Raw genomic sequence first — 72,089 nt, forward strand, 5'->3', positions numbered from 1 at the left:
AAGACTCAAAACTTTGAAGGGGACGAAGGCCCTTACCCAGCAAGGCAGTAAGAAGGGTTAATGATACTCCATTCCAATTAACGACAGAAGTTGTTTGGAAGGTTTTGTTGGGTAGGGATTAATTGGGAAAAGTGGGATTAACTATATCTTCCCATGGAAGAAGGTGGGTTGGGGTGTATACTTATGCGTAAAGCTTTAATAGCTAAATCTTTGTGGAGGTATGTGGAAGAGGAGGAACATTTGTTGTGTAAGCTTAGAAGAAATATGGAGAGGGGGAGACCAAGTGGTACTTGGAGGACCGAAAAATCCTTGTCTTTTTGCACACAAGTAAGGTATATTTTGTAGAAGTAAGAGAATAATGTTACGGAGTATAGGGAGGATCCCTTTACAACATTAGAACCTTCAGGTGAACCTAAAGTCACTTCTCTGAGGACATTCTATAACTCTTACAAACTCATGCCTACTACTACTCCATAGAGACACATCTTTGGAAAAGTGTGATCCCTTGTTTGCTGCTACATCTGCAGCAAAATTCGCTTCTCGGAATACATGTATAATCCTAACCTCCTGAGGCTTGTTGGTTACTCTGACCCATCTCTGCCTCAGTTGCCAAGGTACTTTATCCTCTTTAAAGGAACAAATAGCTGCGGAAGAGTCAGCTTCTATCCATATTTTCATCTATCCGTGTCGTGTTGCAATCTCAACTGCAAGTACAATGGCCATACTCTCAGCTTCAAAGTTAGTAACAACTCCAAGCCCTTGAGCAAGCACCCCTACAATTTCATTTGTGCTGTTTCTACTGATCACACCAGCACCTCCATATCCAAGATTCCCTAGAAGGACCGAAAAATCCTTGTGGATTTACTGGTTTGAAGGGCATAATGATGGGTTGGGACAAATTTGTTTAGGGAGTCGCTTTCTCGGTACTGGAGATTCGTTATACTTTTAGGGGGACATTTGGGTCGAAGAAACTCAACTCAAAAAAAGACAGAAGCAGCACATCTTATTTAGGCTCAGCCTGTGATTGTTGGTGTATCAGTTGCAGGTTTAAGTGCAATTAAGTGGAATTTGTTGTTTGCCTTCTTAGAAGAAAGCAAGGATCTTGAATTATATGGAGAGATAAATAAATGGGGTGGATTGGGAAAGCAACACTTAGAAGGGGTTTCAATGAGTTATTGGGAGTTTCATTGTTCATTTTCTGCTTTTTTCCATTTGGGAAGTGGATTCTTTGTTTTAAACTTCTTCTTTTTCTTTTTATTATTATTTTCTTTTTCTTAATGTTGTTTTTCCAGATTACCCTGTGAATACCATATGTACTTCTGGAATGAAATTCTCTTGTTATATGGGTCCAGCAACCGCTTGTTCCATTGGTGCGCTATTATAGCCAATGTTGCCGACCTAGTGCAGACGATGATAGTCATTTTTCTCCCTTTCTTACACCTTGAGCTGCTGACAAGTACAATGGGAACATAGTTCTTTTCTCCCCAAACTGGGCAGGCTCAAGAGGTTTGCACATAACAACAAGTTTTCCGATTGCATGATCTGGTTATACTCACCCTCTGTAAACATTTTTGCTGTCTGGGCTTCTACTTCTATCTCTGGTGTTCATGTCTTTATGGTTTCACTGCCAGGGTAGGAACTCTTTGGTTCTCTCCACAGCTGGTTCAACTCCACTTGCAACCCAAGCCTCAGGAGTTATGCAGAGCTCCCTCGCTGTGATGCAGCAACCAGTTCATGTTTTCTGACAGCCCTCTCGTGTACATGTATCGTATTGTAAGCCTAATTCTTTTTCTTATGACCAATACTTAACTAACCCCGCTTATCCTCAGCAATGCAACTCTCTATAGGGGGGGTATGGGTTGTGCTGTGTTGCAACCACATAAAAAAAGAATATAGATTCAGTATGACCCATCATCTTGTTTTTTGTTGTGAAGTTTTATGGCTGAAGCTGCAGGCGCACAGCAGAACCTTGCAAATGGGCCATCTACCAGTTCTTTTGTTTCTCAGGGCCCTTTGTATTCTTTTCCACCATCCAACACTATATATGCTAGCAAAAATGAAGGAAGCTATGGTGCAAACCTGGGCTATAAAATTGTTGAGTACTCACCGAGTAATTGGTAAGTACTCGCTACTCGCTGCTTAGCCGACCCGACTAACAATTTAATCCCCGATCACAATCGGGCTCAAAAACTCCCCGAGTACTCGGCCAATTAGGCCCGATTAGCTGATTAGCCGAGTAATTGTGTTCACTATTTCAATGTTAAACATTGAACTCGACATTTTGCCGCCGATTCGACCAACCCTCGATTCTGTAAAGTTCTACACTTTAATCATATTTATTTTAGTTGATTGAGTGTTTTAATTGTTTATTTATTGATTGGGTTCTTAATTGGCTTCATTATGTTGGTATTTCAAAGTTAAATATATTTAATAATTATTTGTAAAAAAATATAGTGTTATGAAAAATTGTCCGAGTAATCCCGATTAATCCATTACCGATTGCACCTACTCGCTACTTGCTCTTCAAGCGAGTAACGACCGAGTAGCGATTTAACTGCACAGGTGCAAACAACTATGGGAACAACTATAGCCCCAGCTATGGATATCAGGTATGATGATGACCTACTCAATTGGTTGTTAGAACATTAGTATATCAATTGCAAAACTAACCTGGTATGAGATCATATAATTTTCTCAAAGGCAGTTGTAATGATTCACTAAAAGATTGGTGTTAAGGATAGACCATAGGACACGCATGTGTACATGTGTATAATTGGTTCAGCTGTACATTTGGCCAATCTTTGTTCTAGTCTCTTTAACCTTTGACCATATTCCTCTGTTTCATGCAGTTGGTTTATCCTTTGAAGGACCATAATTCTTGTAAAATCTGGCCTGCCCATGAATATATATATATATATATATATATTCCTTTTTTTTTGCTTCCTCTGGTGTTCCATGACTAGTAGTCCGACATTTATTTCTTAACTGCCTTAACTATTTGGTGAAACTCTTAAAAGTAATGGATTCTTTGTATATAAGGGCTTTGTATCTACTTTCTACACCTGAGAAAACCATCTTTTTTTGGAAGACAAAGCTTATATATATCAAGCAATAGTTTTTTTGGAGCATTCGCCATCCCTTTCCCATAAGAAGCTTCTAATGATCTTCTCAATTTGCTTAGCAACTCCTTTTGAAATTGGGAAGAGGGAGAAAATAGTTAGGGATGTTGTTGAGTGTGGATTGAATCTTAGGAAGGCTGCCACCTTTTGGACAAGCATTTGGTATTCCAACCCGCCGAAGAGATCTTTTTCAATAGCCTTGTTCCCTATAGCCTTTGGCTTGCTCTTCTCGCTTAAGGTAGACCGACAGATTGTTCAATAGCCTGTTCCCTACGCCATGTCCTGAGTCCTGACAGATTGGAGATGTCTTGTACACTAGTATCATCTTCAGATGAATCCCAGACAAACCTTAATTACAGCCCCAATTTAGTTACTGTATATATTAGTTCTTTTAGGAAAATTTTGAAGTCGAGCTTAATTAGTATTTTAGGGTTGTTCAGGCTATTTCTAGCATTGGAGTTGTTTTAATTACAAATTCATGTTTCTATTTCCATTTGAGTTTCCTTTAGATTAGTTTTGGATTATTTGAAGTACATGTAAGTCTGTTCTGCTCTCCGTTCTTTGTGAGAACGAGGTTTACACCTGGTGGTTTCTAAGTGTTACGTATATAATACATATCCCAATACATTGAAACCATTGAAGTGCAATTTTTCTTTTCTGACAGATGCAAAATCCTCTCTCCCAAATATATTGTTACATGCCTCCCCCACAATCCTCAAGACTTTCAACAAAATGTAGGCGCCAGTCCTGGTTTCGGGGCCATGAGATGCAGGTGGAGATCCTGGTTCTGGACCATAAGTTGCAGGTGGAGGTCCAGGTTTTGAATCACAACTTGCAGGTGGTGGTCCTGGTTTTCGGCTGAATCCATACTATATGTGGCCTCCTTGGAAACATGATGTCTACTGTCCATCAGCCAACCTTCCTCCCATGGAGAGACTACAATACATGGTTTATCCTTGTGTGAAGGAGGTGCATCTAGAGGAGTTCATTTTACAACCAATGCTCAACCCCCTCAAGCAGTTTTTGCTCCGGTATGTTCTATATACACAACCAGAAAAAGAACAAGCACACACTTCTGTTTATAGCTTAGGTTGTTCCTGCTACATGTAAAGGCAATTTCTTGTATAGTTATTCGTAGAGAATATCTCTTGATGCATTCTAGGAAACCCCTTTGGTTTAGTCCCGTGTTGGTTTATGTATTACGAGAAATTTTTAGAATATTGTTTGGTTGCTAATATGATGTTTTTAGTATAGGTTGTTTTTATATTTAAAATTAATTCTTAAGATTAGTTATTTAGTTTCTAAATTTAGATTAGAAGACTAGCCTCTAAATTCATAGTTTTGTTAGCTATCATTGAGTTGTAGGCCTTTGGCCATACTAGGTTGATTGATTGATAAACTTCATGTTTGTGTGAGAAATGTTTTCTCTCCTGGCAGGAGTGTTCTTGTTTGATAACTATTTTAAAGGAAATTACAAACCATAACTTGTCATCTCCCTTCTTAAATTTGTGGGTTTCAAGTCCGGTTGTCGAGCACAACAACTATAGTGGCTCACAAACAACCTGTTTGTGATTCTTCGGTGTCGCGTTCATATCCCTAGTTCATATCCCTATTGCACACAAATGCATCATCCTCACGCAATGTCATTGCCTTTGTGCAGTCCACTTTCTTTAATATGGATGGTGCTCATTTGGGACCAAACGTTTAGGATAAGGATTCGCAGTTTGTCTTGCAGCTTTTAGGAAACATAGGTTAAATGAGGTGACTTTATCTTGCACCTTTCTGAAACATGAATAAACCTGAGTTTCGGTAGTAACATACGCAAATTCCGCTTTCCTATGCATTTGACGTAAAAAACGAAAAGATTTCTTTTTTTCTTATTAAAATTGAATTTATGAAAAATCTAGAAAGATATAATGTTTGCAAGAGTGGATGTTAAGGATTCGTCCTCCTTCAGTCCATAAAAATTGAATATGCTGCTGGATATTGGCAAGAGGTCTTATGGCAAAACATTATTACCCTGCTCTGCAATTCAGCTGAAGAGGGTTTTTGTAATTGGATTATTTGAAATGCATGCAAGTCTGTTCTGCTCTTTAGTTTTTTTATAATTTTATGAAAACGAGTTCACACTTCGGTGGTTTCCCAGAACATTGGAACCATTAAATTCATTGAAATGGTATATACAGATGCAAAATCCTCCTCAAATATATCGTTACATACCCCCAGTCAATCTTGTGTACCGAAATCTGTTTCTGCAGTACCAAACGTTCTTCAAATCCTTGCCTGAACAGTGAACACATGATAGCATTAGATTCATTTATGAACATCAAACTGAGATCTAAGAAACAACTTTTGTTTCCAACGAGATGCGGCTCCCATGGGAGTGTGTATTACCCAAGTAAATTTATGTACTGAATTAGCTCTAAATGTAGCTGAACATCATTGGCTAAGTATGGCACTGAATTTTCTCAAAGTCCAACCAAGACCCAAGTTAGACACTTTTCTTTGATGACCAACATCAACTACTAAAAACTTTACATTTTAGTTTAAAAACATCAATTAATAACACTTCAATGTGTTTCATTAATTTCTCGTGTAATCCACTAGTGTGTATGGTTCCTTTATTACCATGTGTGATTGTGTATCATGGAAAGACTCATTACTAATCACCCCACCCTTTTGTGAATAATCTGCTATAATGCATTAACTGATGTTGCATGTATTTGGATTCTCTTCACTAGCGTAGTAATCACATGAACTCACGCAGCGCCTATATCCTCCACAACCGCAGCTGCATGGTACTGATCTGCTTCCAAAATAATCATAACATGGTGATGGTGCTACTGGCAGTTGATAGCCGCAATGACACTGTCCCCCACCGTAGCCCTCATAACACGGTCTACAACACCCCCCAAACGGTGGTGGTGGTGGTGGTGGGTAACCATTGAAAATTGGACCAATGATCTTTACTTGCGGTGGCATTGGTTCTACTGGAGGTGGAGCTGGTACCGGTTCTACTGGAGGTGGAGCTGGTACCGGTTCTACTGGAGGTGGAGCTGGTTCAACCGGTGGGCTCGGTTCATCCTCGATAGGAGGGTTGTCCGGTTCAGGATCAGGTTTCTCTGGTTCCCTAATCTGTATGACTTCAATACTTTTAATTACCTTCCCAGCTTTGCAGCATAACTTCTTAGCAAACTTGCATGGGCAGCAGAAGAAACCAGTAATGATCACCGTATTGTTCTCCTCATCAAATATCTTGCTTTGTATTTCTCTTGTTTTTCAAGATGAAACACAAAAATACGTTTTTATCTAAGTTTCAATTCAAGGTTCACTCATACTAATAAAATCAATTAAAGCCATATTCAAACTCAGAAGAAGATAGAGAACTCACGACAGTCGAATTTACACAGAACTTGTCTGATCTTGTTGTAGCATTTTGGACAGTGAAGATCAACTTTTAGCACCAGTGTTGAAAGCTGCAACAAAATAAATCAAAACATGCATTTGTTCATCATAATTCAATATAACAGGAAAAATCTATATGGAACTCAATATTACTTCACAACATGAATCAGAATAAATGCAGTAGTTCAACAACAACATACAATAAAGAACATGTAAGTATGAAAAAATAGTATAAGCGTGGAGTGTAATACACATACTTTTGTTGCCATAGTTTGAAGAGCACCTCTGTTTCAGCACCAAAATTCCAGAGGATGAGAATGATTAGCATCTGACTCAAATATGTGCTTTTTGTTGAGAGAATGATGCAATGTACCGACGAAATATTGCGTGTGAAAGTAGGAAGGACGTAGTACACTCCAACCAGAAAAATAATTACACGTGTCGACAATGTCACTCTCTTATTTTAATTACGCATCATTTCCTATTGTTACGAGGTACTCCCGTGTTTCATTAACTTTTGATGATCCCCATGCCGTACACGTGGGCTTGTATAAAGTTAGGGGCCATTTGTTTTTGTCTATTATAAGACTTCAACCTTTTATGAGATGTGGCCCAGTGATTTTGGACATTTTTTTTGTTTGTTTTTTGCTTCTTAAAAGAGGCATTCTACTATAAATGTCTTATAAGAGGCTCCAATTCTATAAATCTGCGAATTAGATCTACTTCAATTCTAAAGTCTTTATAACTCAAAAATGACTCAAACACTCCCCGGCCCATATACCCCCAAAGATCATTTCTTTCTTTCTTCCTTTTCATTATCTTATTTTTCAAATAACTCCATTACCTTAGTCACCACCGACTACCACCACCACCTGCTGCCACCACCACCACCACCACTACCACCACCATCCACCACCACCATCATTACCTCCCACCACCACTACCATCGTTTATTAAGACTATCACCACCACCACATCTTTATTAAAATCACCACCACCACCACTACCACCGTCTTATTAAGACCAATATCATCACCTCCACTACCACCACCACCGTCTTATTAAGACTATCACCACCACCACCATCGTTTATTAAGACATCCACCACTTCTACTACTACTATCATCACCATGCTTTATTAAAACCAATATTATCACCTCCACTACCACCACAACCGTGCTATTAAGACCACTACCACTACCACCGCCAATTAAGGTAGTTTCCTAAAATAGATATTCTAATTATCAAAATTGATTTGAAACTGAAAATCAAACTATACGTTTATTTCAAATTAATATATTCAAGTTAAATGTGATGTAAAGTAGGATTATATTTGTCAAATAACCATCTATAAGATGTCATGTATTTGTTTTTTCTATTTTTAAAAGTGCTTATAAGAGGAACTTAAAATTAAAAACAAACCACTTTATAAGACCATCTTATAAGACCCTCTTATAACTTAACCCAAAAAAACAAATAGCCCCTTAGTTTACTTGTTTCACTTAACTTCATAGAGGATTGACTTGGTGATCACGTGGTCTATTTTCAGGTAGATGGAAGTATGGAACATCATCTTCAATGATCTAGCTAAAAACGAAAACAGTGGCGTAGTGTATTCTTAAAAGTGGCCACGGTAGTTGTGGTGTAGTCATAGTTCTGATTCCGAACGAAATTTCGGAATTCCATTTGAAATTTCGGTTTTTCAAAAAATTAGAATTTCAAATATAAAATTGAAATATTTAAAATTCTGAAATTATTTGAAATTCTGAATATAATAAAAATCGAAATTTATTAAATTTCGATTTTTAAATTTATCAGAATTTCAAAAATTCCAAAATTTCGAACTATGGGTGTAGTGTATTCTTAAAAGTAGGCATGTGGTAGTTATGAATTGTGATCCGATGCGGAATGGTTAGTTCTAAAGTCACTTTTTGGGGAAGTACTGCTTTTTACTAGAAAAGGTCTTATCAAGATTGTTTGGTTTGGAGACTAGTAGTTTTCTTTTGGTAGTTGGTAATGGTATAAGGATCTATAGTTGAACAAAATAAATGGGGAAATGAGTAAGCAGGGAGTTAACAAGAGGGTCATTAATCGCTCTATCCAAATGTTGGATTTTTATTAAAAAACTGTTAGATTTTTTTACCTTATTATAATATAATATAATAATGAGTAGTGCCGACCTTAGTCACACAAACCGTGTACAACTGTACATGGGATAGTCCCGATCTTAAACCACTGTTTGGCGTTTTTAGTCCAAAAGGTCATCCAAATTCCAAACAGCGCTTTACAGTTTTTGGAGAAGTTTTGATTAATCAATCCGTAGATTTCTATTACCTGAAGACCCAATCCACTGTTCTGTACAAAACAATTACAGATTTGAAGAAAGCCAACATGGATTTTGAACCTCAACTAAGAAAAATGAAGATCAACAAAAGAAGGAAGAAAGATAAGTGTGTGAAAACCCAGTTGAAGGAATGAAAATATGATGTTTTGAAGAAGTAGCTAGTGATGCTTCTTCAGTTTCAGCGAGATGTGTTTGCTTCTCTGCAACCATTTGATGGCATCGTGGCTTTCCCTAAACTCTGAAAGTGCAAAGGTCCAAAATGGAGACAAGGATCAAAATACAGTACTCCCCATCTTAAATTAGCACTAGGTACTACTCAGTTCTCTTACCGTGTAATCAACTCATTAGTGTTGACTGTCAACCCACTATTTTGAGTGAAATACAAACCTGATGGGATAATAGCAAGGCCCAAAATATCGATATCGATCAATATATCGGTGTACTCAAAAACCGATATATATCGGATATATCGGATATTTCGGATATATTCATTTTTTTTGGTAACCAGTCCAAACTATTTAAAATATCAGAAATATCGGATATATCGGAAATATAATATCGGAAATATATTGGAAATATCGGATTTATATTTTAAAATGGTCAAAAAGTCAACCGATATATATCGATTATATCGGAAATATCGATTATATCGGCGATATAAAGTTTCATATCGGAAATTCCGATATATATCGGGAAAAAAAGAGTTCTATATTCGGTGGATATATGTCGGAAATATCGATGTCGGTGTACCAAAATACCGATATATATCGGCGATATTTTGGTCCATGGATAATAGTAGGGGTGTCTCTTTTTGCCGAATTTCCGGTTTTTTTGAAATCCGATCCGAAATTGGTCTGGTTCTGGGTGTAGTTTTCATGAGCCGATTTTCCGATTTCCGAAAATTCCGAAAAAAAATTGGATCGGATTTGGATATAATTCTAAAATCCGATCCGATCCGAAAATTCCGATATTATTGCCAATTTATTCCGAAATATATACTTTTTTCACTATCCACTTGATTAGATCTCGACCCGTTAATTCATTTTCTAGTTTTTTTACTTCCAAAACAAAACAAAAATATAACTACCGCTACTTCCCACTTTGAATTGGACCACTTCTCACCGTCATTACACCGCGTCTGCCATAACAACAATGATATGAAAAAACATGTCATTGAGTCATACAATGACTTCCGACCAATCCAAAAGCCAAATCCAATAGATAGAATATTATGTAAAGCTACTTTGAGTCCAAGACCATAATCCATTATTTATCGCGGACACTTCACGCTTTAATTTCCACACACGAAAAAAGATTGAAACATTCTGAATACCCGGACCTCAACCGTAATGCAATGCTTGCTATTGGTGGTGCGGCGGTTCTTTTTCTCGTTTTTTCTTGGATCACTTGTTTGAATGAAAATGAGTTTTCTCAGTAAACAAGTGCGTATTGTTGTTGGTGCATTGGTGTTGTGGACATGGTTTTCTCTCCCTACAATGAACATTGGCGTATGATATTCCAAAAATAATTGAAAGTAAAGAGATCTTTGAAAATTTACCAAGTATTCCGAAATTTCTGAGTTATTTCGAAATTTCCGAAAGTTCCGAAATTGGAAATATATTTTGAATCCGAAAAAAAATTGTATTGGATTTGGCTAGCATATTAGGTTCCGAAAAAAATTTGGAAAAATTCCGAAGGAGGTTAATCCGATCCGAAGTCACCCCTAGCTAATAGGCAAAGCTTATAGTTTTGCTTTTTTGTTTTTCTCCTTAAATTATTTATTACTAATTAATGCCCGTTGTAGGGGAGCGATATCCTATCATGCACGCGTGCAACATAAGCGAACTAAGGAAATCGACCTCCACGACCGACCTGTGAGCAGCTCCCTCGAGAACACATATGTGCGCAGCATAAGCGAACTTAGTACATCGACATCCAAGACCGATCTGTGAGTAGCTCCTTTCAGGTAGGTGGTATGAACATAGATGTCTCGGTACGAACACATGGCCAAAAACAGAACGCTTTGGATAAGGCCACCACTAGGGGTAATCATTACCAGGATCTTACTTGCACTTCCTACCACCGGGAAATAGGGGTGGCCGCACTAACTCCCAATCATCATATGACTTATAATATAACCAGCCCAACACTCCATCACGATCTCCACACACGTGTCCCTCAATTGACATATCATCAAGCCTATAAATACCACCTATTTGAACTACGTCGGGCTTGATTCCTCTCTCCCTGGAAAAAGAGAAAATACAAAATAAAGAGGATACGTAGCCAGCTCGCTCACAAGCGAACTCGGTCCACCTAGAAAATCTCAACCCTCTTCCCTCTCCTATCGCAAACACTAAGGAAAACCAAAACGCTCCTTTACATTGGCGCCGTCTGTGGTTTCGATTACTTGAGAAATCACGTTACCCTAACTACAAACTATCCAATTCTCAAGCCCACGAAGCATGGTCAGCCTTGAAGCTCAGGTTCAACACCTTGCAGAACAACTGGGTGTAACAAATGAAAGCATTTCCTTGCTTAGGCAAGAAAATGCTACTTTAAGGGCCCAAGTCGACGCTTATCAACAGCAACCAGTCGGCAATGTTGCTGAAAATGGCATCAACGAGGTTAATCAGCAGATTAACGAATTGTCACATAGGATAGGCCAAAGTGCAGTCAGAAAAGACGCAACCCAAATTGTTCAAAAAATGCTCAAGACATACCGCGCGTCCCATTCACTGCTGACGTTCTCAGCAAATCCTCTCCTCAAGATTTTATCCAGCCACGTTTCCCCATGTATGATGGCAGCACCTGTCCCGGTCAACATGTGGCTCGATACATTCAGAGTTTGGCCCTCTACAGTTCTTCTGAGTATGATTATCTTCACTGTCGATTATTTCCGGCCAGTCTCAAGGATGGCGCACTTGATTGATTCTTCTCTCTCGAACCCGATTCAATTAAAACTTTTGAGCAGCTTACTGACCTATTTGCTAGCCAATACGTGCATAACAGACGTAAGAAGGCAGATCTCGATTCGCTGTTCCTGTTATCATTCCGAGAAGATGAAACCATTCGCCAATTCTTAGGACGGTTCAAAGCTGAACTGTTGTGTATGGAAAGCGGACTGAAAGAGTCTTTTGCCACACTAGCATTTTCTAATGCTTGTCGAGTGCGTAATACCGACCTCTCCAGATCGCTCATGAAGGAACACCCGGAAACGCTATCCGAACTGTACGCCCGTGTTGACAAGTATATCAAGTTGCAAGAAAGTTTGAAGTCCAGTGGTTTAGCCGAGAACCAGGAGGTAGCAGCGATCTCTGATCATACTCCGCGTACCAAACAGCTATCCAAGTCGCTGGCACCTAAGGCTGGGACCCGCCAAGATAACAACAGAGAATTCGCTATCTTGACTCGCTCTCCTAGTTACATCCTCGACAAGATCCGGCGAACCTCGTACTTCCGCCCAAACGTGAAGTAGCCAGCAGATCAACCTGACAAGCCATATTGCGCCTTCCACAGAGCCAAATGTCATGGCACGAATGCGTGCTGGGGGCTTAAGCACTATCTTCAAGACCTTGTCGAAGCTGGTCACATTAAACAGTACACCAACATTCTCGACGGTGATTTGTGTCATAAGCTCATGGCTCACCGCGTGCACAGCCGATCTCCACCTTGCCGAGTGCGCAGTCGCTCTCCCCCTCGCCGTCATTATCAAGACTTCCAAGTTCGTCCCCACCGTAGAGGACGTCCCCAAGAGCGTTCTCGTCACGAGCGCAGACAACACTCCTCAGATCGCGACAATGCCCGAACAATTCACATGATTACTTTTCCCGATGATTCAGTTACTTCATCCAGAGAGAAAAGACGTCGTGTTGGCGCTCTTCAAGAAGTGTATCACTTTACTTCCCAAGCAGCACATGCTCCGCGTCGCTCAGATCGCCATTCAGGTGATATCACTTTCATAGAGGCCGACCTTAGCAAGGTCTGCCTTCCTCACAATGATGCCCTAGTCGTCCATGTCAGGATCAGCGACTGGACAGTAAAGCGCGTCTTGATCGACCTGGGGAGTTCATGCGACATTTTATTTTACCACACTCTCCAAGAAATGAGTTTACCCAAGACCGTTCTAATAGATCCGATTGCCCCCCTTTATGGGTTCAATGGTTCCAGGGCCGACCCTGTCGGTGATATTATCCTTCCAGTGTCAGTAGGATCTAAAGAGGACAAAGTCACCGCAATCGTGTTTCAAATGGCGTCTGGACATCCGATAGTCCTATAATGCCATCTTAAGACGACGATGGATCCACCAAATGCAAGCTGTACCTTCAACGTTGCATCAAGTTCTCCGTTTCCCGGGCCCCAGAGGACTGATGGAGCTGAGAAGTAATCAACTGGAAGCATACCATTGTAACAAAATCTTGTCAGCAGGAAAGACCAACAGTACACCACTCCACACAGCTAGCGAGCCCATCAGTTATACCATGGCCAAAGACCTGGTTGCAAAGGTCAGAGCCAACGATCAAAGCGAAGACGTACGGGGGCTCTCGATAAGAAGAGGAAGTCGCCCATTTACACTCCAGAAGTCAATCCAGCCGTTGCCGCTCCATCAAAACGGATTCCCAAAGTCACGTTAGTTGCTGTCCCTACCATATTCCCGCCCCCAGAGGGCCCCTCTACTATTGTTATCTCACCCGGTTAAGATCCCTATGGATTCACAGACATGTGTTCCCCCACAAGTCTCCATGCCGACAGTCACTCCAACCCCTCTTAGTACAACCACAGAAGCCGTTCCAGTCCCTATTTTAGTCAACACAGATGCCAATCCAGTTCGGGAGAATAGGTGCACTCTCCCTCAGGTCGCTGAAGTACCACCACGCGAAGAAGCGTCGCCACCCAAGCCAGCACTTCAACAGGTCGACAGAGAACGGGTGAACTTAGGAACTGATAATGATCCCAAGTTTGTATATGTAGGGGCTAACATTGACCCTACACTCAAGGCACAACTTGTAAACTTTCTAGCTATGAATAAAGATGTTTTCGCCTGGTCGTATATCGATGTGCCCGGTATAGACCCTAGTGTAGCCTGTCATCGATTAAATGTTAATCCTAATGCTAAACCGGTTAAGCCGGCTGACCTGCCTCACCCGGTATCTCTACAGGTTTTAAAAGCCATTAATGACGAGGTCGACAAACTCAAGCAAGTTGGTTTCATCAGAAAGGTGGATTACCCTGATTGGGTCGCTAACATAGTGGCGGTCCCCAAAAAGAATGGAACAGTTCGCCTATGCGTCGATTTCACGAATGTCAATTAAGAAACGCCAAAAGATAGTTTTCCCCTACCACGTATTGACCGACTTGTCGACCAGACTTGCGGACATGAACTCCTTTCCTTTATGGATGCGTACAGCGGCTACAATCAAATCCCACTCGCGAAGGAAGATCAAGAGAAGACCTTGTTCATTACTGAACAAGGAATTTATTGTTATAACGTCCTCCCGTTCGGCCTTAAGAACCCCGGAGCGACTTATCAGCGTCTCATAACTGACATGTTCCAGGACATGTTAGGAGAGACCATGGAGGTTTACATTGACGACATGGTCGTCAAGAGCAAAAAAGTAGTCGACAATATTACTCACCTTGCGCAAGCGTTCTCCAGATTGCGCCACACTCGAATGAAGTTGAACCCAGAGAAATGCCTCTTTGGAGCGTCCTCTGGTAAGTTTCTCGGTTATCAAGTGTCACAACGCGGGATCGAAGCAAATCCTGACCAAATCAGAGCATTCTTAGACATGCCTGATCCACAAACGAAGAAGCAGATACAGAAGTTGTCAGGCATGGTCGCTGCACTTAATCGATTCATATCCAGGGCGTCAGACAAGTGTCGTCCGTTCCTACAACTCCTCAAGAAAGGCGAGCAGTTCTCATGGAACGATCAATGCCATCACGCATTCGCCACTCTCAAAGAATACCTCACCACACCTCTCGTCTTAGCCACACCCAGGCGGAGGAGAGACATCAGGCTATACACGGCGATTATCAGATTTCGCAATCAGCTCGGTTCTTTTCAAACAGGAGAACAACTCCGAAAAGCCGATCTACTTCAGAAGTAAGACACTCACGCCAGCTGAGAAGAATTATTCTTTCCTCAAACGAGCCGTACTTGCTTTGGTGTATTTGGCAAGGAAATTTAGGCCGTACTTTCAGGCCCATCCGATCAACGTACTGACCGACCTTCCACTGAAGAAACTCCTCCACAAAGAAAACAAAACTACTCGTATGGCCGTATGGGCCGAGGAGCTCGGTGAGCACCACATGGAGTTTGTACCTCGCATCTCTCAGAAAAGTCAAGTCGTAGCCGATTTCCTCGCCGATTTCCGTGTTCAGGACCCGCACTGGGAACCAGATACTGAACTCCCTGTTGTCAAAGAGTGTATCAACTCAATCTGGTCTCTCTTTGTAGATGGCTCTAGCAACCCCGGTGGGAGTGGCATCGGCGTCGTCTTAGTGTCTCCTGAAGGAGTTATGGTTGAAAAATCAGTTCGCCTCGACTTTGCATCGTCCAATAATGAGGCAGAATACGAAACGCTGATCATGGGATACTTATCTGCTGAAAATATTTTATCAGTAAAACCTTTGTTGTTGTAGATTATGTTTTTTCTTTTGAAAAAGCACTGTAAGTTCAAAGTTAACTTTTTATGTTACCAAGTATAAGCTATTCCATTTATCGCATCGAATGTCCTACGGTTAAGCATCATCCGCCGCACGCCGATTATACTTCCCCGCTCTCACACGCTTAACACACCATACGTTCTCATAGACGAGAACGCTCTCTGCGAGCAAACGCTCTCCGGAGCTCACAGGCTACATAGCCTCTCCAATTCTTGTCACGTCGAGGACCTATATTTCTAGGATCGACTACACGAGAATGCTCTCCGAGCTCACAGCTACATAGCCTCTCCAATTCTTGTCACGCCGAGAACCTATATTTCTAGGATCGACTACACGAACGCTCTCCAGCGAAAAACGCTCCCGGAGCTCACAGGCTACATAGCCTCTCCAATTCTTGTCACGTCGAGGACCTATATTTCTAGGATCGACTACACGAGAACGCTCTCCGGAGCTCACAGGCTACATAGCCTCTCCAATTCTTGTCACGTCGAGAACCTATATTTCTAGGATCGACTACACGAGAACGCTCTCCGCGAGCACACAGCTTTCTGGAGCTTACATGCTACATAGCCTTTTCAATTCCTGTCACGTCGAAGACCTATATTTCTAGGGTCGACGAAACAACAGGACGAATAGTTTTAGAATCATAAGTAGCACACTAGTTACACACAAGTACACGGCAACATGCATGTGGAGCATAACCAATAACATTATCTGACCATTCATCAGAACAACTACATCCACCGATCTGCTGGGATTACCCAGAAAATCCAGATCGGTGTTCATTATGAAGTTAACAAAGTATTGAACTGCCACTTTCGTGGAAACCAGTTCTCTAAATAAAAAACCCCTTTTCGGGCAAGCCTCAAGACCGCGGCTTCTATTGTTAACTCTCATGTAAGAGAGGAAAATGTAAACAGCACTTACAAATTATGGCTGACAAGGACAAAAGTAGATGACATCATCAAATCTAGATCATGACATGCTTATCTTCTGGTGCCGCTACCGGTCGGCGATTAGGCGGGCAGATCTCATCATCACACGCATCCCCGCCTTGTTCATCATCGCCATCGCTTTCTTCAACGCGCATCATACTTCGTCGAGGCCCGTAAGCGTCGAGGCTTTTGGTATACGCTTTCTTAAACTTTCACCTTCGACACTTCTTAGCATAAGCAGTCACCACAGCTAACTCCGTCACGTCAGTCACTAACACACCATTCTCAGCCATAACGTTCTGGTACTTGGTAGTCATCACTTCCAGCTTTCTCTTGTCCGCCCCCCACGCAGCTCGCATACACCCGAGCTCGACGTGAGGGTTGTCATCAGTCTCCGTGTTTTGAACAACATCTTTCAGTTTATCGTATCCTGCAAGAAACTGCACGAAAAAGTTAAAGAGTAAGGTTGCCTCGAAAACCAACATAATCATCTAGTGTATCATGAACTCACCAAACAAGCGGCCATGTCCATCGTCCCCAGCAGCGTCTCCATGTCTTCATCTTTCACCTCTGCCTTGTCACCATCCAAAGACGATCCCGCCCGAATCTTTGGTCGCTATGGGGCGCCGAGTGGAAGCTTCTGATCTGAACGCTTTCACCATACGCTTCTTCCCGTCTTCCCTATGTAGTAGAATTAAACCCACATCACCACGGTAGCGGGGACGAACTCACCACCGGCCGGCGGCCTTTGCCTTAGGTCGCTACACCCCGCAGCGTGACGATCCGTGTCACCTACCCGCTGCGGCGACCTAAACACAATGCCGCCCGCTGTACGTCCAGCCCTCCTAGATCGTTTATGACCCTTCGCCTCTACAGCAGCCGCTTTCCTCTTCCCGAGATCACCACGTGCGTGAGGTTCAAACTCCATCCTCTCCATTATCAGAGGAGACGTTTCTCTCATGTTGTCTTCTCCACTCATGAAGGGACGACACCTTGCCATTATAAAACCTAACAAACATAGGTACTGTCACATGAGCAACAGTTTTATACCAAATTCTTCTTGACGAGATAACACTCTCAGAGGAGAATCAACGCGATACTGAACGAAAGCAAAGAACGAAGATGGCCACGCCAGAAGAGAAAAGCGAGAAGACAGATTTAAGCTTCGGCAAGAAGACGAGCAAATACCTTTTTTGGTGTTTGCTGAGCAGTTTTATTCAATAGGAAACGTCTTTTCCTAAGCGCCTCATAATTACCTTGAGATGCCAAACGCCATCTGCCCACCATCATTATGTTCCTTGAACCGCTCGTCTCCCTCCACGTGTCATGCACGCGAGGGAACACTACCGTTAGCGGCACTGAACACAACACCATTCGAACTACTTCACGAACCAGAGTCCAGCGACCTGGTCGCCTCGTTACGAGCAAACACCTCACAACTACAAGCAATTTAATAACAAAACGCTCATACAAGCTTACCAGTCAGATGCAGGGAAGGGGTCACTGCAATGCACCCGCCAGGTTTTGTTATACACAGTATCATCACACACAATTATGATCAATATAGCAAGTCATACACAGTAGGGGAACAACCAACAAGCGTGGCATACACACAAACGATGACCTGTCCTAACAAGCTGGAAACATAGTAAGTTAGCCGAGTTGCTGAGACTACTCAGGAAATCCAACCCGACTAAACAGTATTCGTCTTCACATGGGTATCCCCAAACGAGCGGGTACCGGATCATTCCGCGATGTCGGAACATACTAATAAAAAGAAGACGAGCTGCCCAGGTTACCCCAGGAAACGAGCTCTATTGTATCACAGCTTATAAGCTGACAGCATTACATAACCAACTTACAACTCGCCCTCTCTGGGCTCAACAATTAGTTCTCCAGGCACGAGTGATTCATCAATCTCAGCCTCCCTCCCAGTCACCATAACAAATACTCCATCCAAGTCTAAACTCATCAGCACATCAGACGCAGCGGCATCAGTTCGCGGTATCGCAATCGCAGGCACGCCCTCTGAAGCAACATGAGCACTACTAATTCCTCCTGGCACCTGTTCTACCCCGAGGTAAGATGTACAACGTGCATGATCTGTCTTCAAAGCGTTGTAGTCCGCCTCCAGTTCAACGAAGTCTGCATCCAGAACGTCATAGGCTTTGGTAGCGTCCTGAGCAACCTTCTTGCAGTGTAAGGCATACTCATTCAACCTACCAATTTCCACAGTCGCTACCAGGACGTTCTCTTCCGCCCCCTGTAGTTTTTGCCTCAGATCTTCGGCTTCAGTGTCTTTCAACATCTTGGCCAGACTCAACGCTTGATGAGCTTTGTTCAAATCTTCCAGTTCCTCGCGTTCCATCTTCGAGGCCTCCTAGACGTTCTTCAGCTCATCAGACAGCTTCACCACCGCTTCTCTATCTGCCTCCGCGAACTGGGCAATCTCCTTCAATTTCTGAAACTCACTTACGGTTTTGAACACACGCAGCATGGTTAATAGCCATAACACAACAACTAGTACACGAAAACAGTTACCAAACAAAGATAGACACGCTGCATACAAACATTGTGCAATTTCCATTCGTTTCAGGTTATCAGCCAGCCCTTTCTCGTCCAGCTCCTTGCAGTTGCTATCCAGAGCTATCTGTTCTAACAGACACCCCGATATCTTACTCGATCTGAAGCTACAATCACTTCGCTTCACAGTTCGTTGCGCCCCATTCTCGTCCAGGAACACAAACTGTCCCTCTAGGTCGTCAGCCACCACAACAGCCTTTCCACTCGCCTTTGCGAGCGCCCGGCTTTTCGCTGCGGATCGGGTTCACTCCCACGTCGAGGCGCACTAGACCCCGCCCCAAACGTGGCCAAGTCCATGACATGCTCAGTTCGCGCTCCACTCCGGCGAGAAACCATAGCCCCGCCGGTGCCATCGAATCGCCCATACTGGAGCTCTCCCCCAAGAAATGTCGCTTTACTTTCTTCGTAACTCGGATAGCGTCTTGCTCCGAGGCGTCGTGCGGCCTCTTCTCCGACCTGCTCCTCGCTCGAGGATTGAAAACCACCGTTTCCAATTCCACAGGCGCATCGATCGAACCCCCCGGTATGGCTCGATCCCCGCCCCGAGGCACCACCTCTAGCGTTAAGCCTCGCCATCGCCATCGCCGCCTCTCTTCTCGCGTTACTAAATCACTCCTTCGCATCTCCATCACCTCTTCCCTGGTATGACCTCGAGCTCGATCTTTTTGCGCCTTCCTTTTTTCCCGGATCGCAGGCCCACCTTTCTCCACAAAGAAATGTGCAACTTCAGGCAACTTCGCTTGTTTTTCTTCATGAGTCAGCTGCGCGAACCTCTCTATCTCCCCACGATCAGTTCGATTCTTCACAGAAAACTCTGCAGTCAAAGCAAAACAAGACCTTGTTAGAACAACTATCACTCGTTAAGTAAAGCAACAACAGAAAAATATTCCTACCCACCGGATATGTTACAAATCCTAGTTTGCAATCTACACCCGCTCGCACAGTAGTTGCCAACTAGCAGCAACGACCTCTTTGTCCAGGCCTCGTTGCTTACACCATCGATCACAGCAGAACGCGTCGTCATTGTTTGCAAGCTAAAGTTCAAATTACCAGATCGCCTTACAACATAGTGTTCAACTATGTCGGACACCCCTATGTCGTATTCCCCACTCGCATTCAACAGGTCAAACACCTTAAACAATCGCCAGGTGTTACCAACGAATTGACAAGGAGACTTCCAACAACGGGCCAAGAAGTCACATACCAGTTTCGAGAACGGTATTTGCATATGCGCTCTCAGCTGGCCCTCACAGATTATTATTCCACCATTCGGCAGGTTGTACTCCTCACTACGAACATTTTCACTCAACCGTGGTTCGTATATCTCCAGGTCGGGGACATTAATCCCGTACGCTGCCCTCAGTTCGGGGAACGAGTTTGCAGCACGACGGTTTACACTCCTAAGGGGCAGATCGCTTGATGACGACATCTCCCCTCGACCTGACGTACTGGCCACGCCACCTTCTGACCTAGATCGGGTATTACCCTCATCTACCCTATCTTCCTCATCCAATTCAACCCCAATGCCAGCACTCATTGCTTCTTCATCCTCATACTCTCCGCAACTCAGTGATATCTCCCTAACCTCCTCCGATCGAGTATCATCAGAATCAGACATTATAACGAGTCTTTTCGATCAATTACCCAACTTACAACCTATAACCTTACAATAACCTACCTACTTAACAAAGCGCACTGGACAGAGAGGAAAGCAAATTGAAAATGGAAAGGTAACAGCAGCAGTAGCACTCACCTGAGGAACCCTAGCTTGCGTTTTGGCGAAGAAGAAAACACGCAGCCTTTTTTTTGAGGTCCCAAATTTGATTTTGTATAAACCGCCCGCTCGGTTACCAAGAAGTTATGATTACAGCTATGCTCTAGCCTTTGCACCATCGTTTCAAAGTAATTGTCTTTTTCAGCATCCCCGTTATAATCTTGGCGACACGTTTCTTCCTCAACCGCTTTCTGATTCTCATCGCGTGCATATTACGATACAACTTCCCTTTCCCGCCAAATCATCATGGTACATGATTCAAAAGTTGCGCCGTCCTTGTCGGATCGTTCACCACAGCTCGCTCATGTTCCACACGTTCTTCCATTTTTTCTCTCAGCAGAGCGTTTCCTGTGGCATAAACACTCTACTGAGAGGGGGCTGTGTAGGAGAGCGATATCCTATCATGCACGCGTGCAACATAAGCGAACTCAGGACATCGACCTCCACGACCGACTTGTGAGCAGCTCCCTCGAGAACACATATGTGCGCAGCATAAGCGAACTCAGTACATCGACATCCAAGACCGATCTGTGAGTAGCTCTTTTCAGGTAGGTGGTACGAACATAGATGTCTCAGTACGAACACATGGCCAAAAACAGAACGCTTCGGATAAGGCCACCACTAGGGGTAATCAATACCAGGATCTCACTTGCACTTCCCACCACCGGGAAATAGGGGTGGCCGCACCAACTCCCAATCATCATATGACTTATAATATAACCAGCCCAACACTCCATCACGATCTCCACCCTACACGTGTGAAAGAAACACACGTGTCCCTCAATTGACATATCATCAAGCCTATAAATACCACATATTTGAACTACGTCGGGCCTGATTCCTCTCTCCCTGGAAAAAGAGAAAATACAAAAGAAAGAGGATACGTAGGTAGCTCGCTCACAAGCGAACTCGGTCCACCCAGAAAATCTCAACCCTCTTCCCTCTCCTATCGCAAACACTAAGGAAAACCAAAACGCTCCTTTACACTCGTGCCAGATGGCACTCAAGACACATTGTATTTAAATAACACCCCAAGAGACAATCATCATGGTAGCATTGAATCGATGTTATAAGTTTATAAAGATAGAGATACGTAAAATTCACTACTCATTTCCAGCAGTTCTATACTTTATAGTCATATGTCATCAAAACACTCAATGACTCAAGTGGGTTTATGGCAATTCTATATATTTCATTTCTCACAAACCAACTCGTTGCACTTATCGCTTACAACACTTTAATTAAATCAAGACATATTAGAGTGAGAAACAAATAAGGGGAGAAAGCCTTGAATTAAGAGCATAAATTAAACCCAATAACCCAAACGCTATTATAGGCAAATATATTAAAGAGAAAATGGAGTTCAACAACTATCAAGAAATATACTCAGGTTTTGAAAGAGGAACCTTTGAAATAAAGGAATACACATATGAATCCAACACATTATCCATGGATGTTTTGTTTATGTTACAGTAAACATTTATTGTAACACCACCTCAAGATCAAAGAAATATTACACAACAATAATAAGACTGCTCTCAATTTTATTAATCATAACTATAACTATAAATCATCATCCTTAATTTCTCACTCACCTTTTCTCATTGGTATTAATGTTCTGGGTATACGATATTTGTGGTACAATTTTTGCATATATTGTTTTTGAAGAAACACATCTTGACATGGCCACATAGAATTGTCTATGACTAAAATTTGGTGTTCTCAAATTAATGTCTCACTGAAGGTCCATTCGATTTACTAATTGTCATGGCATAAGCTAGTCGAATAGGGAATTGTTGCCTTGATATATAGTTTGAAAGGCAACTCCAAATGTGAGGGATCCAAATATATTATTTTTGGGATGAATACCGGATTTCTAGCTTTTTCACTAGCAGTCAATAGTTTGGTTTGAAAGACTTTACTCACACAATGAAACACCATAAGTCGTGTCCATCTTAAAGATATTCATTGACGCGCCTTTGACACGCTTTAGATTGAAAGAAAATGTCATCTTCGAAAAGGGATGATGAACTAATATGTAGATTTTCAACCAATGTAGGGGGAAGACCTTAGTCACCATAACATGAAAAGGGATGGAGAGCGAGAGCGGGAGCGTGAAAGTGTTTAACTTGAAATGCTATGTAATCTAAAGCGCCTTCCAAGCTATGCTATCAATATCGGCCGATTAATCGAATATCGTTTGTAAACCGATAAATTTTTACCGATTGAGTGAGTGATTAATTGGCCGAGATGACCATTTCTCACTAAATCAAAAAAAAAAAAAAATGAAAATATCGGTTCTCCATCCAAAAATTATACGTGAAATTAACAAATCGTTGGATTCTTAAACCGGATTTATAATAAAATGACATAATCAACAAACAAAGCTAAGAGTTTACTTATTTTATCATCCTTAACGAAAGTTAAATAAACAAATTATTGTATTATCCCATTATATGATCTCTTCTCTCCTCTTATTTATTTAAATATTTAATATAATTGTTGGGTTTGATATCTCTGTAGTACTCTAAGATTGAGTTGGTTAAATGTGGTTGGATTGCTAATAACTATTTAGAAATATTTGATATGATTATACTATTATAAATTTTGAAAAGGGCCAAATATATACATTCGGTATATCTGATTAATCGCATATCACCCTCGATCTATTAGCTCCGAAAACCAATTTTAACTCCGAAAACCAATTTTAACTGCCTTAGCTTTCAAGCGCCTCTTATATAATATATAAAATATATTTAGTTATTTTTGTATTGATGATATAAATTTTTTTCTATTAAATGACATATTTACTAAAAAAATTGAAAAAAGGTTCATTAATTCAATAATAATCAAAGCCTAATTTGCCTAATTCAAAATAGTACCACGTGCCAGAAGCAAAATAGTTGCCAAAAAATTTAGTACCACCAGCCAACTTTTTAACTTTAGTTGGGACCAAAAATAAAAAAGTCAGAAGTAGTAATTTACTTGACTTTTCTTCTATCTTCGTCTCCATCTCAAAAAACCAATGACAAAACCAACCAACTGAAAAATCTCAAAGCTTAAAACTTAAAATGAAAACTAAATATACCATAACAGGACTCGAACCCGCAAGCTACCACTGACGGAACATCTGTTTACCAACCGGTACACGCATACAAATTTTAATTTCTTCTCAAAAACACGCAAGAAAAATCAGCACACAACAGCCGTTTGATCTTACTCAAAATGATCTGGGCCATCATTTGTGTGTTATTTTGTCCTTTAGTGAGAAAAAAACCCTACCTTATTAGATAGATTTTTATATTTTCATCAAAATCAATCATTTGTTAACTTAACCGAAGGAAAATCAGTGGTAATTATTATTACTTATGACTCAATAGTATAATAATTAATGAATTATTACTAGTATACAAGCGCTCTATGACCGCTCTCAAAGGGAGAACTTCTCAAGTTAGGCGCTCTACTCCTACTCAAAGATCTGGTGACTAAGGTGCCGACAGTCTGAGTTTTCCACAGTTACAAATCAATTACAGAATAATTGAAACAATAATGCTCAGGATTACAGCCCTGAGCTTTGATGAATGGACTTTAATCATCCATTGACCTACAACTTCAGCATCTCTGCTTCAGGAAATTCCTTTTACACCAAGAAGTTATACTCAAAGCAGTTGAGAAAGTCAAAATGGAGATAAGTTATAAGTTATGGCTCTAGAGTGTAATGCCTTCAATCCCTTCGTGGTTCATAGATACATATTACATTGTCTCTTTTTTTTCGCTATCGTCCTTGCCAGAACATAGTGGGTTGCAAAGATCGAAGACAGGACTGATTACACTATTAAAAGGTACTAGTTCAAGTTGGTAGCTTGGGCTACCACCAATAACAAGGTGTTGACTACTCTGGGCACCATTGTGGCGTAAATGAAATCAACTTATTGAAAAAAAAAATGCTATAGCACTGATTCAATGGCGCTAGGCTTGTAAATGTATGCTCTAAGATGAATTACTCGGCTAGTACTCTAAGATATACCATTTATAGCAAGGGTGGTGCTACGACGCTACGATATGTAGGCTCTAATATAGCACTGATCAACTTATCGAAAAAAAAGCTATAGCACTGATGCTGCCGACATGATCTGGATAATGAAAACGTGGTTGAGTCTTATATCAATTAGATGAACATCACACCAAAACTAAAAGCTACTTCACTACTGGATAAAACAGATAAAAAATAGACCCTAAAAAGTAACGAATTGAAAGAACTGATGGATGGATGGAAAGTAGTAAGATGAACGACTTCAGGAAGTAATAGGTTATTCATAATTACATGGGTGGGTTAGTTGCACCTAGCTTCAAATATACGAATCCAACATATAGCACCGTAAAAAGTTATTCTCCATTCAGTTGAGCACAATTCTTCATCAATCCTTTCACCAAAGTAATCAGAGTCCGGCCTCCTTTCCTTCGGTTATACCATGACAGTAAAATTGAAGTCACTGCAGGTAATTTTATCTTCTGGTCTTCTTGTCATAGAATTTCATTCACCTCAAGAAAACCAACCATTTTAAAACCACAGTAGGACAGAAGTAGTTTATTTCTTCAGAAAAGGCCGTGTCTTCTTGTATTTCCATTTCTTGTTACTGCTCTTAATAGTTAACACATCGAGGTTTTGAGGAGTATCAGCTGGTTATATTAATCGTCCTAGATATAAAAAACACATTTCAGTTGTCAAATGTAGCCAATTCATGATCGCCTAACCAACTATATGAATTAACCCTGGTCATTCACCATGTTTTAGCTGTTAACTTGCAAAATTAAGAAGAAAATAAAGATTAATGAGACGCTCTGCTTTATACAATCTAAGCCATTTTTTAAGATCAATTAACAGTAGATAAAGGACACTAGCATCTCCCGTTCTGTACAAAGTTACATTACCACTTTCACGGAAGGCCATTCTTGCACATGCAGCTAACTCTATATGACTATATGTACATATGGAACTCCCAAGACAAGAATGATGTAGGGAATACATAGTTGATTTCGCTTCTTGCAACATTCCACAAGTCAGGACGCTCTGCGAGTCCAATACAACGTTCAAAAGTGTCATATATTTAGTAGAAAATTGCAATAGGATTTTTTCATGTTCATGGAGAAGAATAGACAACAATAATGGTTTAAACCTTCAAAAAAGAGAGACACTGACCTCTTAGGAAGGTTTGGGATTTTGGTTTTTTGTTTGTTATCCTCCCACTTATTCAATGCCATTTCCTTGTCCCTAGCCGTTGCTTCTTTTTTAACCTTCCTAGACTCTATCTCCATTGCCTTCGTCAGTGCATCCACCTTCCACATCAGCCTCTGTACAAGGAATCAAAGATCATACACCAACACAAATGAATGGATATAAATTGGTTTACTGACTGAGGATTCCTTACCTTGATTTCTTCTTCTTTAGCATCCAAAGTTCCATCTTTCTCCTCACAAAATTGTCTTAAATTAAGGACCTCCCTCTGTAGCCGGTCATACAGAAACCCTGAAACCACGTCCTCCGTGCTGGGATCTACAGGTCCGTTAGTTTGTGCATTTCCATCTGCATCACACTTCGTTTTGGTTTCTAGTGAGAGTGCCACATCACTATCAGTATACATACTCGTATTCAAATAAGAATTTCCCTTCAAGTCTGCATTTTCCTTTCCAGCACTATCAAGCACCTTACTTCTGCAAGCCCATAAATTCTTTTTGGGCATATTTTCTCCGGTAACATGCTTTAGTTTCAAGCTATTGATTCGCTTCAGTTGACCAGCAATACCAGTTATTTCATTCCCGACATTTGGCTGCCGCAAAGGAGAGCCTTTTCTCAAACAAGCTGAACCCCTTGGCTGTGATGTAGATCTCTTTTTTACTACAGGATTATTTAAAAATCCTAACATAGGACTGGACTTCCCATTATCTTCAGAAGGATGAGATGCATTGAGAGTACTAGAGATGGTTGACATGTGCTTTAGGCCATCTTCCAATGTTTTTAGCCTCAACCTAAATTTCTCCTGGAGAACAGGTGAACACCAGACATAAACAAGAGGATCTAATATATGGTTTGTGATGAAAAAAGAAATATCTCGTTGAAATTAAAACCTTTAACTGCGCCTCAGCCTTGACTGTTCTCTCTGACACAGCCAGCTTATCCTTTAACCGCTGCATCTCTGCCTACAAATGCAAAAAATACAATTAGTTCATATGATACTCGACCCAGAGCACTTCTCATTGTCATTGGCTTCAAAAAACAAAGTACTGTTGTCAGGGTTCATATGATCATTATGTAACTGCAAAAAGATTGCAAAACAGAATACTCTAAACGTGAGACACAGTAGAAGCTTCAAATCAATCCACTTGAGATTAGATATAGAAAATTATATAAACAAAAGTTGATTTCCAAAGTTTCCAATGGAAGAGACTTACCTGCAAGAACCGTCTCTCCTCAAGCCACTGCTTAACAGGCATGACTTTATCATTATCATCTTTCCATTCGTTAGCAACCACTGTTGCAACTCGATTTGCCGAAACTTTAGCTCTAGCTAGATCTCTCTCCAAAATCTTCTTCTCCTCCTAGGAAAGTGACCAACAATAGTTTATTAGTAGAGATGTGACCCACAACAAAATGATAAAAAGACTGACTTTTACAGTTAGGAACAGACTGACTGCAGTTCAAAGATACAAGATGTTTGTACACTATGTAACAAAGAGATGACGGTTTCTTATTAAACTTATATCCGGATATGTGGTAATGATTCAGAACGATAACTAGGGATGACTAAAGAAAGAGGTTAAAAAAAAAGGTTTCTTTCATGTAGACAAAGACCGCGTATGTTGTAACAATCCTATCAAAAGATGCGTCTGTGGAGATTCAAGACGAGAACCAAAGTGGATTATTGACAAGATTAACATGAATGAACTAGGAGTCTAAGAACTAAGAACCATTCAATACCAAATCAACATTTCGGAAGTGCCATATTGTACTGAAGTTTCTAGAGATAAAGGTAGCCCTCCACTAAATGTTGTAACTGATATAACCAAGTTCACCGCACCATAAAACAGGTAGAAATCTTACAATTAGCTCAGAAATCTGACGCTGACAATCCCATACAGCATTGGCAGCTGTCCCACCGGCTAGTATGGATTCCTCGAGTTCCCAAATGGTACGGCTAAGTTTCTCAACCTCAGAAACCTTTTGACGGTTAGTTTTATCAAGGATTCTATTCTCTTCCTGTATCAATGTTGAAAACGGAGGTGAAAGTCTTGAGGGAATGTTTTTAACTTCAAAATAAATCAAATACGGGAAAAGAAGAAAAAAAAGTCGTACAAACCATACCTGACAGATCTCAACCTGTCTTTTCAACTCCATGTTATGGTTTTGAACCTCCTCAACTATTAAAACCCGTTCCAGAGCACTTCTCAGAATCTTTTCTGCTTCAATGAGAGCAGACTCTTTTGACTTAGATAAACGTTCCAAGGCTTTTCTATCCTCGTGCAGTAATGCAATCTGAAAAAAAAGGAATGAAAATCATAAAGCTTTCTTTGAAACTAACTTGCATAAGTTGAGATTTATTTGGGGAGGTTTATGCTGAATTTTACTTCCAGAAGTTGGAGTCCTCCTCCAATTCTAAATCTCAACTTTATGAGGTCAAACTAAACATGTTTACAGATCACAAAAATTAAATATCTAGTAGTTGAAGATGATGTTAAAGGTTTCTAATAGAACTCCTGGTTCTTCAGATTTTATGCAAGAATCGAAGACAACTACTGGAAGTTGGGAATTGCCGTTTCAAACACACCCTATGAATAACATTTGGAACCAGAAATAATTACTAGCCATGTCTAGGTTGGTTCTGCAAGGGTCAGTAATAATCACTATTACCTCATTTTTATAGATTTTGATCTCCGCCTCAAGAGGTGCTATAAGAGCCTCGACAGGAACAAAACCCTCATTCTTTTGATTAGCATGCACCCTTCGGAGAGTTGCTTCAGCTGCAAATTGTGCCGCCAATGCCTCTTTCTTCTCATTTTTGAGTTTCTTGATTTCAAGATTCTGTAATCAATTTAACATGATCCACCAAACTGAGTATATCAGAACACCAAGCATAGTGACAAAGACCTAGAGTGGAGATATATACTAAGACAATATAGCACCTTGTTTTCAAGGAGAATTTCATCAGCTCTAAGTTTGTCATCCAATTTTCTCAGTTCATTGCTGAGCTGGACCCAGAAAAACCAAAAATTAGTTCCATAAATATGCAAAGGATGGGACAGCAAATTCTAAGACGTGATTACCAAACTCTTATTGGAAAACTGTACTGAAATCTAACATCATCTAATTATTTATCATAATTCCAAGTATATGTTCAAAGTATATCCAGATACTTTTCTAATACCGAATAGATCAGATGCTGTAAATAATTTTTTTGTCTAAAAGCATAATACTGTGAAACATAATAGCTCTTCTGAAAATTAAACTAAAAGCATATGTTGAGGTGCCTTACAAGATAACTATACCTGTGTATATAGTGAGTATCTATTGAACTATTTTAACGCCACTCCACGTCTATGGAGAATTCAGTTGTCTTTTTTTTTCTATTGATGGGTGAAATTCAGCTAGAAATAATCTTCTGAACGATGATAAGATACGTGTGAGAAAGCATATAATGTAAGTACCTCTTCTACTGCCTTGTCTTTCAGTGCTTCAGTCAGTCTCAAAGCCTTAATTTCTCCATGGACATCTCCAAGCTCCCGATCCTTTTCTATAATAAAATAATAAAACAAAATTATAAACTTATTGTGAACTTCATTGGGATACCAACTTCATTTTGATACTTTCACTGCAGTGGATGAGAAAAATCTTATATACTTGTAGCTTTTCTTATGATAATTAGCAAAACACAAATATACGTGGCAGAGAGGACTAAAGATTCTTCACTGATGTATAAGAGGTTTTGTTTTGTGTTGTTTTAACAACTTTCCACTATCCTATTCTAAACAACCTCATGTTCTAGGGTCCATTTTGTTATTAACAAAAACAAAAAAATGTTCTAGCTAGTATCATTTTGTTAGCAACTCATGGAATTTCCATAATATTCTGCATAGTATTCTTGTTGAGATTATTCCACCACCCCAATTTCTAAGTGTGTCCCACCTATGTTCTCTCTCCGAGCCTCCTCTCATATTCTCATATAATTTGCCTCTACATAAGCATAAGTTCAAACAGAGAAATTGGCATTTGACAGTTATTGTTTTATCATTTCAACTACTAAGGATTGAGTATTTGCGTGTACACGGTGAAATGGTTTATGACTCTCATTCTCACTGTAAAAAACACTAACATGCAGAAAAACATAAATCAAAGAAGGGCTACCCATACAATTCTGTCAGCAACAAGAACAACCGTGTACAAGAAGTTTAGATGGTAAAACAATTAGAAGCTAATAATGAAACTCAAGATTTTCTGATTTCAAAGAGGCTTGAGAACATTAAGAAATTTGGTACACTAACACAAAAAACAGAGTTCAACAACTTCACAAACCATGTAACATCTAGAACAGAAAACTAGTACAACCAAATAATTCAACTAGACACTTTTTTTACAACTCTCCATACTAACCTCCTACTTTTCTTTTGATCAATTACCACAGTAACTTTTTTCGAAGTTGCAACTCTTAAACAAATATATTTGGACGTTCTTTGAGAGTATCACAACTACTAGAGTTGCTGCAATGTTTTAACCATCTTACTCGGCAGAAACACCAGAACACACACACACACGAAACTAAATATATTACACATTATTGCACATGTGAAAACTTGTAAAGTGGTAAAAAAGGAAGAAAGAAGGAAACCTTTAAGCCGGTTGTGCAAGCGGTTGAGCTCGATAACAACAGGGTCTGCCGAATGAACAAAAAACGGGTCATCTAATTCCTGTAAACTTCCCATGCCTGTTGTTGTTGGACAACTGGGAGTGTTGCACTTGAAGCTTAAATAAATGTACAAGGCAAGCACAAAATTTATATGTGTGTGACTGGAAGGAGTCCATGCTTTAAAGGAATGAATTATTATTATTATTATTATTTTAGAGAGAGCTGAAAACAAGGAGGGGTGAGGATAATACTCAGTGAAAACGAACTTTTAAAGCCGGCGAAGCCGGCACTCATTTTGATAGTAACCGTTACATTTTTTTTTTCTTGGTTTTCAAATCTTCCTCTTTTTGTTTTGTTTTCGCTATAACTCCAAATCCAAACTACTACTACATTGATCCTCGTGGCACCTAATTCAAATGGTGCTTGACAAATGTTGAATGCTTCTCCAAGACTCCTTCATTTCTGACATCATCTTGCCTAAAAAACAAAACTGGCTGGTGGTCTAGTGAACCTGTGGTGGCTGTTTCTTTATTCAGGCATACATCATAGTATCATACCTTTGTTGCACCTGCAGGTGAGCCAGAGTGTGCAACAACTCTAGAGAGTCTGCATACAACAACCTAGGGGTGGGCAACGGGCCGGGCTAAACATTTAAAGCCCTTTTAGATATTAAGGTCCGGCGCCCGGCCCTAAAGTCAATATAGGGCCAGGTCATAAGTCTAAATCTCAAGCCATAAGCTATGACCCTATTTTAAGCCTTCTTTAGGGCCGGGCTTTAGAGTCGGGCCTATATATTTCCTTCTTTTTACTGTATCCGTTTTAAAACTCATTTATATTACAAAAAATTTACAAAGATCTATAAACTCAAAGTCTCACTACTTTGAAATTGGAAAAATAACCAATCTAATAATAATCTCTGATATTTAAAATGCACATCCACGATCTAATGAACTAATCTTGAAGTACATAGAGACTCCTATTTGTATTTCAAAATTACAATTAAAATGTAAAAGACACATTTTGGAAAGAGCTTTCACTTATATCAATATGTTCTTTTTTGAACATATTGATACCAGTAGACAAACATTTTTGAAAGCGATTAAATATGGATTAAAATTTTTTGGAGATGCAACTTGGTTAAATATCAATACTCACAAGACGTCTTTACTAGCTGGAGACCTTAGTCAGCAGGATGCAATAGCTTTAGCGGAGATTATGGGAATAGAATTGGTTAAACCGCCAGTGAGATATCTTGGGCTACCACTCACCTCTGCAAGGTTGGGGATTAGAGAATGTCAGCCATTAATAGAGAAGGTTACTAGCAAGATTTCAAATTGGAAGTCAAAGTTGTTGTCTCATGCAGGAAGACTACAAGTTATAAACTCTGTTCTTATTGCTTTCCATACATATTGGTCCAGAACTTTCATTCTTCCTTCTATGGTTCTTGAACAAGTGCAACAGATATGTGCAAAATTTTTGTGGACTGGTTCTACAGAGAAGAAAGGCATCACCAAGCTAGCTGGAGTACTATTTGTCTGTCTAAGGAGGAAGGGGGTTTGGGAGTCATGAACCTACAAAGGTGGAACACTGGAGCCTACTGTGGGTTGATTTTTAAGGTGGTCACAAGAGAAGAAATTGTTTGGGTAGACTGGACATGGCAGCAACACATCAAAGAAAAGTTTTTCTGGTCCATGAGTATCCCAAAAGACTGCTCATGGTCGTGGAGAAACATTTTGGATACTAGGAATGAAGCCAAAAGATTTATCAGATATGAAATTGCTAATGGTGAAGACACTCTCTTATGACATGATATTTGGTGTTCAAGATCTCTGTTGATCGAAGATGCAGAGGTGAGAGAAGCTTGGGATTTTCAACTGAATGCTATAGTAAATATCCTTATTTCCGATGGCGCATGGAACTCAGAAGTTCAAAATTTGCAGGCGGCAAGATTGAAGAAGGAGATCAACGAAGTGCAAATCAATTCGCACCTAGACAAAGACTTCATTGTATGGACTCCTCATCAAAGTGGTAAGCTTACTTCCAAGAGTGCATACGAAGCTTTGACCAGAGTACGAGAGAAGAAAACTTGGTGCAGTATGGTATGGAGAAAATGGGTTTTGCCACGCCACTCTTTTTCCACATGGCAGTTATTTTCTAATAGCATACCTACACAGGACATGTTAGTGCATAAGAAGATTCTCAACCCGGTTCGATTGTCCGTATGCGTGAAATGCGAGGGAGTACTCAACACATTTATTCTTTGAGTGTCAGTATTCAAGGAATTTCTTTGGAAGAGTGAAACAGTTAATAGGAATTTGCACTGATGACTCCAATGCGAATAAGGAATGGCTTTCGATAATTCGACAGTGTAAAAATGTAGAGGTGGGGGAAATCTATAAGGTGTTCATATGTGCTTCGGTGGATTATATATGGAAAGAACGTAATGCAAGACGCTTTCGACACAATGGAAAACCTCCTGAGATAGTGTTTAACAAGATGGTAAGGGATTTGAGAAACTATCTACAAGTGCTAAGACCGGAAATCAGAGATAGTGAAAGTGGAAGAGGGTTGTTTCTCAGAATCGGTATTATCAGTGATTTCAAGCAACAGATGTACACAAAATGCTCTTGGATTCCTCCGATGGGTACGAGAATGAAAGCAAACACAGATGGTGCCTTAGATAATTATGGGCAAGGTCATGGAGGAGTGCTAAGAAATTATGAAGGCAAGGTTATGGCTGCATTTAGTGGAAGTGGTGGTATGGTGTCAGTTATATTCCAAGAACTGAAAGCTATAGAGGTCTGTCTTGGTCGATGTCTGGTAGAAGGCTACCTAGAGGTAGAAGTAGAAGTTGATTCACTAAGAGCCATCAATGCGATCAACAAAATTGAGGAACCTCCATGGTATTGTCGAGATGTAATGGTGGCTAATGAAAGAAAGAAGGAAGGCTTCAGTTTCATATCTTTTTCACATGCTTTTCGAGAAGTGAATAGGGTAGCTGATTATTTTGCTAGTTTACATAGAAATGTTGAAAATGTTGAATTTTCTAATGTACACTTTGCTCATCCTCTGGATTTTGTTGTGCAGAACATTGTAAATGAGGATGAGAGTGGAACTATATATGTAAGGAAAAATTAAATTAATACAGGTGGGGGTCTGCCGAACCCTAGCTTATTTGGAAAAAAAATATGTTCTTTTTTGTGCTCAAACCTAACCAAAATTAAATTTAATATTGAAAAGCACAAATACAAATAAGAGTTTGGAATGACATCAACCTATTTTTCATTAGGCTAGTGCGTAGTGCTAATTATTCTTTTTGGCAGCTAGCTTAGATGAGGAGCTGTGAGTTGTGAGATAGAAACAATTAGGTTTACAAGTTTTTATGATATAAGAACAACTTATTAGAAGTAACCATACGGTAAGTGATAAATTACAAAGGGCAATGTTATTTTAATAATTGGAAATATTTAACAAGGAGTTTGACATTTATGGTATGTGCATTTATAGTGAAACTATAATTAGGGCTTGGTGAGGGTTTTGTTAGGATCGGGCTAATAAGGGCTGAAATAGAGTCGGGTCTATGTTTCAGAACCTTAACCCTGCCCTACCTTAGAAGGCATTATGATCCGCCCGGTTAGGAAAGGCATTAGGGTCCGCCCGGTTAGGGTCGTTAGGCTCAAATTTCCACCCCTACATCAACCCATTGCCTAATTGCCTATATAGTATATACACATCACCAACCACTGTCTATGGATGTCAAACGGGCTGGGTCAGGGTAGACCGGCTCGCACAAAGTCATGTTCTAAGGGCCGGGCCAAATTTTAAATCCAATCCCTTTCCCGGGTCAGGTTATTGACACTTATTATTATTATTTTATCAATAATAAGGTTATTGACATTGTTAAGGCAGTCTGTAGGTAAGCGCACTCACTCCTAGTAGTACTACAGTGGATTTCTTTACCTACAAATAATATATATATATAAAAAAGGGTAATACAATTGGATGTTACCGTAATCTTAATGGCAAAAAACGTAAAACATAACACAAACACTCTTGTTTAGTCGATTAGAGTAATTTAATGCTTAAGTAATCTTGTTTACCAGAAAAAATGCTCAAGTAGTCTTCATCAAGAGAGGGTCACAATCAACATTCAACAACATAGGAATCCTGAAGAGTGTAGGTAGTTTGAAGGAACAAACAAAACGTGTCTACGTCTTTGCTTGGAAAAGTTGGAAGTATATATTGGCTGATAATAAGAAAGGGGAAAGTGACTGTCATCTATAATATACGATTTCAATGTATCTCTACTCTCTTGGACTGCTGATAACGTTAGCGAATTGGGACTCTTAAGACTTGGTGACGCGACAAGTGGAAGGTTCCAGACTTCCAGCACATCACCAACACCCTCCAGAGACAGTCCTCACGAAAATCTTCAAAACCATCAGTATCCTTAAATCTCAAAGTTATTAATAATGCATTTCCAACTAGCAAAAGTTTTGAAAGTGATATACAAATTTATCTTATGCAATCTATGAGTCCAATGAAATGGTTGTTGTAACACTCTTTCTCTCCTCTCTGTTTTTTCTCTCTTTTCTTTCTCCTCTCTCAGTCTTGCCTCCTCCCTCCTTTTTTTCATTTTTTTTCTCCTCTTTCTCTTTATACCCCCGTCACCTTTCCTTAGCTGTCCACATGTCCCTCTATCCTTCGGTCTCCATCATTCCACGTGGATACTCAAGGTCTAGGAATTTAGGTATCCGCAGACCTGATATTGTACTCCCTACCTCCCTTTAGTGCCTTGCCCCCCAGGTGTCTTCCGTTCCCTGCGTGCGCATTCCCAGTTGGGTGGTGTAGGTATCCGTGGTCAATATTCAATACTCCTCTACTCCCTTTATTGTCTTGCTCCAGTGTCAATCCGCCGTTGACCAGTCTGCTTCATAGATTGGGCCGCTATAAATGCCCCCTCTCGAGTCCGCGAACCTGTTGATGTTCGTGGGGTCATGAATGCACCTCTCTCCTTCTTTTCCCCTTCTTATCTCCTACATTACTTGCGACACTCATTTGCGTGTACTAAGCATGCATTGTTTGTGCCTCCTCATTTCCTGCTCCCCACATGTCCTGCTTTCCCTAATTCAATTAATGGCTCCTCAGTTTCTGCCATGAGGCTTTTACTATTTTGCCCTCCTCCATCTTCAAATCCCGCTCGATTCCCCTTCCTTTCATAGTCACTCCCAACTATTTCCTCTCTCTTGCTTCCAGCACCCTTTTTACTTGCTCCATCTGCCCTTTCTTTGCTTCCCTCATTGCTATCATCCTTTTTCGCTTTTGATCACCCTTTTCTTCCTCCTTGTGACTGCTTAGACGCTTCTTCCGTCAATCGGATTCACGCTTCAGGTTGGTTTTTCTTTTCTTTTATCTTGTCTCTCTTTCCCTTTTTTGGTTTCTATTGTTTTTGTGTGTTCATTGAAACAATTCGTCTTTTTTCCCTCTCTTATGATGTCGGACTCCCAGTCAGAGGATTCAACCTCTTCACAGTCTGACACGGTGGCATCCCCTCCTCTGGCGGACTCCACCGCAGCCCCCTCTACATCTGGGCGGCCATCTAAACTTCTGCCACCCCTCCACGATTTCACCGACCTAATTTAGAGGCGATTAGGACTACTTATGGGATTCCAGATGACGTCTTTATAGAGCATGTGCCTAATGTAAATCATTTTCCCCATCTAGTTCCTCGCAGGCGGGGATGTCTAGTAGCCACGGTAGGTCAAATCATATTCGGCATACGGTTCCCACTGTCATTGCTCGATGTCGAAGTGTGCAATCACTTCAATATTCCCTCTTGCCAAGGTATAGGTAACTTCTAGCGTATTATGTATGCCGCGAGCCATTACAACAAAAACCATGAGCCCAAGATAATCCTCCGTGATATAATTTCTCACTATTTCATAAAGAAGAGCACTAAGGACGTCAGCGTGGGATATCATTCTTTCTGTGTCCGTCCCGGTAAACAGTCTTTTATCCTTCGGATCACCACCTCGAACAAGACCTGGCACCACTATCCCTTGTATGTTTCAGGGAATTTCCTGTCTGCGGATATCCCTCCCGAAGTGACTCTTAATCACCTCACTTTTCTGACCAGCGGTGAGTGCCTTTACATATTTTTATTCTTATGTGCAATATATGCTGCTAAGTGATCCTTTACCCTATCTCTACACAGGTTGGAGGACTGATTCTAAATATCACATCTACGCAGGTATCACTTCCACAGTCTTTCAGCAACTCCGCAATTTTGGTCCAGCTCAAACTGAAGTCCTCGACATTGGTCTCTAGGAACTCCCCTGCTAACCGACCCTGCACTGCACACTCTGGGCAAGTATTCTGCTCCATTCTATCGCCTACCGCCCATTAAAGAAAAAAAGCCTCGGCCCTCACCCGCTCTACAATCAAGGCCCCAACCTACAAAGGGAAAGTCACACCGCCGCGACTTTACTAGAAAAACTTCCAAATCCCAGGCCCGAGCCCAGGCTCTGGCAACGATAGTTCGTAAAGCTACCGCTGACCTTCCCTCTCAGTCCTGTAGAGGTGCTAACCCTTCCTTTCGCTCCATCTCTGCTTGGGAAGATCAGTATATCTCCCTCGAAACTCTTTCCGCAGATTCTACACCGCCACTGATAAGAGCCCAAAACTGTAGTTTTAACCCCTTTAACAATATCGCTTTTGACTAATTATGTGATTAATAAGTAAGAATTAGTATTGCTATCATGTTCTTATGTATTTCAGGCATTGGAGTCGAATATGTGCAGAAATGCGCTCCTTTTGCGAGATAAAGGAGCAAGGGTTGGTTGCTAAGAAGTTCTATGATAAAATGCCAAGATTTAAGCCGAAAAAGCCTTTTTAAAGCTCGGTCAAACATGAAAAGTCAAAGTCAACGCACAACGCGTAAACAACGCGCAAAAAGTCGTGAACTTCCTCGGGGACGTATCTTTGGACCCGCACTGAAATTGGGCCTACCTTACAACAAAATGACCAGCTTGAAAAGAGCTTTCCAATGGTCCAAGCTTGGACCCAATTAGAAGAGCAAAAGTGGACGAAAAGGCTATTGAAGTCAAATCCAACTGAAAAGGCCTCTGTGGACTGAAGAAATTGGGTTTTTGGGCTCAATTTTCCGGCGCAAAACATGGCTCCTCAGCCCATACACGAATTTGTGGATCTTGTCTCCTCCATATGAAGAGACAAAGACTTAGCTCTTAAGTTACTTAGTTTTTAATTAGCTTTACTTAGTCTAGATCCAATAGTTAGTTTTAGATCTAGTTAATTAGCATTAAATTAGTGTTTAGAACAAGGTTTAGTTTTTAGAATCAATAATTAGTTTGTATTTCAAGTTTTAGTTTATAATTCAATATTTGAATTCATAGATTTAGTTTGTAGCCTATATTAGAACCTTTCAATAAAAGTTTTAGTTAATTCAATTCAATTCAAGTTATTTTAATCTAGTTAGTTTAATTTAATTATGTCTTATTATCATTGTTTATTGTTAATGAACTCAATGAAACTAGGCTAAAAACTTCATTAGAGGAGTTTTATGAAGTCTATGTGAGGGTTATGATTGTTCTTCTTTAGTTTTCTTATTATCTTATGTGCTTCAAGTTCAAGTTCTATAGTTGTCTAGAGATAGAGATTATAGAAGTTGAACTAGAGAAAGGAAACTCCACAAAGAGATTTGTGGAGGAGAATTTCTCTTATGCTAATCATATCTTAGTACAGAGATTGCTAGGATTGGTTAGGGATCAATAATAAATTGTGACTTTTGTTGTTTTATCTTGTGTAGATTAATAAAGGTTCAGATTAAAATATGAGAAACTAGTTAGAATAATCATAGCTTCACATAGATGGATTAATCCTTTCTCTATGTTCTTCCAATTCATTAAATTCACCTTTTAATTGCTTAGTTAAATTAGTTTAATTTATAATTAGTTTTAGTTTAAATAAATCACAACACTACTCTCATTGTTCTCACCATTATTTCCTTGTGTTTGATTAATTGAATTCGTTTAAGTCTAGATAGATTAAGAGTGGAACGATTCCGTACTCTTTATATTGAATGAATATATATGTTTGAGAGTAGGAAATAAACAATTGATATCGTAAGAATAAGGTTAGAGTAATCTAATTGAGTTTTTACGGGTTATCAAATGGCGTCGCTGCCATCTTAAACTCATTCAGGACAAGAATTCAATTGGTTGAATCCAAGGGGCAATCCCCCATTCTCTACCCACCCACCCTTTTAATTTTTCTTTCTTCTTTCTCATATTTTTGTTACTGTTCATGCTTGAAATTCACTGTTTTAATCCGCCCTCCCTTTTGCCTTGCACAAAGCGCGCCCGCGCTCCCTTAAAATTGCGGGATCACAGTGAAGAATACTGCGGTAAAGGTATTTCTAAATTTTCAAAAATTCTGAAAATTGTCAGGAATAATATTTAATGTGTTTTTGGTTTACTGGAATATTTTCAGATTTTTCCTAGTTGGTTTACCTAGTGAACTATTACCTTCTTTACACTGTTGTAATTCAGCTTCCACACTGTAAGTGTCGGGAAAAACTATTGAGTAAGGTTAATTTTCAGTTCTAAAAATTCTAAATTTTTTACAAGAGTATCTATCCTAAGTCAGGAGTTTGAAGTAAAAATTTGACAAGTGTTTTATTTGTTTTGACCTCCTAACTAGTGGAGTGTTTCCAGTGTGTTTTTGCAGTTTTGCAAACACTTAATTTCAGGAACAACAGCAGATAAGGAGGGTTTGTAGAACTCCAATTTCTCTAAACTCTTTACAGGAATACCCATGATTTGTCAGGAGTCTCCAGTAAAATTTTGGAGATTTTTGTGTCTGTTTGGATTGGTTAACCATTCAGTTGTTTGTATTGTGTCCGAAAACTGTTTCACAAACTTTGTAGGGCAGTAGAAGGACTTTCATAGCTCCGATTGATCTGAAATTTTACAGGCTACTTGATAAATGTCTTAGAAAACTACTGTAAAAATTTCAAATTTTTTGGACCAAGATAAACTTACTGGACATTGCCAAAGGAAAGAGCACGACCTGCTCCCGTGTCAGGCAAATTATGAGCGCCCCCCGCACTCAACACACTGGAAGTCGCCTCAGGCAAGAGCGCGACCTGCACCCGTGTCAGCCAAATTTGGAGCGCACCCTGCGCTGAAGAACTTGGACCTCGAGTAAGACTAAAGTGCACCCCGCGCCCTCTTGTGTACCAGCCCGATTTTTCACAGGTTAGTTCAAGTTTTCATTTCTTCAAGTTATTCAGTGTTTCTAACATCATACAAACACTAAGATCGCGTATACAAGACACTATTCAAACGCGTAGCAAGGAGGCATTCAGGTACTCCTTCTTCCACTCCTCGCCTTTTCTGTTAGAGGAGTTTTAATTCTAGTATAATCAGGCTTGTTTTTCATAGACATAAATACCACACGCCTATCTAGAATTTCACACACTACACCTGCATCAATGGCTAAAGAACAAGAGACTCCTCTGATTTTTATAAAGCCCTAAATAATGGCCCTAAGTCGTGCATCGTTCTTGCAGACCTAGTGGGGGATTTTCGAATTCCCCCTAATATATTTAACTTGTTATTGGTTTTTCATGGTTTAGACCACGAGAAGCCTTACCAGCATATGCGTAGGATAGAACAAGTTCTCACTACATTCCATCATTCTAGCGTAAGTCCGAATCAAGTTAAACTTAGGGTGTTTCCTTTCACCCTAGCCGACAAGGCAACGTCTTGGTTAACTGCCCAAACACCAAACTCTGTGGATTCATGGGCTAATCTTGTTCAATTGTTCATGGAACAGTTTTACCTACCACTGAAGACAGATGAAATGCTTCAAAAGATTCATTTCTTCTGCCAGAGTCCTCATGAATCCTTTTCAGAGGCCTGGAATCATTTCACTGATCTTCTCATTAAATGCCCGCATCATAATCTTGCGAAAGACACGCTTGTTCGTGCCTTATTCAAGGGGCTTTTACATCATCATAAGGAGGTTCTAGATATCATGATTGGGGGGTAGTTTTCTTAGTAAAGGAGCCTTGGAGGCTTATAAATTCTTAGAAGATCAATTTAAGAAGAACAACAATTGGGGAGGTAAGGACTCTTCCCGCTCTAGTCCTTCTTTTGAGGTTAAACATGATCTTGAGCTTAAAACTCTTATCGATGCCCTCACTAAAAAGGTAGATGCCATCTCTGTTAAACAACAACCCACTCCTGTCATGAACATTAACTCTACTCGTTGTAATGTCTATTTTAGTCTTGAGCATTCCGACTTCTATTGTCCTCTTGTCTATGCACAACCACCACCACAACCATCATCACTTCAACCAGTTAACTCAACATCAAGGACAAGGAAACTTAGGTGACCAGAATAGAGGTTTAGTGCCCATGACCCAGAACTATCAACATCAAGACATGAACGCTCAACAAGCCTTAATTCCAATCCAACCATCTACAGACAAAGTAATAGTGATCTTGTTGGAAAAACAAAATCAAATTATGCAACAAAACTCCAACTTGATGAAAGATCAGCATGATCAAAACTCTAATATGATGAAACAAACGATGCAAATGATGCAGTCTTTGTGCCAAGAGGTTATTGACATTTCTCTTAACCAAAATAATAACCAAACAGGCGTGTTTCCAGGTCAAGCAGTGCCTAATCCTAAGTTAACAAACACCGTCTTCGAAATAAATAGTATTCACTCTAATGGTAATATAAACCAAGGGGACCTATAGGCAGTCACTACCTTTCGTTCAGGGAGAGTAGTTGATAACAAAGTAACTATGCTTGAAGACCACCCGCAAACAGAAGCTGAAAATGAAACCATACCAAATATTGTAATAGAAATTGAAGACCCTACAACTGTAGAAGTACCAGTTAAACCACAACCAAAAGGGAAAACCTTATAAGATCCAATAATAGAAATTGAAGACCCTACACCTGTAGAGGTTCCAATATGGACACCTAGATGGAAAACGGCTAAAAATAACGCAAAGACTAATAATGCTTTTGAACCTTATGCTAAATATAAAGATAAACTACCGTATCCCCAGAGACTAGTTGTGTCTAAAAAGGACGAGAATTTTGATGAGATTAGGGAAGTATTTAAAAATCTGACTATAAACCTACCTTTTCTAGATGCTATAAAAAGTCTACTTGGACACACTAAGTTTCTAAAAGAGTTGTGCACAAAGAAAAGGAAAACCAACATACCCAATGAAGCCTCCTTAACTGAACAATATCCCTATTTATCTGAACATAACGGAATTGTTAAGTACAAAGACCCTGGTCGTCCTACTGTACAATGCACCTTAGGTGATACCTTCATAACAACTGCTTTATTAGACCTGGGAGCAAGTGTTAACTTACTCCCTTTTTATTTATATAAAAGCAACTAGGTCTAACAAAACTTCAACCAACCAAAATGACTTTACAGCTAGCCGATCGTTCTATTAAGTATCCCAAGGGTGTAGTTGAAAGCATTCTCGTTAAAGTTCAGGATTTTTACTATCCAGCCGACTTTGTTATTCTCGACACAGAAGTTGCTCATGATTCCATTCCCATCATCTTAGGGCGCCTTTTTTTGGCAACCGCCAATCCAAATCAATTGTCGGGATGGCTTAATGACTATTTCTTTTGGGAATCTTTCTATGGAAGTTAACATGTTTAGACAAAAGCAGGGACAACTAGGTTTGCCTATAGAAGGAGAAGTGAAGTTCATTGAGAGTTTTGTAACTCACATTAGTGCGGCTGACGCTTTAGTCCCCACACTAGTAGATACCCCTCTTATGGAAGAAGACAATGATCACAATTTCTACTCCCTCGACGCTGATAACATCGAGGAAGATTTCCTTCGACTCTTTTGTAATCCTTCTTTGCCACTTCGCAAGTCCCCTCCTATTGACATCCACTCATCTCTTGACGCCATGACGGAAGAAGAATTTTTCACCCTCTATCCCAGTGATTCTTCTTACCAACCTATTGAGGAATGTCTTGCATATCTCAAGGCCTCTGATGATATAGAACTAAGAACACTAGTTGAGCACCATTCACCCACCTCACATCCTTATGTCACTCATTTACCTTCCATCACGAATGTTCCTCGCCCTCTACCTTTTCAAAGAACCATTGAGTTTGTACTTGACCTTCTTGTTTCTCCTATGCGTCATAACTATCTAAACCCATCTGGTGAAGAGGTAACACCCAAGGACAAGCCATCTAACACTTTTTCATTTTTTCCATTCCTTCCTTCTCAAAATTATCCACATCCCACGTATCTTCCACAACCATCAATTTTCTCACGTTCATTCACTTGACATCCCTTTCGTAGGAGGACAAAGAAGAAACTGTATGCTCGATTAGGTTCTATATCTATCAGGCTTCGCTCTCATTCCATTAAGCCACGTCATAGGAAATCTTGGTGCTTAATTTTGTTTGATAGTGCTTTCCATGTTAACTATTTATGGAAAGATCCACAATTATTTAGATTATTGATATATGGTAAACTGCATGGTAATACATATATATCACATTAAGTCTAGGGAATCTGACTTTAAAAGACCCAAGTTTTTGTACAATACCACTTTTCTCGTATAGGCCAAACAAAAATTTTCAAACTTAAAAAAAGTTTTCTAATTTTGTTTGGGGGTGGCGTATTTTGATATTTCATTTCAAAACGTTTTGCCACCCATTGTCTGTCATGTTTACTCCAATTTAGTTAGTACGTAATAGTTTAATTGTGCTTCATGTTATCATATCACCTTTTATAATATTTCTGTTATAGGTACTGCCAATTTTTGTCACGTTTCTATGGTAAATTCTTTCCTTATCTCTTTACACTTTGAGGACAAAACGTTTGATTGTTTTGGGGTGGGATAGAAATATTTGCAAAAATTAGGCATTTTTAGGATGTAAATTACGCACTTTTCTTTATAAAATATTAAAAATCATAAATATTGTTTATACTAGGCACTTAGTGATAATGATATTGTTCCCTTCTCCATGATGATATTAGTCTAGAAATCTCACGTAGTACTTGAATTCGGATTTAATTTTTGAAACATATATTAATACATATGTAATAGTCATTGCATCTTTTCACGAACATCTTGCATGAGCATCTTTGATTGTACTTGGTAGTATTTTTCTGAGACCTAGGTTAGAGTACTTAATACATATCTTGTGAGCATCTAGCCTAAAAGCCTCATAAGAGTGAAATATCTGAATGATGACACAAGCGAGAAGTAAATTCCGAGTAGAGAAATCACACATGCACTTACTTGATCACCACACCATATCCTAAGCGAGAATTTAGGCTCTCTTTAGATCGATATAGTCAGAAATTCACACCTATATGAAATTTATTATCCGCTAGTTGCCCCACTGAGCCTTTCATTAACCTTTTCACAAACCACAAATCTTTTACCCAATAAAACAAAATAAAAAATAAAATCAGCCTACCTATCTTGATAAGTATGAGAAATAGCATGAGTGAAGAAAAGAGAAAAGAAAAACCTGTGTAAAAAAAAAAAATTAGTTAGTTGCTTCAAAAAAGAAAAAGAAAAGAAGTTTCCATCCAAAGAAAAGAAAAGAAAATAAAAATAAAAAAAATAAAAACTCCAAAAATAGAATAAAAGGAGTAAAAAAGCCGAAATAAAAAGGCTAAGGATGGAAACAAAGTGTAGAAGCAAAAGAACAAGGTTTTCTCTAGTACATAATATGAAGACCCTATGTTCGCAGACTTGTCTTTTTGAATATCCATTTTTTTCCTTCTTTAACCAATACCTACGCCCCGTATCACCTAATAAAGACCTCTAGCCCAATTAGGAATAGGTTGGTGTGATAGTAACTGGTAGATGTGTTTGATCGACCTCGGCTTCCTTGGATTGTCATTGAGATTGTGAGGAAATATGTGCCCACTGCACACTAGAGTTAGCAAACTTGAGTGGAAAAATCAGAGTGTTATGTGTTTTGACACGTTCCTTATGAGAACCTATAGCACGCTACCCAAAAGTTTCAGAAACGGACCTGCCATTGCATTTCATATCATAGTTCATTGTATAGTTGTTTATCTTAAGATGATTTGATTATTATGCATGTATTAGTTTAAGTTTTAGAATGATCATTCTTGTTTAAATACTAGTGAGATGTATAGATCATTGAGACATAAATAAGGAAACAATTAATAGTTTTATTTCTTAGTCGTTGTAGTATAGATAAAGTTTGTGAGTACCTTCACTGGAAAACTCTCACGAGGCTATAACTTGTCCACTAGGAAATTCCTAGTGGTTTAAGGCCTTGTTGCATATGGTTAATGCAATAGCACTCAGTGAAATGAGATTAGTTAGAACTCCATTTTTGGTCACTTATTCTAATTTCTCATATTTGCTTAAGGACAAGCAAAATGATGTTTGGTGGTGGTTTGATAAGAGCCCAAAACTGTAGTTTTAACCCCTTTAACAATATCGTTTTTGACCAATTATGTGATTAATAAGTAGGCTTAAATACAGAAATATGCAACGTACTTAGGTCCTATTAACACTTGTATCAACATAGAATTTTTTTTCACAAACGTATCAATGTACTATGCCCGATTTCACAAAAATAGCAATCCGTTAGGATTAAATGATGAAAGTGATGATTGTTGTTTTGTTTCAATTTTGTTTTATTTGTATTTTCCACTTGGCATGCCACATCAGCATTTTCTACCAACTCAGCATTTCCACCTCAGCGTTTTTTTTTCATATTACTTTTTTATTATTATTATATATATATGTTTTATTTTTTTTTTTTGATACTATATTTTTTATTTATTTATAGTTAAATGAATTAAAAATAAATTAATAAAATAATTTTGAATTAATAAATATATAAAAAAGAATAAATTAATAATTATATAAAAAATAAAGAAATATATAAATAATATATTATTTTATTTATTATATATATTTGAAAATTATTTAAAAAACTATAAATAATAAAAAAGAATTATAATATATATATATATATATATATATATATATATATATATATATTTATTTATATATTTCTTTATTTATATATTTTATATTATAATCTGTTTTTATAATTTATAGTTTTTTTTATAATTTTCAAATATATATAATAAATAAAATAATATATTATTTATATATTTCTTTATTATTTATATAATTATTTTATTATTAATTTATTATTTTTTATATATTTATTAATTCAAAAAAATTTATTAATTTATTTTTAAGTCACTTAACTATAAATAAAAAGAAGAAATAAAAAAATATAAAATATAAAATATATATAATAAGAAAAAGTAATATGAAAAAAAACAAAAAAAAAAAAATACTTGCTGAGGTGGAAATGCTGAGTTGGTAGAAAATGCTGATGTGGCATGCCAAGTAGAAAATACAAATAAAACTAAATTGAAAAATCAATGACACATCATCACTTAACTGACGGATCCTAACGGATTGCTATTTTTGTGAAATCGGGCATAGTACATTGATATGTTTGTGAAAAAATAATTCTATGTTGATACAAGTGTTAATAGGACCAAAATACGTTGCATATTTCTGTATTTAAACCTTAATAAGTAAGAGTTAGTACTGCTATCGTATTCTTATGTATTTCAGGTATTGAAGTTGAATATATACAAAAATGCGCCCCTTTTGCTAGATAAAGGAGCAAGGGTTGGTTGCTAAGAAGTTCTATGATAAAATGTCAAGATTCCAGGAGAAAATGCCTTTTTAAAGCCCAGTCAAAGCTGAAAAGTTAAAGTCAACGCCGGGCGCGAAACAAATAAGACAAAGTCAAGAGAGAACTTCCGGGCGTATCTTTGGATTCAGACCTCGGAATTAGTCCTACCTTACGTCAAATCGACCAGCTCGAAAAGAGCTTTCCAATGGTCCAAGTCTTGACCCAATTAGAGGAGCAAAAGTGGACAAAAAGGCTATTGAAGTCAAATCTAACTGAAAAGGCCTATGTGGACTAAAGAAATTGGGTTTTTGGGCTCGATTTTCTGGCCCAAAACATGGCTCCTCAGCCCATGCACGAATTTGTGGATCTTGTCTCCTCCATATGAAAAGACAAAGACTTAGCTCTTAAGTTACTTAGTTTTTAATTAGCTTTACTTAGTCTAGATTCAATAGTTAGTTTTAGATCTAGTTAATTAGCATCAAATTAGTGTTTAGAATAAGATTTAGTTTTTAGAATCAATAATTAGTTTGTATTTCAAGTTTTAGTTTATAATTCAATATTTGAATTCATAGATTTAGTTTGTAGCTTCTATTAGAACCTTTCAATAAAAGCTTTAGTTAATTCAATTCAATTCAAGTTATTTTATTCTAGTTTAGTTTAGTTTAATTATGTCTTATTATCATTGTTTATTGTTAATGAACTCAATGAAACTAGGCTAAAAACTTCATTAGAGGAGTTTTATTTTGTCTATGTGAGGGTTATGATTGTTCTTCTTTAGTTTTCTTATTGTCTTATGTGCTTCAAGTTCAAGTTCTATAGTTGTCTAGAGATAGAGATTATAGAAGTTGAACTAGAGAAAAGAAACTCCACAAAGAGATTTATGGAGGAGAATTTCTCTTATGCTAATCATATCTTAGTATAGAGATTGCTAGGATTGGTTAGGGATCAATAATAAATTGTGGCTTTTGTTGTTTTACCTTGTGTAGATTAATAAAGGTTAAGATTAAAATATGAGAAACTAGTTAGAATAATCATAGCTTCACATAGATGGATTAATCCTTTCTCTATATTCTTCCAATTCATTAAATTCACCTTTTAATTGCTTAGTTAAATTAGTTTTAGTTTAAATAAATCACAACACTACTCTCATTGTTCTTACCATTGTTTCCTTGTGTTTGATTAATTGAATTCGTTTAAGTCTAGATAGATTAAGAGTGGAACGATTCCGTACTCTATATATTGAATGAATATATATGTTTGAGAGTAGGAAATAAACAATTAATACCGTAAGAATAAGGTTAGAGTAATCTAATTGAGTTTTTACGGGTTATCAGCCACCCATGGATATCACTAAGATAAAACTATTCGACAATGACTCTAATGATGTGGTGACGAAAATTCCTGCTACCGCCGCTGTCTTTATGCCGGCCGCAGCTCCTTCTACTGCCAAAACCTCATCTGGTGAGCCTCCCAATAAACGGAGCCGAATTTCCACATCTGCAGAACCAATCCCTACCATTTCTCCTACCTCCTGGGCTCACCACCCTGGCAAAGAACTTGCCACTTCCACAAAATGGGGCTACCACTTCTGAGATCTTTCGCCCCACTTTCAAGGTTCGCAGCCGCCATGTCACCATTGCGGATTCCACTCTGAGAATCCGGCCGTGGCCTCAGCAATGTTCTACGACTCTCACCTTCCCTGCGATATTGCCCATACTGAAGGGGGATCATTTGAGCAACATTGAACCTCTCTCTATACTAGCTAGGAGAAGGTAACCACCTCTTATAGTGTGTGTCAATCTTTCGTATCTCCTTTGATCCTTTATCTTCTTTTATTCTAATCGCTACTTCGTACCTAGGTGGGCTTGGATGTTTCATATATGATTTGTGGCCTTTTCTTGTTTATGAATACCGTGGAAATATTGGAGAAGGAGGTTAGTGAACCTAATAGACTGTGGGCTTCTTGTGCTCGTCTCCAAATGGAGTTGGACGCCGCAGTGATGGCTAAGCTCTAGGTTGAGGACGAACTTGAGGCTGCATACCAGCAGTACATGGATGGTGTGAATGATTGCTTGGGCAAGCAGCGTGAAACACTCCTCCTCCAGCATAACGACAATACTGACTCTCTCTCCCGTCACCATGCCGAAAGCACTGAGGCCCTCCTTCTGCAACATAAAAAGGACATGGAGCAGCTACAACTACGCTTCAAGGCGCAGGCCGACAAATGGGTGGCCAAGAAGCTCCGCGAAGAGCATGCCCATCTTGCCAAAGAAGGTCGCCTCCTCCCAGAAAAGCCCTTGTCTCCTACACATGAGGGTCATGATGCTGCGCCTATCACCGAGGACATTACTCCTTCCACCCTTGTTCCAGAGGACGCTACTATTGAGGATACTACGTCTGAACCAGCGGCGGTTCCTACTGAAGCAACACTCACAGCTGACACCTCCACCACCGACTTAGATTAGCTCAAATATAAATATATGACTATGTTCTAGAGTTCAAAGCTTGTATCTATTTTGCCATCTTTGCTTGTAACTGAACTTGTTGCTTGCAGCATCCACTATTTTGTTTTACTGTGTTTATTTTGCTTTCATTATTTTTCCTCCAATTTTATACCTCCCCTACTCTACCATGATAATTAGAATTTTGGTTTATGTACTCTCCTCCCTTTATATCTACCACTTGTAGTTTTTATTTTGATATACGCCCGTTTGGTTTTATGTGCTCTCTCCCATTTGCAATCCCTGCTCTCGGGACATTTCCTCTATGCCTCGTAGCTCGAGTCCCATGGACTGGCTTGTGGAAGGCTCCCCCCTTTCCTTCCTGTAGATTGCACTCTGCAATTTGGGAGCAACTCACTTTGCCCCCAAGTCATAATTGACCTCTCGTGGTCGCGATACTCCTAGTGTAGTAGAGGGCCCCTCCCTTCCCTAGATTGCACTTTGCAACCCATTGTATGCTCCGTCTCCCATTGTGTAGCCAAATTTATTTCATAAGATGGTGTTTAGTAGTATCTCAAAAGTGCCGTTGTATTATTTATATTGCATATGATGCTTGCCTCGCAAGCCAAACTCACATTGTGATTACAAGTAAATTTTTTTCAACAACCTCACATTCCACGGTTTCTCTATCACCTTTTTTCTTTGGTTTGAAGCTTGTATGTGCCAGAATCTCCCTTTTTCACCACGGTGTAAGGTCCTTCCCAGTTAGGACGTAATTTTCCATCACTTTCTTTTCTCGTGTTAGGAGTCACCCTGCGCAACACCAAATCTCCTACTTGAAACTACTGTGGCCTCACTCTTTTGTTATATTGTCCTTGCAGCCTTCTCAGTGATACTCCTCTAACCTGATCTGCGCAATGTCCCTTCTCTCTTCTGCCAAGTTCAAATCCCTTGACAATATGCCCCAGTTTGTTCCATTTTCCATGGCTCGGGTTCTAGTTGTGGATGCCACCATTTCTGAAGGGATCACTGCTTCCACCCCATATGCTAACGAGAATGGCATTTCCCCAGTGGAGGTCCGCGGCATAGTACGGTATGCCCACAGTACATGGTTTAGTTTATCTGCTCATGCCCCTTTCCTATCTTCCAACTTCCTCTTGAGGTTTTTCATAATGGTTTTGTTAGACAACTCTACCTACCCATTGCCCTCGAGATTGTATGGAGCAGAGAATCCCTGTTTCACCTTGTACACCTATAAGAATGCCTTCACCTTTGATCCAGTGAACTGTGTCCCATTATTTGCGATTACCGCATACGGCAGTCCGAACCTGCATATCACATTCTCCCACAAGAATTTGGTAACTTGCTCCTCCTTGACTTGCTGTAGAGGGATAACTTCCACCCACTTGGTGAAGTAATCCATCACTGCCAGCATAAACCTCTTTTTGTCGCTAGCCATGGGAAGTGGCCCCACTATGTCCATTGCCCACAGGGCGAAAGGCCATGGACTCAATATATTGTGTAGAGGCTCAGCAGGTGCAAATATTAATTGTGAGAACATTTGGCATTTCTCGTATTTCTTAGTGTACTCTACAACATCTCTCTTTATGTGTGGCAAGAAATACCCCTGTGTTAACAACCGGTGTGTTGTAGTTCTCCCAGCAGAATGACTACCACAATCTCCCTCATACAACTCCGCCAGCACTTTTTGCTCCCACATCGGATCGAGGCATTTTAGCAAGGGTCATTTGAAGTTCTTTCGATATAGTTCTCCCCCCAACACAGTGTATCTCTCGGATGTTTGTTCCAATATTTGCTTTTCCTTTTTATCTTCTGTCACGGCTCTGGACAGGAGCCATTTGATTAGGTTGATCGATCCACCCACTTTCAGCCTCCTCTATCTGTAACACTCCCTTACTTTCTGTGGTACTGGGTTTCTCTAGCCTTCTCACATTTATAATCCTTACCTTTAACCCTGGTATTACCGCAGCCACATAGGCTAACGCATCCGCATGCCTGTTCTCTCTGCGACCTAGATATATAAACTTAACCTTTCGAAACTTTTCTGCTCTTTTTCTCAACACCTCCAAGTACTTTGCCATCCGCGACCAACGGGTGACGAATCCACCATTCATTTGACATATGACCAAGTTGGATTCGAAAATACTATTACCTCCTTTACTCCCTAGTCCTCAGCCATTTTCAATCCCGCTATCACGGCTTCATATTCTAACTTATTTTTCGATGCTGCAACCCCAACTTCATTGTCAGCTCCATTCGGGTATCGTCTGGTGTGACCAATACTACCCGTATTCAGCTGCCTAAATCTGTTGCTGATCCATCTATGAATATCCTCCAACCATTCCTCTCGTACCATGGATCCAGAAGGTCCAGGTGAGGCCCACTCTCAGGCTCCATGATCATCTCTTTCCCCCAAGTGGGATCTTTAGCTGGAAATTTTGCCAAGAACTCTGCCACAGCTTGTGCTTTCTCCGCAGTTTTGACCTGATATTGGATTTTGTAGGAGTTGAGCATTACAGCCCACTTCAACATTCTTCTCGATTTCTCGGCTCCCAATGCTTGCTTGAAGGGAAAATTCGTTAATACCACGACTAAGTGCGTTTCGAAGTATGGTTTCAACTTTAGCGCCGAGATGATCAACGCCAAAGCATACTTCTCAATTCTGCTATACCGGGTTTCTGCGTCTAGTAAAGTTTTATTCTGGAAGTAGACTGGCTTCTCTATCTTGTTGACCATTTTGATGAGAACTGAAATGATTGCATACTCTGATACCCCCAGATACAGATACAATTTCTATCCCTACTCTGGACTCGACAGTAAAAGGGCCTGTCCCAAATATCTTTTCAGATCCTAGAACGCACTCTCACACTCCACGGTCCACTAGAAATCTGGGGTACTTCTCAATAATCTATAGAACGGTCTGCATTTGTCAGATGATTTGGAAATGAATCGGTTCAATGTCGCCACCCATTTTGCTAACCGCTGCACCTTTTTGACATTTTGGGGCGGCGACATCTCCACTAAAGACCTAATTTGATCGGGATTGGCCTCTATGCCGTGATGTGTGACAATATATCCAAGGAACTTCCCTGTGGTAACTCCGAAGGTGCACTTCTCCGGGTTAAGCTTCAATATGTGTTTCCGCAATATGCTAAAAGTTTCGCAGAGTCCTTCTAAGTGCTCCTTTTCAGTCATACTCTTTTCTACCATGTTGTCGATGTAAAGTTCTATCCCCTTTCAAATTTTACCCTCTAACATCTTCTCTCCTAATCTCTGGAAAGTGGCCCTACCATTCTTTAACCCGAATGGCATCCTCGTATAACAATATGTCCCTCATTCCACCATGAAAGTTGTCTTCTCCTGATCCGATCCGTACATCGCGACCTGATTATACCCCATAAACGCATTCATGAAAGAGAACACTTTGAAACCTGCTGTTCTATCCACTAGTTCATCTACCCACGACATCGGATAACTATATTTTGGACACTCCTTGTTTACATCTGTGAAGTCGACGCACATCCTGATCTTTCCATTCTTTTTCGGTACCGCAACCACATTTGTTAACCACTCGGTGTACTCAACTTCCTTTATTATTCCTGCCCCTTTCAGCCTTTTAATCTCCTCCTGTATGTCTTCCGCATACTTGGGCCTTATACTTCTCATCTTTTGCCTTACGGGCTTCGGGTCCGCATTCATGTGCAGGTGGTGACAAGCAAATTTGGGGTCTAACCCAATTATATCTTCGATTCCCCATGCGAATACGTCCTGACTTTATGCTAGGAACTTAGTCATCTTACTTTTCCATTCCTCTGGTAAATTCGATCCTATTGATACAAACTTCTCTTCTTCCCTGACTCCCATGTTCACTATTTCAATCTCATCCAAGGTTCTCGACTCCCCAGGAGGCTCGTGCTCTTCCTCCGCGGCCTCACTCTATAATTGCTAGGTGTTCATTTTCCCAGGGGCTGAACACTCCCCCGGTACCTCGTGCATCTTACTTTTCACCGTTACCTAATGGATATTCTGTTCTGACACTTGATCTCCACGGACTTCCTGCATTTCACTAGCCGTTGAGAAGCATATCACTTGGTAATACGTGGATGGCACCGCTCACATTTAGTGTATCCAACGCCTCCCCAGGATCGCGTTATACTGCGAACTCGATTCTACCACCATGAACCTGGTGAAAATTATCACCGGTCCCATCGTTACTGGGAGCAGGAGCTTTCCCATAGGCTCTGTCATGCTTCCGTTGAAACCATATAGGTTGGTCAATAGTAGCCTCAACTGCTTTGCATCTATTCTTATTTCTTCCATTGCCCCTTTAAACAATAAATCCACTGAGCTACCATAATCAATCAACACCCTCTTCACCAAATAGTTACCCATTGCCACCGTAACTACCAAGGCATCATCATGGGGGGAGTCCACTGCCTTAAGGTCTGCCGCTGAAAAGATAATCTGATCCTTTGCCGTCACTGTCCTAGTAACGGACCGGGAATAACTGTTTGCTTCATTAACCTGCTGAATGCTCATTGTACGCATGATTGTCTCTCTGTGAGCATTGCAACTCAACTCCTCATCGCTAAATATAACATTGATTGTTCCTAAAATCCTAGCTATTGCCGGTTCATGTTTGTCTTTTGGGGTCTCTTTCACAAACTCTGCCAGCATACCTTTTTCTATCAATCTCTGAATCAGCCATTTTAATGCATAACAATCATTTGTTTCATGGTTTCTCACCTGATGGTATGCACAATATGGTTTACTTGCAATCTTTGTTGGTGTGCTGCGAGGTCCTTCATAATACAGGAGATTTTTTATTAGAGGCAAGATCTCATCCAACGACCTATTCAGCGGAGTGTTCTCCACCCCGCGGTATGGCTTTCTGTCCTTACTCTCTCTCCTAACCATGTCTCGGTTCCTCTATGGCCACGATGAGTCCCTGTTGTGCCCCTTCCTTTCTCTATCTGATGTCTGCTTCTCCTGTGGTCATCACTCTTTTACAAGGACATCACGGCCTTCCCCGTCCTTTTGACTTCCTTTTGCATAGTGTCCTCATATCGTATGTACTTCTCCACCCTTGGATAAAGGTCATGTAAGGAAGCGATCTCGTTCTTCGCCACAAACTAATGAACTTTGGTTCCCAGGCATAATCCCCTTTCAAAAGCTATCACCGCGGTCCTCTCGTCCAAATTCTCCACTTCAGTGTCTCAGGCATGAATCTACATAGATAATCTCTCACTGATTCCACGGATCTCTAACGAACATTAAACAGGGACACGATATCAACCGTATGCCTTTTCAAATGTATAAAGTGGTCTATGAAAGCATGTTCTAACTCTTGAAAGTTGCTTATACTCGGCAAATGATAATACCAATCCGAAGCTCCCCCCCCCCTTTAAGCTAGTGGGGAACATCATACGCCGTAGCTGATCAAGCCTAAAATATGTATTTCTATCCCCTTACAATGTTTCAATTCAGTCAATATTATGATCAATAACGTAGAATAACCACCTTCTTATTACCTTTCAGGTTACAAGCCTATTCTAGAACTAAAAACCTCAAAGTATACATTCTAAAGTCAAAAGGAGCTTAAAAGGGACCAATTGGAAAGATCAGGAGAAAGTGCTAAAAGTCAACTGCTAAACGTCAAAGGTCAAAGTCAACGGTCAAGGTCAAAGTCAACATCAAAGGTCAAAGTCAACGGTCAAGGTCAAAGTCAACTGAATGACCTAAAAAGTCAAAAGCTCAAAACATCATTCTAAGACTGCTATGATCAAGACCCAACTCCTTCCAAGACTTGGACTCTACAAAGGAAGCTGCAGAAGACAAAAGGCTAAAGCTGCTATTAGACATGGGTTTAGGCCCAAGGCCCACTCCACTTAAGAAAGCTAAAGAAAGTTGTCTAGAATTAGGTTTCTTAAAGTTTAAGAAATTAGATGGCTAAAAGGGTCAATCTCTTCACACTATATAAGTGAAGAGATGGCTCACTTTTAGAACCCTCTTAGATTGACAAACCAAGTAGCATTTTACTTGTTTTAATATAATTAATTTTTATTATTGTCTTTATTGCTTTTAATTAAGTGTTTTTTTATTTTCATGTTCTTCAAGCTTTGGTTGATGAATTAAGTTCTTATTGTCTTCAATACAAAGTTTCAACCTTGTCTTCTACCTCATTATTTTTCTAATTTTGCATCAAAACCCCAAAACACTAGTCATACTCATTTGACATGTTCAAATGAGTATAACATTGTGAGCAAGCTATCCCAACTAAATCATTCCATACATGTTTTCTCTATTAAATCAAGAGTTTATGACTATTTAGTATCACGTACTTTCATTTTTTTTCCCTAAATGGTACCTGTACTTTGTTTCTCGCCTATTAGTATCACGAACTCTTAATTTGTTTCAATTTAGTACCTCCGTCTATTTTCCATCTCAATCCGTCTAATTTGTCTAACGACACTAAATACGAGATTAACGAAATTTTGTCCAATTTGAGTTTCTACGATTTACTATATGACAAAGATAACGGAGAAGACATGGTTGCCTAAAGCTTGGCGATCAGAGCTTCGAGAAGTATCATTTAAAATAAATAGTATCCCGAACGATCAGCTTAAGCTAGCTGCAAACGCCATGTATTCTCCAGGAATTGAGTAAACATAAGCGGTTGGGATTCCTACCTTCAGTATTTGTTAACAATCAATCTCAGTATTCCCTTTCTGATCTCTTTAACCGAATGGGAGGAGGCCCATTTTACTTAGACCGATGGCATCGATGTCGTAGCCCTGAAACGAAAGGAAAGTGATCGAATAAGGGCAGGCCTGTTTGAATCGATCAGCAAAAAGCTCTTCGGTCAGTTTCCATGGAAGTCTCTTGAAAACTTGTCGAATCTTGTTTACTTTAGTGTTGGAGATAATCCGTTCGATATCAGTCTATTTCCTTTAGAAGTTTTGAAGTTGAAGAAGCTTTATAGACTGTATCTAACGAATTGTAATTTGGAAGGAAGAATTCCGCTCGGGCTTGGGGATCTAACATAAATGAACAACCTCGAGCTTTTGGGTAATCATTTAACAGGCGAGATTCCAGAAGATATTGTGACACTTATGAAGCTATGGCAGCTGCAGCTCTATGACAACAATCTCTATGGAAAATTTCCTGTTGGATTCGGAAACTTATATGAGTTAATGTACTTTGATGCTTCGAATAACAATCCTGAAGGAGATTTGATCGAGTTGAAATCATTCAAAAAGATTGATAGTTTGCAATTGTTTGAGAACAAATTCTCGGTAATATTCCAAAAGAATTTGGTGATTTCAAGAATCTAGTCGGTATCTCACTTTACAAGAACAAGCTTACTGGTCCTCTGCCTTAGAACTTAGGTTATTGGTCAGATTTCGATTTCATTGAAGCTTCTGAGAATTTGTTAACTGGACCGATTCCACCAAACGAGTGTTATGTGATTGTCAAGCTCTGAGTGAATGGAAAAAATCAAAATTTTGTAAATCTCGTATTTAGCGCCGTTAGATAAATTAGACGGATTGAGATGGAAAACCGACGGAGGTACTAAATTGAAACAAATTAAGAGTTCGTGGTACGAATAGAAAGAGGTTTTTCAAACCATAAAACCCCTTCTTCCTAGCAAATGATCTAAGATGAACAACACACCCAATACCACTATATAACAACAATTAAATGGTGCCACCGTCATGGATATAAACATAAGGAGGAAGATGGAGCCAAAAATCACTCTTTGAACTCTTCTTCTCAATCTTATTTTCAAGTTTATCAAGTTTTTATTTATTTATTTTCGTTACTAATAATTCTTTTTCGTGTACTTCGAGTAAACTTTTGAGCAAACGGAGCTTGGGAATAGCACTAGTCGGTTTACTAGAGACTGCTGGAGAAAAACGAGCCAAAATAGTGCAAATCGACTCGCGCTCGTGCCTGCCAACCACGCACCTGTCAGACCCGTGCCGCACCTCACTTTTCTCTAACGAAGATTTTGTTGGCTCAGAATCTTCATATGTAAGTTAGCTTTAATCCCCCTAGTCATTTTAATTCAACTGTGAGTAGATAAAAAGTAGATATATTTGCAAAGTTTTGAGTTTTTAAAACCAAAAATTCAATTAAAAAAGAAATTAAATTTTTTTATTAATTTAAATGAATTAGTAATCCATTAGTAAAGTTAAACATTAAAATTAATTTAGAAGCATGTTTAGGGTTTATTTTCTATTAATTGTTGTTTATGCATGTTAGATTAAGATAATATCATATAGTTAAATCAAAATACAAAAAAATTAATTAGGATAAATACAAAATAGTTTAAGTTTGAAAGTTTAGTCTTTTGGTTTAAGTTTACTTACTAAGAGTTGGGGATTCAACCAACTTGAACCGGTTGGATGTGCGAGGCGAGTAGTGTAATACCACGCTCGCGCATCTCAACCCAACCTGGGGGTTGAAGTTCCAATCTTTGATGAACACTTTATAAGCTTTTACATATTTTGTTTAATTAATCATTAGTGAATAGTTAATTAGCTAAAAGTAGTTACTTTTCGTGTTTACCGCTTTCATAGTTTTAAGCCCACGAAGGCAACTTTGTTTTAGGCCCACGAAGGCAACCGATTGTATCTTATTGGCTTTGCCACATTTTAACCCGACTTGATAGATTAAACTTGTAACCGTAAGAAAACGCTTGAATGGTGGATTGACACGCAAGACACCAAACATTTCGTCAACCCCACCACGTCGCCTTTATCCCATGGGTCGTGTACGCACACCTTGGGCGGTACTTTCTAAACCTCCTCGCTCCAAAGTGTTAGAGGGTACTAACATGTTCAAAGCATGATTGAATGATTGGGTGATTTCAGATTCAGTCTTGTCTTTACATTTAAACGCTAAGGTTAAACCTGAGCCTTTAAAGAACAAAAGTGGGATTAAGTCCCACCTAGAACGGACATTGATTACTCAATTGGATACATAGATTTAACTTAAACATAAAATCAATGAAGCAGAGCCAATCTAGTTACGTCCATCAGGACAAACATCTAGCACGAACAAAGAGAGTCGTGAACAACCAGATTCCAGTAGACCAACCACCTTACTCATTCCCCTCCCTCAGATTCACCGTGGGTGAGATTCTTGGTGGCACACCATCTAGTGAAGTAGAAATCTTCTCCCTTGACGCGTGTAGTTCCCAAAACCCAGTTTCACGCCCACTGTTAAATTTAAACAGGGCATAGTTTCTAATTTATAGACATTGCATGCAAACTTTTCAAAAACTTCAAAGCTACAAACGAATTTCGCTGTTTGAGCAACCAATACATTTGTGTGTGCATATAAGTAGATTCTAAATAGTCTCGCAATCGTGCATGAGACTATGCTTGGGCAATCAAAAGCTTAGCGCATTTAAAACTTACCCACGTAGGAAAGCACGTTGATCTCGGCATACTCCTATTTCTTATCACCTAACTGCTAAAATGGCGGATGAGGTAGTTCAAACTGAAGAGCCTCTCTCTAGTTTCTACACACTGTTACAAGATGGCCCTTCATCTTGTATATGACTCACACAGGTCACTAGCGATTTCTGCATCCCACCAAACGTGTTCAATCTCTTACCTGTCTTTCACGGTTTCGAACACGAGTTACCGTACAAACACCTACACTAGATACATGAGGTATGCAGTACTTTCAATCATCCAGTCATTTCTGATGTTCAGGTTACACTAAGAGTGTTTCCCTTTACTCTAGCTGGGAAAAGCCACACATGGCTTTTATCTCAGAAGCTCGATTCTTTCGAAACATGAGAAAATGTAGTGTTCTCCTTCATGAAGAAGTACTTTCCACCGAAGAAAATAGAAGAGATAGTAAGCAAGATATAGTTCTTCAAACAGAATCTGAGGGAGACATTTTCCGAAGAATGGGATAGATTCTTTGACTTGCTCCATTCATGTCCTCACCATAAACTAGAAAAGTCTACTCTTGTCCAATGTTTTTTCAAAGGTCTTCTCCAAGAACACAAAGTCACACTGGATATCATGAGTAATGGAAACTTTTTAGATAAAGGTGCTACAGAAGCTCTAACCTTTCTTGAAGACCAAGAAGAAAATAGTACTCATTGGGGCGACACAAACAATTCCAGAACATCCCAACCCAGTACCTCTAAAGCCAATGGTATCTTTGAGGTAAAATCCAATCCAAAGATTAAAACACTAATCAAAACCCTCATAAGAAAGATAAATGCCCTCCCAACCAAACAAAAAGACCATACTCCCCAACCAGTCATGAACATAGATATAACACCATGCACTTTCTATTTCGATTTAAATCACGTATCTACCCATTGTCCCTTGCTCAACAACATATCCTCACTTCAACCAGAAGAAGTTTGTGCTTTCAATGTACCAAATGCACCATAGAGGCAACACCTAAATTTTCAATGGAATACTAATCCATAACTCCAACCACCTCCAGGGTTCACAAATCATGTCAAACCATAAAATGCATTTAATATAATTAGTTCAGACGAGGACAAGGTACCTACAACAATCAGAATAAAGTGATTGTTCCATCTAATTTTAACCAGAACTACCAAAATCCACCCATCAACAACTAAAGAGACCTAGTTCCAGTTGTCTAATCTACTAATGTCCCATTAGATAAAACATCAGAGGTGATGCTATCTTTGATGCAACAACAATCTCAAATCTTGGTGTCCATACAACAATCTCTAAACCTCCTAACTCAAGAGAAATCCCAGAAAGGTGTGTTCCCAGGACAAGCAGTTCCCAATCCTAAACAAGCAAACTCAACCTTGGAAGCTACAAACGCCTAAAACACTATCATGAGTTACGGTCTACAGATGTATAAGAAACCCTTTTCCACGATCCTATCTATGAGGATTAAATACTATTTTCCGTGATGTATTTCAATGTATTCATTCTCTTACGCTTGCTTTTATGGAATACGTCATAAAAGGTAACCGGACCCTCTACTTGGAGTGTGTGGTTGTAAGTGCCGAAGCTTTGAGTCCACGTATACCTTGCATATTCCTTGTTAGCACTTTTACTCGTAGTTTGAGTAGTGTACCTCTATGGAGCAAGTATAAATTTTTATTTTTATTTTTCTTTATTTTACATTCTTTTTGTTACAAATAGCTTTTCGTTGTTGCTTTTACAAAATTTCATGGTTTATCCAGTGCTTATAATAGAGGATTCTCGATACAATACTAGTCATGTGATTTTTGTTTCAAAATGGGCAATGGATTCTACACGGACCAACCCCTAGAAAAATGCAATCTAGGGGCGGTTTGAGATCAATTTTGCTTATTAAGCGTTACCTATATCACTGTGCTATTCGTACGGGTCAGGACGTATCATGTCTTCCATAGTAAATCCCTAACTCGTATAACTGAAGCTCTGTCTGCCTGGATTGGGTTCGCCTCAGAGCCAACACAAAAGTTGCCTAAGACAATCTGTTATGGTATGTTTTTAATCACTGTTTTTGTATGAGTCATCTTTATACCATCTCTACATAGTTTTGCAAAAACTTGAGGATATAAAAAATTTAAAGATCTTACGTCCCAGAGTAACCTAGGTGATACTGGATAAACGTATGGTTTTATCTTCTCGTAGAAAACCCTCTATATGGTTAGAGATTCCTTTTAAGAAAAACAAGAACAAAAAAAAAAAAAAAAAAACGATGAGGCGTCGAAATCTAGAATTAAACATGGTGTAACCCAAAGTAAAACCATAATCTGTTTAATTCTATCTTATGCACCTCTTTATTATTTTCTCGAGAATCTGACGTTAAAATACTCATTTTGTTCAAAAATTTTCCTACCCTTTCTAAAAACTCTACAAAATTTTCAGTTGCCAAAATTGCAAAAAATTCAAAAACTTGTTTTCTCCCCCCTTTCTACAAACCTTTCAAAATGTCTAAAAACAGTTCTTCTCCACCGATTAATGCTCAATGGAGACGTGTACCATCTGATTATGAAGTTTTTGAATCTCTTCCAATTGATATTCAACTTGATATCAGGAGGAGAATTAACACCATCATACCTGGTGTAGGAAAAAGTTCTTACACGCGTAGATAGCATGCAATCAGGGAGAACTGATGTTCGAGATGTCAAACACCAGACTGCCCTGGACTTCAGCTGATAAGCAAGGGTTCAATATTTATAGTCTACATGTGTCTTACACCAAAACACAGAGCCCCCTTCTTCACAGAGTAATCAAACCATTTGGTTGGGATTGACTCGAGTCTTGGGAATTTGACTGAAAATGACCCACATTTTTACAGTTTTTCAAAATTTAATCCAAAAAAATTAATTAGTCTTTAATTTCATGTTTGTATATTCTTTCCACCATCCGTTCCCTTTGCTCTCGTAATACTCTTTTTGATTCATTCCGCTATTCGTGCACCTTGCTTTCAAGTTGGCACACTTTATTCTCTTTTTAGAGCTTATTCGTGTATACAACTTATGTCATCTTCATGCTTCAAGGCATTCATCTATCATCTTGTGTGTCATACACCTTTGGATCAAAGCATGTGTTATACCGTTGGATATGATTTTTTGTGCTAATCATTTAGACAATTTATTTGTCCAAATCGGACCGGTAACGAAGCAAGGATTTGCATTTTACCAGTTACGAGAAGGAACATGACCTTTTCGCTATTTCCGAATTTCATATGGGCTTGGGCCAAAAATTCAAAACCCTAAAAACCCAACAACCAACTATCGTACACGGGTTTAAAATCCAATCGCGCGACCGCCTAACTTACCTTCTCTTTCACATAAAACCCTAACTCACAAAATTCAACTCAACCCGCACTGTGCCTCTTTCTTCACTAAATTCAAAACCCTTCTTACAAATTCTAGAAAACCTTCACCCCACCTCATATCCACTTTCAATTTAACAATAACACCCACCCATAGCTGCCAATCGAACGATTGTACCCGAAATGAATTTTTCTAATCTATTTGGTTCGGGATTTTTTGATGTTTTCTTCAAGGGACAGATCCTTAGAAGTGGTTGGAGGAAGCTCTTGCTAACCCTCTACTCATTACTTCCCTTCTCCTGTTCAAGCTTTCTATCATGTATTAGCTCGCGATAACGAAGGTTTGGTTACCATTTCGTTTGGGGGAGGCTCACATGAGTTGACTAGGTAGTCAATTGGGTCAGTTTTGGGTATCGAAGTGCAACATGAGGTCCCCGAGAGTTAGCAGTTCTATGGTACAGTGTTCGATTTGATGCATGCAATTGTGTTAGAGGGCGAGTATGTAACTGGTTCCACTTATGCGAGGCAGACTTCCTTGAGGAAGAACCAGCTGGTAGTGGCAACTTGGATTGTGCGTAACCTAGTGTGGATGACAAAACCTTCGGATATAGGTAAGTCGATCCTTCACATTCTTTGGATCTTACAGACTCGGAACAATATGTTCTGTATTTGTTCTTTCCTGTGGGACTAGCTTTCTCAGTCTAGACGGAGTACGGCTCCCCTTCCTACCTTTGTAACTAAGCTCATGCTTATTTGGGGAGTAGTAGTTCCAAGTGACTTTGTGGTAGTGAAGTCTGCCACATTCACTCGTGTCTACCTTCACTGCGTTCAGAAAACTGGTCCCTAGAGGTTGTAGAAGAGATCGAGCATGGTCTCGATGACAACGCCGCTCTAGCTCCAGTAGACTATTTTGCTCTAGGAGCTCTGTCTCAGTTCACGCGACCCATAGATGCTTTGAGATTCATGCATGAGGTTCAGCGTCAACTACATCAGCAGTTGAGTACAATTTAGCAAGAGTAGCACAATTTTCACGCCAGCACTGTCCAGATGTTCAAGAGTTGAGAGATTAGATAGTTCCACAGGCTCTTACGCCTGAGAGAGCTCAACAAGAGGGAAAAGATAGGAGTAGTTCGAGTTCATATTGACGTAGTTAGTTATATGTAGTTTCCTAGTGTCCGCATAGTTATATGTAGTTTATTTTTGTTTTAGTACATGTCTTTACCTTTTGCACTTGTAGTAGTATAGATGTAGTATGTATGGAAGCATGTTTATGTGGATTTGTATGAGATTTTGGTATATGAGAAGAAGGATAAACAAATACATCATGCTAAAATTTTCTTATGTATACACTATGCATGTTTCCTAAAGTAAATCCAAAACCCCAAAAATTTCATGTTCTATATCTATCAAACCACGCTCCAAACTTGTTTGGGGGTAAGTTACTGCTGTTTTTGCCCATGTTCCTATGGTAATCTCTTTCTTTTTCTTAATACTTTGAGGACAAAGCATATTTCTGTTTAGGGGTGGTATAACAATATTCTGCAAAAACTAGACATTTATTATATAGCAATTTTTATATTAGATATATTAAGTATATTTCTATATTTCTTTCTTTCTGTAAACAAATTTCAAAAAGACCAAAAATAATTTTCTGTTTAGTACTAAAAGTCGTGTTTTCCTTTTTCTATGATGAACAAATGGTTTAGAAGTCTCATTATAGCAATAGAGTAAAAATTCGTTCTTCTAACTCAGACTAATATACATACAATAGTTTCTATATCTTTTCATGAATAGCATGCATCAACATCATTGATTGTATATAGCTGTAAGTTTTCAAAGTCGAGGTTAGAACAATTAAGTTCCATATCCTGTGTGAATCTAGCCAAAAGCCTCATCTGAATGATTATTGAGTGATGACACAAAGGATGTCCGGATAGAAAGATAACATGTCCACTTGCTTGATCACTATGCCATATCCTAGGAGAGAATTTAGGCCATTTTTGGATCGATATAGCCAAATAAACGTTAAAAACCCAAGAAGATAGTTTTTCCTATAGTTCCCCATTTGAGCCTTCATAATTTATTAAACCTTTTTATTGCTTTGCTATCAGTCCCTGAACCGTTACTATACATAATAAAAAACGTACCTAGCTGACGAGTTGAGAATTGGATGAACAATAAAAAGAGAAGAGAAGGCCTTGTACAAAAACAGAACAGTTAGAAGCTTCAAAAAGAAAATAAAGAAAAGATTGAGATCTCCTAAAAGTTCAAAATCAAAAGGAGTCGATTTCAAAAGAAATAAAAGAAAAGTTAGAACTCCCAAAAATCAAAATCATATGGAGTCACAAAGCCAAAGGCTAAAGAATGAATCACAAATTCTGAAGCAAAAGAACAAAGCGAGGTTTTTCCCTAGTTACAAATATCTTGAAGACCCAATTTCTCAACTTATCAGTGTTTGTTTTTCCTTCCTTTTTATTTATAAGCCACTAACTTAGTCCCGTAATTCCTAATAAAATACCTCTACCTCAACTAGGAATAGGATGGTGTGATAGTAAGTTGATATTGTGATCAATCGACCCAAGTTTCTTTGGATGTCATTCGTGTATGTGAGGAATATAAGTTCCCTCTGCACTTGAGAAAATGAAACTTGAGTGAATCTATCAGAGAGTTGTGATTGCAACACACCCCTGTGAGAACCCACCTTAAGAACGCTTTCCAAAAGTTTTGGAAACGACTCTGCATTTGCATTTCACTACTCATGTTTTGCACGTTTATCTTTAGATGATTAAATTACTATGTATATGTTATTCTGAGTTCAAAGGAGCCTTTCTTTATTCCCCCGCTAATGAGATGTATAGACTTCTGAGAATAACATGGAAACAAGACCCTTTGTACTAGATAGAGAAAGTTTGTGAGTACCTTCTCTGGAAAACTCTCACGAGGCTTAAGCTCGACCACTAGGGAATTCCTAGTGGTTTAAGGCCTTGTTGCATATGGTCAATGCAATCGTACTCCGTGAAACGAGATTAGTATAATAAACATATATTTGACTTTTTCTGTTTTAATTTCACATATTTTCTCAGGGATAAGTAAAATGCTGTTTGGGGGATAGTGTAAGATCCGTTATTTTCAGAATCAATATTTCTACAAACCGCGAGAACCCACGCGCAGCGGAATCAATGGGGTTCTCAAGATTTTGGATTAGAGAGCATACCTTTTAGATCCGGTTTAGATAACTCTGAGAATCCAAGCTTTATGAATCCGAATCAACAATCCCTTGATCTTCTGTTATATTCCTTTAGAACAGATTGGACGCTGTGTCGGCAACGATTTACCAATCCCCTTCTTTCTCACAAAGCTAGATCCAATTTTGGATCTATCTTTTCTTGCCTCTTTTTCTGTTTCAGTGAATAGTGAATTTCGGCCAGAGAGAGAGTATTCTATTTATAGGCTACAACAGGGACCATGAGGAGAAATTAGGGTTGGGCCTCCTGACGGGCTTGGGCTTCCTATGTTAAGCCCGAAACCTGCGGCCCAAGTCCATCAACAAATGGCTTATTCCACTAAAGGCCATTGTTGCACTACCACCCTAATCCCAAATTACGTGTCAGCGTTTATGGGCTCCATATTATATGCTCGTTAATCTCCCCGTGTTTAAGATATCGAATGTCCGTTGATTAAGTCAAGTTACTGACAACTACATTAATCAATTTCTTATGTCCTTGAGTAATACTACTCAACCTCATCACTACTACAGAAAATGTCATATACCACTGTTTTTTAGAGTGGTAAAAGACCTTTTACCACTGTTTCTAAACCGTGGTATCAACTGGGGTGGTAAATACTTCTTGTAAAACCGTGGTTTAAACTTGTATCTATTAACCACGGTTTATTCTAGAATTGTAGTAATAAGTTTTCAAACCGTGGTATATGACCAATACAAAGTACTAATTTTTTTTTTAGGAAACCGTGGTATAAAGTTAACATATTCGCCACGGTTCTTCCAGAACAGTGGTATATAATTTTTTTTTATTTAAAAAAAAAAATCCCTAATTATTTAAATATTCCAATCACCTAATATTCATAAAATCATGCTTATAACATTCCACTCCAACACCACATGACTAGTTCTAAACACCATCCGAAAACAATTCATTCCAAATCGAAAATAATCCAAATTCTAATCAATACAAATATATTATAAAGAACCTCCGAACAAAGTTATTCCATCGTGTTGTGTATTCCAAAATTGTATTGCAATGAAAGAATTACAAAATAAACAAAAAAAAAAAATATAACTCTATAACTTCACCAAGAACATTCTCCTCTGTGCTGACATTCTCATCCCAAGAACATTCAACCAAGAAATAGTTGTGATTACAAAATAAAGAAAAAGTATGAGTACGACAATGTAGAAAATCTATAACCAAACACTTATGATACCTTGCTAAATAATTGGTTCCTTAAGATTCTTCAAGTATGGTTAGTTGGTTGTGACGTATAATTTGTCGAGGTCACCATTGTTGCATACTCATGAAGAAGCATCTTGTTAAATGAAAACTAAATGGATACGAAATATAAAGAATCAAAATAAGAATTGCATCCAAACATAGGTTTTGTTCGTTGAAATGACCTAATTTCGAGAGTTCTCATTTCGAAGAAAATCCAAAAGCTTCTTTGGTGAAATTGGAAGGCAGACAAAGGTGGCTGCACTTAACACAAGACCGGTAGGCCTTCCTAGATTGTCTACACTCTTTCTCGTCATTACCCTTACATCATCATCTCCAGTTCCTGATAATGTGGTCCATGTATGAGTTGTGGTAGCACTAACACTAGAACAAAAGCTTATTACCATCCTCTCAGTTAGCTTCAACATACTTCTGCCATCTCGACTTGTTATCATTATTCAATAAAATGTTAAACTGTAATTATTCCTACATATTGATCGATCAGGAGATGATGGAAAAATTAAGTTGATTACAAGAAGAAGCAAGAAACATTTATGGTAGACATACCACCAATATCTCCACGAGGAATGCTAGTTGGATAGCTATTAAACTTGCAAGGCATTCACACGGCTGATCTAAGGTTGCAAATGCTTAGCACCAAATGTGAGTCTGGACTCAACCAAGGGTTTATACATATTATGAACAGATTTATCATCTAGCTCAATGTGCTCCACCCATGTTACCTAAGAAAATATGTAAGCATCACAGGGTTAAGAAAGTGGCTCTTAAGGTGTATCGTCATCATGCATTTCAAAAATGATCATTTACCTTAGCCATTTGGCATTTCTTATATCAAGGTTGTAATTGATCCTATGAAACATCCACAACAGCTCACGTTCCTTCCAAATGTAGTTTATGCCGTCATCTGAAAAGTATAAAGGATTTTAGCTTTCTAAAATTAACTAACCTATGTACTATTGCAGGTCATTAAGGTTAGATATAGGTTTATATCTGACCAAGATATACAATTAGATTCTAGTTCTTTGATTGTGTGAGAGTAAAGTAATTAAGTTAGATTAATTACCACTTGCAAGGCACCATTATAATTTCCTGCTACTCCTGTTGACAAGACTTCAAGAGTGATGGCTCTTGAGACAACACCAGAGAACATATTCAACCACTGATTCTAGTTATCACAAGAACTAGAGAAGTTTATTATACTAGCTTGATTAATGCGTGCTTAATTATGATTCAGTGTAATTCATTGCAAAGTTACATACCGCGTCCATCAGAATCTCAACAAGGGTAGTATGATTCATGATAACAAGACTCGTCAATAGGGTTTTCCCCAATTCCCCTTGGAAATGATTGGAAATATTCTTCGGTATTAATAGGCAAGCTAAAAACTAACTAAACCCTCTCTATAGGCCATCGCCAGGCCTGTATAGGTCACTAGCAGGCAAGCTAAAACCTAACTAAACCCTTCAACAAATTCACAAAAAGAAAAATAACCTAAGTCCTCAAAAAAGCAAGGATACTAAAAATACACCAATTGAAATTTCCTCACCTCATCAACAAGTGATCAGTATACTTTTAGAGTAAAATCTTGAATATAATTTTCGGTTACAAGAAATCTTCCCTTTTTTTCTTGACCATAGAGAAACATATTACAACATATTTAGGATTGTTGTGATCATATTTAGGAATTTCCAATGATTGTAGCATGACCCAAGACTTGCTTACACCATATTCATGCATCACCCATAACCAAGCACTGCACATTTCCACTAAAGAAAATTAAACAAAGCTTCGATTTAAATGTTGTCAAGCTCATAAGGAAATCACAGTTGTTATATACTTCTATGCAGGCAATGGCAACCCATCTTTTGTCCAATAGCCCTAAGCAAGAATTAGTTTATTAGAAACATCAACTACATTACTCACTAACCAATGAAGAGCACCACTACGAAATATACTCGGAGAACCACGGTCAAACCTTTAATAAGGAATATTTTTATGGATACTTCTCCACACCTTAGCATCAAAGGAGTACTCAATGACATTGGCAATGCACCATCAGCAAACTCGTATTACTATGTTGTAATTTTGTGGATAGTCATCTTACCAAAAACCAAGTATATATATCACTGTGAATCTGCCAAAAATAGTTTATACCGTTGTCACAAATAGAAAAATAACCTAAGTTCTCAAAAATGCAAGATACTAAGAATAACTTACCTTATCAACAAGTAAACAACCATCTCAAAAGAAGGTTATCTATCCGTCCTCAAAGCTTAAATGCCCACTACCTCAAGAAAATCAGGTGGCATTTCACTTCCACAATGAGACCAAGGATCTTCATATATAACTGAATCTTGATTCAGAATACCAACTTCTCCTACCCATACCATATTTCTTCCGAAATTACCCAGCACCAAATTTTAACCCCAGCAGTGTATATGTCCTTCATCTTGCTGCAATAACAACAAAGTACATGGAGAGGCAGAAAATCGTAGAAACAAAGTCCATTTTATAAACTAAAATACCCAAAATTTGAGTCCAAATTTTGCAAAGAAAAAGTTATTCAATTTAATAAGAGCAACCTTGCAATTTATTCAGTAAAGTTTAAGAAATTAAATCAATAAAAAGCAACTTACTTGCATAAAAAGAGCAACCTCGCAACTTTATCCACAGGAGAGAGATAGAGCAACCTTGCTCGAAATAATGAACGGGACTTGGAGAAATCGGGGAGAGATCGAGCAGTAATTTGGGGAGAGATCGAGTAGAAATTGGGGAGAGATCGAATAGAAATTGGGGAGCACAATCCCTAGTGACGATTTTTAGGAAGTTGGAAGAGGGAGATATAACAAGAGACAGTTTCTGACTTTTTTTTCCGATTTTATTTTCTAATTTTTTTGAGTGAGTAGTTTGGCTAGACCACTATTATCCACGGTAGGTGTAAATTTTTGAAAAACAGACACCACCTTTTTTGAGAAACAGTGGGGTATGCGATTATCTAAAAACAAATTAGGCGATATTTGTTTGTATCGTGGTATAAGGCATATTATATACCACTGTGTCATGAAAACAGTGGTATTTGGATGTACCAAAACTACAAATGCAAATTGTACCATGGTAAGTGACTATTAACTACTCTTATTAACAACACAGTGGTATATATCATTTCACCCACCGTGGTTAATGTCTATTTTTGTAGTAGTGCATTGTCATGTCGGAATAAATCCACCTGCAGGGTTTACATGACAATCTTTTTGAGCTCCTCAAGGGGACATCATCAACTCGACTTCTTAAGGGACGCGGATTCCTTCTATAATCAAAAACACACCTTACATACAATGTCATTACCTAATCCATCGAGTTTGTTGATTCACAAATGAATATCACTCATTGATGATTTAAAGCAATGTATAATGCATGTAAGTGCCCGTTATTATATCCGGATTAGGAGGACAAGCATCCATAATAACAGAGGCGTTTGTTATCTTATATTGTCAGTATAAGGAGAAACAACCTCACTTGGTCCTGTTCAATACACACAAAGTGTACTAATGTAATCCTATAGTCAAGATAGACTAATACCAGATTATACTACAACCGTACCAATGGTTTGTCCAAATCCATCTAGGTTGTGAACGATTACTTATACTTTATAAGGTAGATGATATGATCTTACATTATGTCCACACCATATCATCTACAACATAAAGTATTAGACACATGCATATAACTAATAACATATATAATATGTATAACATTTGCCCATATGATTCTCATTCAAAAAATAAAGAATTAGAGTTAATACAAAAGTAATGCTTTTAGTATATAACCCTATCAGATAGTTGATCAGGCCTCAAATATCTATTTCTATCCCCTTACACTATTTCAATTCAGTCAAAATTATGATCTATAACGTAGAAATCCTCCAAATCTCCTTCAAAATCTCACCAAATTTTCGTCAATATTATTTAGTCAATGCTTTAGAAACTCTCACCAACTTTTCGTCTCCTTAAAAATCTCCTGTTCCTTCCTAATGAAGTGGATAACTCCTCAGGAACACCGTTCTGTTGTTGTAATCTTCATCTTGAAAGCTCCTTGATCTTACCTTAGTTTCCTCCATGCCTTCTATCAAGACTTTTTGAACTTCTAGTAATGGGGACATTTTTAGGGGAGACTGGGAGTGAGATAACATAAGGTGTGTCATGATCCAGTGCCTCTTTTTGTTTCCAAGAATAGGCAAATTTCCCTCTCGCTCAATTGTCTTATATTCATTCTTCATCTTTTCTTTCCATTTAAGGTAAAATCCTCCACTACCTATAGTGAGAGTTCTTTAGTGGAATCAAAATTCTCTCTTTATATCCTCCCTCTTTTAACATCAATATTCTACAACAGCCTCTATCCCTCTCGGGTTGGGAATGAACCAACACCATGTCCGTTCCTCAAACCGGAATGGAGCGGAGACATTAGACAAGGAACTCTTCAAAACAGTTCAGCTACCTCTACAAATACAGAGTCTTATGAGGATAAAGCTCAAGGAAGAATGAAACAAACTATTGATGTTTCATCCCTTCCTTTTCCAACTCGCAAAGGTGATAACCCAGCAATAAAAATCCCTATGGCTTCGGTAGAGAGAGGAATAGAAGCTTGCAAACACGCATTGATTGCTAGAATGGACCACAAAACTCTCAACTTAGATTTTATCATATTGGTAATTAGCTCTGGCTGGGGATTATCTAAAGTAGTAAAGCTATCGCCTTTAGGGAAAGGTTACATTTTGTTTGATTTACTAATGGGATGGATTACAATAAGGTCTTCTTTGGTGGTCCGTGGTACCTACAAGGACAAATGGTTAGATTTATTAGATGGACTCCGAATTTTAACATTGAAACTCATAAACAAACTTCTGGGTTTGTGTGGGTCAAATTCCCAGGGTTACCTTTTGAATACTGGGAAGTAGACACCCTGATGAGTATGGGAAGAGATTTGGGTTGCCCTATTTGAGTGGATATGAATTCTCTGGAAAGAACAAATGGATACTATGCTAGTGTTTTAGTTGAAATAAACCTAACGAATCCACTTCCAAAAAAAATCTCAGTCGAGGTGCCGGAGATTGGGGTGGAGTTCTGGCAGGATATACAATATGGCGCAATTCCAAAATTTTGCAATTATTGCAAGATTGTTGGACACATTGTCTCAGAGTGTAGACAGATGAACAAGGACAAGGATGCAATTGCACAAAATAATATGGTAGAAATTCCTCAGACAAACAGAGGGAAGGAACCAATGGAATAGGGAGAGCAGGCAGTAGGCAGGAGATTGTCCAAGAGCCAAAAGAGGGGACTAAGAAGAAGGAACCAAGACAAAGAATGGAGACTTAGAGTTGAGCAAGTAAGAATAAAAGAAGAAGCAGGGACAAGTAATGTAAAGGAGAATCTCCAAGATACTCAAAAGGGTACAATAAATGGCTCAGCCGAGCAAAATGAGATCTCTAAAGGGATGGGAATAGAAGTAGTAATACTTATGGTAAACTCTAGTGAACGAACAAATGAATTTGAAGAGACGCAAGCTATTGTCATTCATATGAACGACAGCATGGAGCCTTTTACCTTGATGACAAAAAAAGAGGAACTCATGAGGTTTAACATAGAAACATGCAGATTTCATTTGTTGACAGAAATATCTGAAACAGGAGAGGCTTCAGACGATAAGATGACATCAAACAGAGAACTAGAACATTTTCATGATCGAATCAGAAATACTACCTCTATTGAACTTGAGCCCTGTACTCTAAAACCTGTCAGATTAAGCATGATAACTATATCAGGAAAACAGTGTGGAGGGGGAAAGAGTATGAATCAAAGCAAGCAGAAAGATTCTTCAGCAAAGAGTCATAACAGTGG

The 72,089-nt window shown here is 39.0% G+C and overlaps 4 protein-coding genes and 2 long non-coding RNA genes across 6 annotated transcripts in view; 3 read left to right on the top strand and 3 right to left on the bottom strand.

The window, feature by feature from the left end:
• Positions 1–4,370, top strand: part of LOC147475098 (uncharacterized) — a 5,228-nt gene extending 858 nt beyond the window's left edge. The window contains exons 2-5 of the long non-coding RNA XR_015207457.1: positions 1,353–1,506; positions 1,632–1,773; positions 1,949–2,117; positions 3,784–4,370. This is a non-coding gene — a long non-coding RNA (uncharacterized LOC147475098). The remainder of the gene's footprint in view (positions 1–1,352; positions 1,507–1,631; positions 1,774–1,948; positions 2,118–3,783) is intronic.
• Positions 222–1,351, top strand: LOC147475099 (uncharacterized). The gene is made up of 2 exons (XR_015207458.1): positions 222–332; positions 1,293–1,351. It is a non-coding gene; the product is annotated as an uncharacterized LOC147475099 (long non-coding RNA).
• A 1,212-nt stretch (positions 4,371–5,582) lies between the features above and the next one.
• On the bottom strand, positions 5,583–6,932 carry LOC147475100 (uncharacterized). Its single transcript, XM_086582078.1, has 3 exons — positions 6,782–6,932; positions 6,511–6,595; positions 5,583–6,388 (listed from the first exon to the last, which is right to left on the bottom strand). The coding sequence occupies exons 1-3, from the start codon at positions 6,791–6,793 to the stop codon at positions 5,823–5,825; spliced, it is 663 nt and encodes a 220-aa protein (XP_086438204.1). The 5' UTR covers positions 6,794–6,932; the 3' UTR covers positions 5,583–5,822.
• Positions 6,933–25,658: 18,726 nt separating this feature from the next.
• On the bottom strand, positions 25,659–31,308 carry MAP70-5 (microtubule-associated proteins 70-5). Its single transcript, XM_086583406.1, has 11 exons — positions 30,708–31,308; positions 29,530–29,615; positions 29,008–29,073; positions 28,736–28,906; positions 28,190–28,360; positions 27,929–28,084; positions 27,280–27,426; positions 26,956–27,027; positions 26,259–26,867; positions 26,030–26,181; positions 25,659–25,900 (listed from the first exon to the last, which is right to left on the bottom strand). The coding sequence occupies exons 1-11, from the start codon at positions 30,799–30,801 to the stop codon at positions 25,891–25,893; spliced, it is 1,734 nt and encodes a 577-aa protein (XP_086439532.1). The 5' UTR covers positions 30,802–31,308; the 3' UTR covers positions 25,659–25,890.
• Positions 31,309–31,772: 464 nt separating this feature from the next.
• LOC147475102 (uncharacterized) lies at positions 31,773–32,294 on the top strand. Its single transcript, XM_086585266.1, has one exon. It carries the CDS (start codon positions 31,773–31,775, stop codon positions 32,292–32,294), a length of 522 nt encoding a protein of 173 aa, XP_086441392.1.
• A 20,759-nt stretch (positions 32,295–53,053) lies between these two features.
• Positions 53,054–53,611, bottom strand: LOC147475103 (uncharacterized). Its single transcript, XM_086585267.1, has one exon. It carries the CDS (start codon positions 53,609–53,611, stop codon positions 53,054–53,056), a length of 558 nt encoding a protein of 185 aa, XP_086441393.1.
• Positions 53,612–72,089: the final 18,478 nt, after the last annotated feature.

The sequence above is a fragment of the Coptis chinensis genome, chromosome 9, assembly GCF_015680905.1.
Source record: "Coptis chinensis isolate HL-2020 chromosome 9, ASM1568090v1, whole genome shotgun sequence".
Lineage (NCBI taxonomy): Eukaryota > Viridiplantae > Streptophyta > Magnoliopsida > Ranunculales > Ranunculaceae > Coptis > Coptis chinensis.

Excerpts from the sequence above, each read along its gene's own strand:
- LOC147475100 (XM_086582078.1), bottom strand. Across the intron at positions 6,389-6,510 it reads TCTGTGTAAATTCGACTGTC|AAATACAAAGCAAGATATTT; the intron begins GTGAGTTCTCTA and ends GAAAAACAAGAG.
- LOC147475103 (XM_086585267.1), bottom strand. The coding sequence starts at position 53,611 with ATGCTGGCAGAGTTTGTGAAAGAGACCCCAAAAGACAAACATGAACCG.
- MAP70-5 (XM_086583406.1), bottom strand. The coding sequence starts at position 30,801 with ATGGGAAGTTTACAGGAATTAGATGACCCGTTTTTTGTTCATTCGGCA. Across the intron at positions 27,028-27,279 it reads AGGAGAGACGGTTCTTGCAG|GCAGAGATGCAGCGGTTAAA; the intron begins GTAAGTCTCTTC and ends TTGCATTTGTAG. Across the intron at positions 26,868-26,955 it reads AGGCTGAGGCGCAGTTAAAG|GAGAAATTTAGGTTGAGGCT; the intron begins GTTTTAATTTCA and ends CCTGTTCTCCAG.
- LOC147475102 (XM_086585266.1), top strand. The coding sequence starts at position 31,773 with ATGTTCTTTTTTGAACATATTGATACCAGTAGACAAACATTTTTGAAA.